This window comes from Mauremys mutica, unplaced genomic scaffold (genome assembly GCF_020497125.1).
Source record: "Mauremys mutica isolate MM-2020 ecotype Southern unplaced genomic scaffold, ASM2049712v1 Super-Scaffold_100355, whole genome shotgun sequence".
Classification (NCBI taxonomy): Eukaryota; Metazoa; Chordata; order Testudines; family Geoemydidae; genus Mauremys; species Mauremys mutica.
In genome coordinates this window covers 174,762-239,493 of record NW_025423322.1, presented here as the reverse complement: position 1 = coordinate 239,493, position 64,732 = coordinate 174,762, and the positions used below count along the sequence as shown (strand labels likewise).

The following is a 64,732-nucleotide window of genomic DNA, read 5'->3' as shown; positions in this document are numbered from 1 at the left end:
GCTTTCTGGTACGCTTATCTCAGCTCCTTAAGTTTCAGCACTGTGTTGAGTCCCTGTTGTGGCCTCTGTCTATCATGGCCTTGGAGATTTTTTCAAATGCTTTGGCATTTTGTCTTTTGGAACGGAGTTCTGATAGAACAGATTCATCTCCCCATACAGAGATCAGCTTCAGTATCTCCCGTACGGTCCATGCTGGAGCTCTTTTTTGATTCTGGGACTGCATGGTCACCTGTGCTGATCGGCGCTCCATGCTGGGCAAACAGGAAATGAAATTCAAAAGTTCGCGGGGCTTTTCCAGTAAACCTGGCCAATGCATCTGAGTTCAGATTGCTGTCCAGAGCGGTCACAATGGTGCACTGTGGGATGGCGCCTGGAGGCCAATACCATTGAATTGTGGCCACACTAACCCTAATCCGACATGGCAATACCGATTTCAGCACTACTCCCCTCGTCGGGGAGGAGTACAGATACCGGTATTAAGAGCCCTTTATATCGATATAAAGAGCTTCGTTGTGTGGATTGGTGCAGGGTTAATGCGATTTAACGCTGCTAAATTTGATATAAACTCGTAGTGTTGACTGGACCAGAGAGAGCAGCAGGTTTCCCCTGTTGTTTACCGCTCTTGTTTTCTTGACTAGTTTCTCCTCTGCACCAACTTGGTCTTGTTCTTTGTGACCCTGGCTAGCTCAGTTGGCAGAGCATCAGACTTTTAATCTGAGGGTCCAGGGTTCAAGTCCCTGGTCAGGTGATAAACTACTCCCCAAGATCTTACACTGTCTTGCTGGAGTCCTCTTTGATGTTACTTTTTCTCTTCAGGATTTTCCCTTTCCTCAGAAGGGCCTTTTTGTGTGTGGGTTTGAAGGGGCCACTTCCTGACAGCCCCTCTGTCCTTGCAGCCTGGAGGAATAAAGGCCTCTGGGCATAGAGCATGTTCCTTCCCTGCACACACACACACACACAGACAAACACACAGAATATCCCTAAGGAATTAGAATCACCTGCTGCCTTCCCCTGTCCTGCTGGATCCCCAAATGAAGATGCTCTTCAGCCCAAACCCATGTCCCCTCTTTTCCCAGTGCCCCTCAGTCCCAACCCTCAGTCCCTCCTATGCTCACTGCTCCTCACTCCCAACCAGAGCCTGCTCCTCTTCACCCTTCTCCTCTGTCCCAACCCACAGCCCCCTCCTATTCCCAGTGCCCCTCAATCCCAACCCACAGGCCCCCCTCGTATTCCCAGTGCTCCTCAATCCCAACCCACAGCTCCCTCCTTCCCTCCAGCAGCAGGTGCTTCAGACCCCCTCAGGAAGATTTTCTTGCAAGGTTTCGTGTACGAGGCTGCATGTGGATTTTACAGTATGTTGGAAATATGTTGGGTTGCTTGCCGAAATGATCACTTGTGGCTGGTGTTGGATTCCCAGTCTCCATGTTATAGGGGCAGGAGAAATAAAGGGTTGTTATCCTTGTTGTGTGAATCGAGGGCAGCACAACTGTGCTTGGCAGACCCCGATGGAGGGACTCTCCCTCAATTCAATAGCACTTGCTAGGCAGGGGACATGGGTTCCAAAGCCAAGTGGGCTGGGGCTTGGGTCCCAATACTAAAATGTAGGTGTCAGACCAACGTTAGGACAGGGTGGCTGTAGAGGGATGAGTGAGTCCCTAGACAACATAGTGAGTACGGGGCCTTCTTAGTTTCCCCCTTTTCCACCCAGGATGGCAGGTGAACTGTACAGAGGCATCTCTGGGCTTGCACTGACTAAGGACAACAGCTGTGAGTGGGGTGCAGGGGTGGGGGGGCTCATGTTAAAGGACTTTTGGTTGCTGGACTTACGAACTGTAGGGAGAAGGACACTGCCCAGCTTATCTGGGGGGTGGGTCTTTCCCTCGTGGTTTATGTTTATGTGTTGGGGCTGCTGACATGACTTCTGCTAACCCTGGGCTTACACTGCAGTGTAGACATACCCTGAGAGGGCATCTATACTGTGATAAAATCCCTGTAGCCCGGCTGGCCTGGATGATCTGATTTGGGCTCTTGGGGCTCAGACTGGAGCCCAGGCTCGGAGACCCTCACCCCTCATGGTGTCTTGTCATCTGGCGACAAAACTGCCCTGTTTTGCTGACAAAATAAAACCACCTCGACAAGAGGCCTAGAGCTTTGTGCAGCAAACTTAAAGCGACAAATTGTCAGTGTAAATGCTGCTGGTCATTATATCACCATAACTGGCCTCCACCAGTATCCCACCATGCCTGCTGTGAACTCACCTGCCCTGCATTCCTGCTACAGAGCCATGGGCCCCTCCCCTTTCATCGCTCAGCGAAGTTCTGACAGCTGAGCCTGCTGCTCTGCTCCGGCAGCCAGGAGCAAATCACTGCCGTGGATACTGCTCTCTCCCGCCCTGCGAACACAGAGCAGGGTGGCGGGAACTTCCTTACAGTGGGGGGGGGCACTGGCATCAGAACTGTGGTGCCACCATGGCACCCCTTCCCTAAGGTCCCACACTCACTCCACCCCTTCTCCCTGAGGCCCCCAACCCCACACCACCCCTTCTACCTGTTGCCTCGTCCTACCCCTGCCCCAAGGCCACCCCCACAGAACCCCTCTTCCCCCCAAGACTCCACTCTGTCCACCCTTCGGTCGTTCATCCTTACGGCTTGTAAAAAGTGGTGGGGGCCATGGTCCTCTAAACCCCCGTGACCCAGCACCCCTGACACCGAGCCAGGCAGGTAGCAGCATGTGTGTGTTTGACAGAGACTGCTGTGCTGTGCTGAGCCAGTGAGGGAAGCGGGGGCTGATATCGGTGCTGTCCCCCTCCCCCTGCCTCAGGACTGGTTGCTTCTAGCAGCTGTCAGAACTTAGAGACAGCGCGCCGACACACTCACTCTTCTCTAACACACACACTCCCTCTCCCCCCACACACACAGTCTCTGCCCCATCACACACACTTCAGGTGAAAAGCGGCTGTCAATGTAGTAGGATGTGATGCTGTACCAGCCTATGAGACATTGCAAACCCTTCCCAAATCACCCTGCAGCCAGTTGCACAGTGGGATAGCTACCCACAGTGCACTGCTCTCTGTGGCGATCCAAGAGTTGCTAGCGTGGATGTGCTCTGGTGACACAAGCCGCATAGTGTGGTTATGCAACAGCAGTTTAATTAAAATGCTTTAAGTAAAGCTGCATAACTCTGTTGTGTAGACACAGCCTGAGAGTGAGACAAGACCTAGCTCCTGTTGACACCAAGGATGCTCAGCCACTGAAACTATATTGTTAAATTTAAAGAACCGCAAGTTCCTCCATAGTTGACAGGACTCAACCCCGAGCAGGGAGCCACCAATGGATTTCTAATCTATCACCTTAATCACTCAGCCACAATTACTTTATGCAGTTTTCTCACTACATTCTAGTTCTGATCTCACTGAGTGATCATTTCCAATTGTTTAACCAGACCAGCTTCCACACCACACTCACTGCTGTGCGTGTGTCCATGGCTGAACAGCAAGAATTCCTGCCCATTTCCCTTCTGGCTGGAGTATGATGAGAATATGTTTGTGGTTAATGACGTTGCTGAGGATTGTTGTCCCTTTCCTGCCTTGATTAATCCTGCCTTAATTCAGACAGTCCCTTTCCCACCATATCCCCAGCACATCAGTGATTGCGATAGCAGGGGGCAGGTTTTCTCTGGGGTACTGAAATTTGCCAGGGGGTTGGTGGCTCCTTTCTTTCCTCACCCTGGAGTAAACTCAGCTTTTTATTCCATCCCTGATGTTTCATGGAATAACAACAGCAGCATGAAGAAAGAGGTGGGCACAGCGGGTCTCAGGGGGGAAGAAGAGAGGTGCAAGCAGTGGGCTGGGCTGGGCAGGGGAGGGGCAGAGAGGTGTGGGTGGTGGGCAGGGCGGTTCTCAAGGGAGGGTGCAGAGAGGTGTGGGTGGTGGGCAGGGCAGGTCTCAGGGGAGGGGCAGAGAGGTGTGGGTGGTGGGCAGAGCAGGTCTCAGGGGAGGGGCAGAGAGGTGTGGGTGGTGAGCAGGGCAGTTCTCAGGGGAGGGTGCAGAGAGGTGTGGGTGGTGGGCAGAGCAGGTCTCAGGGGAGGGGCAGAGGTGTGGGTGGTGAGCAGGGCGCGTCTCAGGGGAGGGGCAGAGAGGTGTGGGTGGTGGGCCGGGCTGGTCTCAGGGGAGGGGCAGAGAGGTGTGGGTGGTGGGCAGAGCAGGTCTCAGGGGAGGGGCAGAGGTGTGGGTGGTGAGCAGGGCAGTTCTCAGGGGAGGGTGCAGAGAGGTGTGGGTGGTGGGCAGGGTGGGTCTCAGGGGAGGGGCAGAGAGGTGTGGGTGGTGGGCAGAGCAGGTCTCAGGGGAGGGGCAGAGAGGTGTGGGTGGTGGGCTGAGCAGGTCTCACGGGAGGGGCAGAGAGGTGGGGTGGTGGGCAGAGCAGGTCTCAGGGGAGGGGCAGAGAGGGGGGGGTGGTGGGCAGGGCAGGTCTCAGGGGAGGGGCAGAGAGGTGTGGGTGGTGGGCAGGGCGGGTCTCAGGGGAGGGGCAGAGAGGTGTGGGTGGTGGGCAGAGCAGGTCTCACGGGAGGGGCAGAGAGGTGCGGGTGGTGGGCAGGGCAGGTCTCAGGGGAGGGGCAGAGAGGTGGGTGGTGGGCAGGGTAGGTCTCAGGGGAGGGGCAGAGAGGTGGGTGGTGGGCAGAGCAGGTCTCAGGGGAGGGGCAGAGAGGTGTGGGTGGTGGGCAGGGCAGGTCTCGGGGAGGGGCAGAGAGGTGTGGGTGGTGGGCAGAGCAGGTCTCAGGGGAGGGGCAGAGAGGTGTGGGTGGTGGGCAGGGCAGGTCTCAGGGGAGGGGCAGAGAGGTGTGGGTGGTGGGCAGGGCGGGTCTCAGGGGAGGGGCAGAGAGGTGTGGGTGGTGGTCAGGGCGGGTCTCAGGGGAGGGTGCAGAGAGGTGTGGGTGGTGGGCAGAGCGGGTCTCAGGGGAGGGGCAGAGAGGTGTGGGTGGTGGGCAGGGCAGGTCTCAGGGGAGGGGCAGAGAGGTGTGGGTGGTGAGCAGGGCAGGTCTCAGGGGAGGGGCAGAGAGGTGTGGGTGGTGGGCAGACCTTGGGGCAGAGGGGTAGAGGCACGAGCATCAGGCAAGGAGGTCGCAGGGGAGGAGAGGAGCGAGCAACAGGTGGACTAGCTCTTAGGGAGCTTCCAGTGCTCATGCCCAGCCTCCCCACATGCAAGAGTGATGGGCCACCTGTTCTCTGGGTCTTCACTAACCAAACCCCTCCCCAAGCTCTGTTGATGGGAGAAGCCCTCCTGTTGACACAGCGCTATCTACACCGGGGCTGGGTTGATAGAACTGCATTGCTTGGGGGAGTGTAAATTTTTTACACCCCTAGTAATGTAGTTACACTGACCTAATTTTGTAGAATAGACCTGTCCAAAGAATCACACACACACCTTGGGAGCAAAACTTCACCTGCTCCTCTGCTTTACAGAATCCAAACATGAGCAACACTTGTCAGGCCCCTGTGGGGGTTGGCAGACAGTCAGGTGTGGGCAGACAGGAGGCTTTAAAGAACAGCAGGCACCATGGTGTAGCTGGTTAAAGCACCTGTTTTGTAAACAGGAGATCCTTGGTTTAACTCCCAGTGGTGCTTTGGGGAGTGGCTTTTGGGGCACCTGGCATTGGCTACTGTCAGAAGACAAGATTCAGAGCTAGGTGGACCAATGGTCTATCCCAGAGTGGCTATTCCTATGGTTTAAATTACAGGCACTGATAACAGAGTTACAGAAAGTTAGGGAGTTAAGAGCAGACAGACTAATGGAGAAATGCCATGAGTCCAAGGTAATACTTCACTGCGGTTTTACCATTTCCACTTGATAAACTCCCTCCCAACCTTCTGGGCTCCTAGAACAGGGTACAGAGTCTGAGCTGAGACACAGACACTGCAACTTTATCCAGACCAAGCTGCAGGATCCTGATTAATATGACACGGGCCAGCTGTGTGTGTTTCATTGCACTGGAGACGTAGCCTAACATTATGTCTACACTGTGATTAACACACCCAGGGCACCTGTCTCAAAGCCCGGGTCAGCTGACTCAGGCTTATGGGGCTTGGGCTGCAAGACTATAAAATTACAATGCAGACAAATGGGCTTGAGCCCAACCTCTGAGACCCCACGAGGGGTGAGGGTTTCTGAACCCAGGCTTCAGTGTGAACACAAATATCTGCACCACAGTTTTGAGCCCCACAGCTTTAACTCCATGAGCCCAAGTCAGATGACCCAGGCCAGCCCTACTGCCATCTTTATCCCAGGAGAGATGGACTCTAAGGGTACGTCTCCATTGCAATGTAAGCCCAGGTGTGGCACGCTGTGCTCAAAGCAGCACCTGGAAGCCCCATATTCACCACTCTCATATAATGATGACATGGTTTGTACAAAGTCTGCCTGGTGAGGTATCATTTCAAAAGTCTTGATCTGTTGAACATTAATATCATGTTGGATTGTGTGTGCTCGCATTGGTTGGGAAGTTATGAAGTTTTGCTCTGTGTGCGTTACTGAGATATGTTATGAGGTTGGGAAATGCCCCCCACCAGCCTTTCAGGTGTGACAATGGAGGAGCCAGACTCGCTGCTGGCCCATTGAAGGGATCCACACTCCCAAGGACTATCCCAGGAACCGTGTACAATGCAGACTTCTCCGAGATAGCACAGCAACAATGGACACTGCTTTACTCACATCGTAGCAAAGGAGCTTCCTAGCAAGTTGGAAGAAACTATGAAAGAGGGGAAGAGACATCATGACTTGGTCTCTCTTCCCCACAACTCAGCAGCTGGAAACACACCTGGAGGACAAAGACTGAACTGAACTGATTCAGAAATCAGAAGAGAATAATAACAATAATACTTTCAAACCGAATTCCCCAACCAGAATAGTATTGGTTTTTCAGCAGAAAATTTTCAGTTTGGGGAATTTTGTTTTCTCAGTCAGACCTTCCCAAGGGAAGCAGGGAGAAAATGTTGGAGTTGCCTCCTTCAGAACAGCTTGGCCTAGACACTAGCTCTGGTTCACTGCTCTGGCCTTGCTCGGGTTGAGGGTATTTTAATAATTTGGGCAGGTCCCAGGGTGTTTGGGGGAGATGATGAGGATGTTCCCTTTTGAGATAAAAACTAAGAAATACAGCACTAGACAATTTCTTTTTTTAAGAAATCTGGGATTTAGACATTTTATTTAAAGCAAGGGAGTTGTGAGTTTCTGAGAAGGTTTTTGTTTGCAAGAAGCAACATTGTTTGATCTGTCATTGTACCAAAAGGGGAGATGGGTGTCTACAAAGGAGATGTGAAGACTGAATGCATCTAACGAGGATGGGATTCAAATCCATGCGTGCAGAGAACAATGGATTAGCAGTCCATCACCTTAACCACTCAGCCACCTCATCACAGCTGTTAAAAAAGAGACAGGAGGAGAAATCTAAGGCCAGCAGAGATAGGGACAATAAGGAGTTTTTAAATACTAAGTGGAAGCAGGGGCTGAATGAGCTCCCCCCTCACATCTAGTGAGGAGATGGGGGAAAGACTTCAGGAACAGACCGTGTTTGCACAGACACACCTACTCTGCCTAGGTATGCAGCATGATGGGGCCGCTTTCCCAAAATGACCAGTTTTGGCTGGTGGTGGGTTACAAATCACTTTAGGAGTGAATAGAATGAAATGTTATTATCCTTCCTCCATGCGTGAAGGGCAGCAGAACATACCTAGACTGTCCTGATGGAGGGCTGGGTGGGTGAGGAATAGCTTTTATTGGACTTTGTAGAAGTGATTGAGGACATCACCCTAAACCAGTGGTCCCCAAACATTTCACACTGTGCCCTCTTAGCCATGGCTGTGGCCCCTCGGAAGCTGCGGTCAAGAACCGAGGCTGGGAGTGGGGCTGTTGCTTGCTGGGGAGAGGGGTGCAGACAGGGGTAAGGGGGTCGAGGCCGAGCTGGGAGCCAGAGGCCCAGGCTGAGGGTGGGGTTGGGGAAGAGCTGGGGCAGAGTGGGGTTGAGTGCTGCTCCCTCCATGGGGGCTGGCTCAGGCCCTGAGGTGCCCCCATGAATGTTCCTCTGTGTCCCCCTAGGAGTCATGCCCCACATTTTGGGAACCACTGAACCCTACTCGCTAAGCAGGGGCTAGTGATGCCAAAGCCCAGGGAAAGGGAGAACAAGTGCGGGGCCCCCAGCACTGGAGCCATGTGAAGGGGCTGCAGGAGAGGGGCAATGGCTGGTGGCCCAGGGAGTTAAGGGCAAAGGGGGCAGGAGTTAGGGGTGAAGGAGGTGCAAGGGTTGGGAGTGCAGGAGCTAGCGGTAAAGGGGGAGTGGGGATCGTCCAGGGGCAATGGGGAAGTGCCAAAGTACAAGCTTTGCCCAGGGCACCATTTTCCCTAATGCTGGTCTGAGCAAACAATTGGAAATGACCCTTCAGTGAGACCAGAACCATCGTGTAGAAAAGCCCCTTTGTTAAGTGGTGGTGGCTGAGTGTTTAGGGAGATGGGTTAGAAAACAACAGGTGTCTTTCTGTGGAGGTTTGATTTTTGCCTGCTGGGCAAGGCTGGTGTGTGGTGTCTCCGTGGATGTACTTCCAGTGTCTGATCACCCACAGTGCCACAGGGAGCCAAGTCTAGACATATCCAGAGGCTCTATGCCAGGGTTTCTCAAACTTCCTTTCACCGCAATCCCCTTCTGCCAAAAAACTTACTACATGGCCCTGGAAAGAGGGACCAAGCCCCTCCACACTGGGCAGAGGCAGGGGAGACAAAGCCTGAGCCCTGCCCCAGGTAGGGGAGGGCAAAACCAGAGCTTGAGGGATTCAGCCCTGGGTGGTGGGGCTCAGACTTTTGGCTTCAGCCCCAGGCACCAACAAGTCTAATGCCAGCCCTGGTGACCCCATTAAAACAGGGTCACATCCCACTTTGGGGTCCTGACCCACAGTTTGAGAACCACTGCTCTATGCTGAGGGGAGAGAGTTTTCCTGTGGGTGCAGTTATGCCACTTTGGAAGTGGTGGCAGCGATGTCAGTGGGAGAAGCTATATCGGTGGGTGTGCAAGCTGTGGTGTTTACCACATTTAAGAAGTTTAATCAAACCCCATTTTCTAAAACCACCTGTGGTCTGGGAATGGCAAAGGAGCTCGATGAATCAGGGTTTGTCCTTCAAAGTCCTGGAAATCACGATTCCCTACTCAGGTCATTGTGGGGGTATAGCTCAGTGGTAGAGTGCTTGACTGCAGCTCAAGTGATCCTCAAGTGGTCAGATTAGGTGCTCTAATCGTCTCTTCTGGCCATAAAGTTGACTAATTTCTGAAAAACTGAGTGTAGCATTGGGAGCAGCATCTGATGTTTTCCTGTCTAGCCGGCTTGCTGCTAGACCGAACGCTCCTTGAGTGGGGTGATCCACAGGGAGTAGCTCAAACCTCCAAAGTGCCTGGCCAGGGGCAGGAGATTAGCACAGCAAGGGAGGGGTGTGGCAGTGACATCACAAAGGCCTTTTGCAGGACCTCAGACTATTGGTCAAAGGTGGTGGGGAGATGGTGACCTCACAGAGAGATGCTGACATCAGGCAGGCAGGACAGGGGCGAGGGGCCAGGGAAACCTCAGAGACCCCTGCGGCTTTGCTTCAGCAAGTCTCCTTCTCCAGGTCTCTCTTTGAGGACTGAGAGAGTATTCGGGTTCACAGACGTGAGCACCAGGAGGAACCTCTTTCGAGTTTTCTCCTTCCCTTTTGGTGATTTTACTAGAAAACAGCCATCCCTGTTTAGAAGGTAAGAGCCTCCTCGAGGTTTGAAACCTGTTCGGTCTGATCCATCAGGTGACAGTTGAATTCTAGGCATGGAAAACACGAGCTTAAGGAGGCAGAATTTTATTTCACACTTGGGATTTTGTCCCATAGAATCAGTGGGGACATTAAGGTTTGTCCTTTTTGTTTCACCTTTTCCTCCATCCATCCCTCCCTCCTTTCTCTTCGTCTCTTGCTTCTTTTGTCCTTTCTCCTGTTCCTCTCCCAACAGCAGGAGCGGTGTGTGTGTGTGTTGCAGGGGAGTGCTCTGCAGCTCCCACTCTGGGAGGTCGACCCAAAAATGTGGGGCTGAAATAGTGCTCGGGCAGTGATCCCCACCGGTGACCTGGGCCATCCTTTGGGCTCTCTGGTGAGAACCCTCAGCCTCCCGTCCTCTGTCTCTACCCTGATTAGCTGAGTAGGGGGTTATTGACAGGGAGGAGACTCAGGTCCTTGTTGTTCTCTTTTAAGACCAAGGAAATAAGTCATAACCAGTTCTATGTTTGATGAATTTTGCTGCTTCGCTGCATTAATGGTCTCTGAGCAGTTCATGATTCTCTCTAACATTGCAGTTCTCCTCAAATACTTGCTGAATAATTACTGTGCACTGTTGTTGGTCTGGAGCTCATCTGAGAGCACTTTATTCAGGTCATTCAATGTCTGAAATTCAAGATCTGATGGTTAGTTTGAAAATCAGGGCTCTTGTGTCCTACTCCCAACTCTTCCACTGACTGGCTGTGTGACCTAAGACAAGTCAATTCTCCTTTCTCAGCCTTAGCTTCTCCCTCTATCAAGTAGGGATATTAATGATCCGCTCCTACCAGGGCCGGCTCCAGGCCCCAACACGCCAAGCACATGCTTGGGGCGGCATGCCGCAGGGGGCGCTCCACTGGTTGGTGGGAGGGCGGCAGGCGGCTCCAGTGGACCTCCCGCAGGCGTGCCTGCGGATGCTCCACCGGAGCCGCGGGACCAGCGGACCCTCCGCAGGCACGTCTGCAGGAGGTCCACCAGAGCCGTGGGACCGGCGACCGCCAGAGCGCCCCCCGCGGAGTGCTGCCATGCTAGGGGTGGCGAAATTCCTAGAGCCACCCCTGGCTCCTACCTACCTCATGGTAGGTGGAGGCAGGGCCGGCTCTAGGTTTTTTGCCTCCCTAAGCTAAAAAAAATTTTGTCTGCCCCCCCATCCCCTTGCTGCCTGAGCCCTGGGCTCTCCCCTCCCCACACCTGCACCCCCTGCCTCCCCAGCTCTGGGCTTCCCACCACTTGCACCCCCCTGCTGCCCCAGCCCTGGGCTCTACCCCCTGATCCTCACCTCCCTGCCACCCCAGACCTGGGCTCTCCCCCCCCACACACGCTGTGCTGCCCCAGCTCTCGACTCTCCCCTTCCCCCCTACCTGGGCTCTCCCCCACCCACACACCCCCTGCTGCCCCAGCCCTGGGCTTCTCCCCCCACTTGCACCCTCCTTCCGCCCCAGCCCTGGGTCACTGGTAACTTGCTCCCAGTTTAATAGAATAGAAAAAAGAGACGATTGAATGTGTAACAGGGAGTTTGGTAAATCTTGGTTATTTTATTTTTGCAACAGGCTCCTGTCCACCTCCAGTAGAGTTTTCAGTCCCAATGGCAACTTACTTACCAAATGTAATGCAGACTAGTCCATGCCTCCCACGTGGATGTGGTTCTTGTTCTTCTGCACATTGTAGCCCATGGAGGCCAAGGACCTGCAAATGTCTCTTCATGTGCCTTTGTTTCATTGATGAAAACATAAACTAGACACTTAGAGGATTGGAACTGATTTCATTGGAGAGACATGTTTGCTAGGTTTTTATGCATTTGCACAGGAAAGTGGGGAGTGTTCTCATTCATTTCAGGCCTTGCTAGTCAGTGCAGCTCCTGAACATAATGGATATGCAATTATTTTTGTTGAAGTGCCAGGCATTTAAGGGAGTACTTAGATTTGAACTGAGGAGTACTTGATCTACAGTCAAACACGCTACCACTGAGCTATACCCACTGACAATTACATTGGCAAGTCAGTGATCTTAAGGATCACTGACTTGCCAATGCCAATGTCCTTCACCAACATTCCTTAGGGCATTGGGTGTTTCATGTCCTGCCTCAATTTCACACAGAGACACAATTTCCTTTGCACACATCCGTGAACAAGGTGATCTGTTGCCAAGAAGGCTAATGGCATTTTGGGTTGTATAAGTAGGGGCATTTCCAGCAGATCAAGGGATGTGATCATTCCCCTCTACTCAGCACTGGTGAGGCCTCATTTGGAGTACTGTGTCCAGTTTTGGGCCCCACACTACAAGAAGGATGTGGATAAATTGGAGAGAGTCCAGTGGAGGGCAACAAAAATGATTAGGGGGCTGGAGCACATGACTTATGAGGAGAGGCTGAGGGAACTGGGATTGTTTAGTCTGCAGAAGAGAAGAATGAGGGGGGATTTGATAGCTGCTTTCAACTACCTGAAAGGGGTTCCAAAGAGGATGGATCTAGACTGTTCTCAGTGGTAGAAGATGACAGAACAAGGAGTAATGGTCTCAAGTTGCAGAGGGGGAGGTTTAGGCTGGATATTAGGAAAAACTTTTTCACTAGTAGGGTGGTGAAGAACTGGAATGGGTTACCTAGGGAGGTAGTGGAATCTCCTTCCTTAGAGGTTTTTAAGGTCAGGCTTGACAAAGCCCTGGCTGGGATGATTTAGTTGGGTTTGGTCCTGCTTTGAGCAGGGGGTTGGACTAGATGACCTCCTGAGGTCCCTTCCAACCCTGAGATTCTATGATTCTAACAGCAAAACCTCCCTGTGTGTCTGGTCTGAGCCAGGGCATTCGATTCCAGTGAACCCTTCTCTCCTGCAATGCGATGGTCAGACAGAGGGGACGTGGCACCTGCATCCCTGCCAGGGAGATATTGGCTCGGCTCTTTCTTTCTGCTGCTGGTGTTAGTCCATGAAACATCAAGGGTGGAATGCAATGCTGAGTTCATCCACCAGCCCCCTGAAAAAATTTCAGTGACCCAGAGAAATCCTGCCGCCTGCTATTGGAACGATGTGCTGGAGATTTGAATGGGAAAGGGACTGTCTGAATTGTCAGAGTGGAGAATGAACAACAATCCACAGCAATGTCATTAACACAAACACACTCTCATCCTACTCCAGCCGGAAGAGAAATGGGCAGGAATTCTCGCTGTTCACCCAAGGACACACACTGATGCGCAGCCGTGAGTGTGCTGGGGAAGCTGGTCTGGGCAAACAATTTGAAGTGACAATTCAGTGAGAACAGAATCATCATGTAATGACACAGGTGTACATCAAGTAGCTGTGACCGAGTGGTTAAAGTGATGGACTAGAAATCTTTTGGGGTCTCACCGCACAGGTTTAAATCCTGCTAACTACACAAGTGCTGCACTGTTGTTACTATTACTGTAGACTTAGTGTCTGAGCATCCAGAGTGCAAACTGGAGCCAGATCTATTTTCACTCTGTCTACACTTAAAGTGCTGCTGTGGCACTGCTCTAGCACTATGGAGTAGACAGTGAGTGGAGAGGTTTTCCCATCCATGTAATAGCTACATGGACATAACAATTCTTCCTTTTCTTTAGCACTATCTAACCAGGGCTTAGGTCACCTTAACTATGTGTGTGTGGGGGGGGGTTCACACCCTGAGAGACGTCGCTCTGCCAGTGAAGTACCCAGCGTACAGCAGCCTTTAGATCCCTCTTGGTATTTCAATGCAGCCACTGACCTGTGATAAGAAAACATCAGCTCACAAACACAGAGACTGAATTCCCCACATTTAATCTCGCTGCACTTTCCAGAAAGTCACAAAATTCAATTCATTCTTGCTAGGACAGAGAAAAAATAAGTGACACTAAGTTTTTGGCTTGGTTAAATAAAATTAAGTGTTTAATTAATATAGTAAAAATATGTCCTGATTCCTCTAACTAACACCACAGCGTGAAATAGGAACAGAGACGAAGCTGGTCAGTGATGACTAATTTTGCAAATGATCTTCCCATTATTAATTTCCACGCTGCCCCCATTTGAGGTCTGGGCATCGCCAGTGTCATTGCTCTGCATTCACCTTCCCCTTAGAATTGTTATCGGACATTCGCCTTCCTCTGCAGCAGGGGCTCGGGTCACTTGCTGGAGGATTCCCTGCACCTTGAGGTCTTAAAGCCACGATTTGAGGACTTCAATAACTCAGACATAGGTCAGGGGTTTGTTACAGGAGTGGGTGGGTGAGATTCTGTGGCCTGCATTGTGCAGGAGGTCAGACTAGATGATCATAATGGTCCCTTCCGACCTTAAGTCTATGAATCTATTCCCAAATTTGGAAAATTGTGCAGTTCAGAATGTGAATAGTGACCCCGTCTCCTTCCTGCACCTGCTCTACATTGCTCCACAGCAGCTTCTCCCCCTGCAGAGTCACTCCAGCACGGCAGTGCAGCCGCCCAGGGTTCAGCAGAGGCCCCTGGCAAGGACCGTGGGTGCAGCTAACAGCCCGGTGTGCCTGGCCGTGAGGCAGCTGTAAAAAAGCAACTCCCGCCCCCCACACAAGTACAGAGACTGAATTCCCCAACTTTAACATCATGACCCCCTGTACAAAGCCACACGTGTCAGTTGTATTTTCACAGGGAGATGCAAATATCAAGTGACACCAATTTTTAAGTTGAGTAAATAAAGTTGAGGAGATAGTTTTTAACCTCCCAAAAATATACTAAAGATCCCTCAGCATAACACCTGAAGGTGAAATATGAACAGAGACAAACCTTGTCAGCAAAGGCTCATTTCCCAAACGATCCTCAAAATGTTACTAATTCCCACCCCTCCTCCACAGGAGCTCTGTGCAGTGTAACTGTTCTGCAGGCAGCTTCCCATTCAATGCTGTTGTGGGACATTCCCAGGCCTGGAAATGTACCAACGACAGAATTTGAAGAGCAAACCTGGCTCCCCGCACCAGGCGGGATTTGAGTGTTTTGTCCCTGTCACTTAGTGTTTGTCAATAGTACAGACGCCAGGGGCAGGACTCCAGGCTCTGCTTGAGGGATCCTGGCACAGGGGCAGGGGGGGGAGAAAGGATTGTAGCTCCTGACCTGTGCTCTGGAGAGGAGGTAATAAGTGAAGGGGGCATTATTGACTCCTCCCCTCCTCAGTGTCCCAGGGCTGGAATTCTACATTCCACAGGGTCAAATGAGGGGGTGATGCCACTTGGTTAATGAAAACCAGTGCTCCAGGTGAGGCTTGAACTCACAACCTCAGCATAGCTCCTCTCAGCACTGCCCTATAAGTACTGTGCGCTAACCAATTGCGCCACTGGAGCAACTGCTAGCTATCACTCTCTGAGACCTGCTAGGCTGATAAAGGCAATGGGTGACCCCAAAACTGAGCTGAGAGCAGATAGTAACAAGTGTTGGTACTTGGGGGGGTGGATTCTTCTTAAGGGTTCCAGGCCCCATATCACCCTTTTGTTCTTCCCTGTGTAATAACAGAGCTGGTTCAGACTCAATGGAGAGTCTTGCTGCAGACCAACAGAGCTGAAATCACTGAGAACCAGCTCTAAGCATTAGTCCTGCTTTGGGACAGTGTCTCTCATGCAACAAACTGCCCAGTCTGCGCTAGCAGTGAGGCTCCCTCACTAACAGCTGAAATCAGGGAGAGCTGTGTGACGTGCAGGGCCCCAGGGGTGCCTGAACAGGGGGGAACAACACCCCAGGGCTTTTAAAAATGGGAGGGCTCTGCCTTGCCACTTTGTAATGACCGTAAGGGCGAGTGAGGGGACGGAGAGCAGTGAGCGGGAAGTTGGGTCTGGGGGGAAGAGGCAGCGTAGGAGCGGGGCCTTGGGGAGAAGGGGTGGGGCAGGGGCGTGGCCTCAAGTGGAAGGGGTGGGGCTACTGTTCAGGCTCTGGTGGCCGCTCCTTTTAGGGAGCCTGTTCCACTCCTGGTGGGACCACAAGACGTCCCAGAGCAGAGAGGGTGGCCAGCAGAGCGGTAACAGGGTGGAACGGCAAGTGGCCGGCAATGTGGCCAGACAGCGGAGGGAGAAAGGGGCTTTCCCCCCAGGAGGTGAGAGGTGAACTCTGGGTTTTCATTGACCCAGGACAGCAGCTGTGGGTGAGGTGCAGTGAAGGGAGGGGCACATCCACAGAGCTTCTGGTGTCTGGATTTAGGAGCCTGAGGCAAAAGGCCACTGCCCAGCGCACTGTGGTTGGGTGTTTTGCTCATAGTGGTGTGATATGAATCCTGATTGTGGTGTTTTCCCAAGTTAAAACAAGGTGATTTTCCTCCTTTTTCTTAAAGTTTCTTTTCTACACTCAGTGCGTGTGAGTGGGGAAAGTATCGCCTCTTAGAGGCACCCAGTGGCCAGGGTTAGTTTCCCCAGGTTACTGGGTGGGGGCTTAAGCAGATTGTGTGTTGTATTGTTGAAGGGGAGCCCCAAGCACCCAAACAGGGAATTGTAACTTCAACCTTCAGAGTAAGAGCCAGAGGTGCTGCCAGCTGAGCTAGCCAGGCCGCCTAAACGTATTAACCCCTTTCACCGCAAGAGCAAACACACCGGGTACTTCTGTGCTTCTCAGCAGCTGGGAAAGAGCCTCTTGGGGGGAAATATCTCCTGCCCCACTGCCAAAAGGAGCCCCCTGAGTGGGAATGGTCAGAGACCCCACCTGCTTTCCAACCACCTTGTGATGCTGGCCGGTCACAGAACGAATGCTGGTCTGTGGGTGGCCTTCAGTGGGGGTTCGGCATGGCAGGGAGCAGCCTGGCCTGGTGTCTCTGTCACTGTCTGCTGGCCACGCATAGGCATGGTCCTCCCCTCCTCTTGCCCTGCCCTCGGCTGCTCTGTGGCTTTTAAGCCTTCCCTTGGAGCTGTCAGCACCAGCCGCCTCTGCTCCAGGTGCCCAGAGGAGGAGAGGTGTGCTGGGCTCCGGCCTGGGAATCTTCCGCCCTCCTGCCTAGCCCTGACTATGAAGCCTGGCCCTGACACTCCTTCCTTTAAATGCCATGTGGACAAGAGGAATTGTGTGGCAGCTGCAGGGAGCAAAGTTGTGGACATCAGGTGTAGCAGCGAGAAACAACCATATGGTCAACCCACAGGACTCTCTAGCCAGACTGTTAAGTTCTAGGACCCCAACCTATAGCCGCCAGCCCATTGAACCAGCCAGACCAAAGACCTATCTGCAGTGGGCATCAGTCACCCAGCAGGAGGGAAAAACCTCACTCTACTTCACCCTGAGAGAGGGTAGCCAAACACATTTGAGCTCCAGGGCTTTGCAGCAAAAGCACATGTCACCAGAACATCCCACTGAGATTTGAACTCAGATTCCAGGACTCAGAGTCCTGAGGGCTGCCCATTACACCATGGGAGCTGCTGCTTTTTCATTTTCTAGACCCCTGTGACTCTCAGCTGGCTGGCTGGCTTCCACTCTACACTTATTGCTTCCCACCAGCGGCTTCCTCTCTCCTCCTCCAGCGACTGTGGTCCTGCACTACCAGATCCGCAGGTCCTGCCCTGAGTCCCTGCATCCCCCTGCTTTGTCTCCATTCCCTGCAGGCTTTCTTTGTCCCAAGGACACTGTATCCAGCATGTGGCATAGAAGAACCCTAAAGTTCTGTCCATAGGCAGGTCCCTGCATACCTTGCTGAGTCACAAGGCATATCTGCCTTCTCTCAATGGGTCAATTGTGTAGCGTTGGGAGCAGCGTCTGATGTTTTCCTGTCTAACCGGCCGGCTTCCTATGGGATCTATCCCTGGCTCTGGGAGCGGAGGGGGGTCTAGAGGTGAGAGCAGGGGGACTGGGAGCCAGGACTCCTGGGTTCCATAGTAGCGGCTGCTTTTTCCTGTGTCTCCCTCCCTACAGATCCAAGCCTAGCCCCCCTAGCAGAATCTGACTGGGGGAGGGGGTTGCCCTGCCACTCCAGACTCGTGATTCGAACCCCTCCCCCCATGGGCTCTGACATCATGGAATCTCCCGCTCCCCAAGTCAGAAAGTAGGAGCCCCTCCCCGCATGCGGAGGAAGCTGGTGAGTCTCTTGGGGGTCTCTGGCGGAGGTGACAGCACCCACCAGACACCCACTCATGGTTGCAAGGAGACCCCCCCTGCACCCTCCTGCACAGCCCCCTGCGACGAGGGGCCGGGGGCGCCCAGCCAGGGTCAGGAGGTGAGATGGGGTCGCAGTTGCAGGAAGGGGGCAGAGCTGGGGGTGGTGCCAGGTCTGGTGCTGGCTACACGGGGAAAAACCACACTGCTCCCCCGCAACACACACACACACACACACCCCTCCTGGTGTTGGGAGGGGAATAGGTGAAAGGACAAAAGAAGCAAGAGACAAAGAGAAAGGAGGGAGGGATGGATGGAGGAAAAGGTGAAACCAAAAGGACAAACCCTAATGTCCCCAGTGATTCTATGGGACAAAATCCCAGGTGCAGAATAAAATTCTGCCTCCTTAAGCTCGTGTTTTCCATGCCTAGAATTCAACTGTCAACAGATGGATCAGACTGAACAGGTTTCAAACCTCGAGGAGGCTCTTACCTTCTAAACAGGGACAGCTGTTTTCTAGTAAAATCAGGCAAAGGGAAGGAGAAAACTCAAAAGAGGTTCCTCCTGGCACTCACGTCCGTAAATCCGAATACTCTATCAGTCCTCAAAGAGAGACCTGGAGAAGGAGACTTGCTGAAGCAAAGCCACAGGGGTCTCTGAGGTTTCCCTGGCCCCTCGCCCCTGTCCTGCCTGCCTGATGTCAGCATCTCTCTTTGAGGTCACCACCTCCCCACCACCTTTGACCAATAGTCTGAGGTCCTGCAAAAGGCCTTTGTGATGTCACTGCCACACCCCTCCCTTGCTGTGCTAATGTCCTGCCCCTGGCCAGGCACTTTGGAGGTTTGAGCTACTCCCTGTGGATCACCCAATTAAGGACCATCAGCTATACAATCGACCCATTGAGAGAAGGCAGATACACCTTGTGACTCAGCAAGGTATGCAGGGACCTGTCTATGGACAGAACTCAGGTTTTTCTATGCCACGTGCTGGATAGAGTGTCCTTGAGACAAAGAAAGCAAAGACCACATGGCAAGAGACTATAAAATGCTGATGCCTCGTCTCCATCTTGTCTTCAATCCTGCTTCATATCTCTGGAGGGACTTTGCTACAATCTGAAGCTCTGTACAAAGGACTGAATGACCCATCCCAGCTGTTGATGTACTCCAGAGACTTGATTTGAACCTGCAGTTTATTCCATCACTGCAACAAGCCTGAACCAAGAACTTTGCCATTACTGGATGTGAAGGGTTAAAATCCATGTGCATTTTGTATAACAACCTGGTCTTTGGATTGTGCCAGCTCTTTTCCAGACCCAAAGTCCAGAGTATGGTCAAGGGACCAGAGGCCTAGGAAATCGTGACCAGCTAAGAGAAAGCTGGGTAACCAGAAAGCCTTGCTTGCTAAGATAGGTGTTGGAGCTAAGAACTAAAGAATTGTGTCTTATTCAGAGTTGCAGATTGAACAAAGAATCCCTGTTCCTATTGTGTTAGTCTCTTCTGTAGGGAGACGTTCTTCCCACAGATCCAACCTTGAGTTTATGAGAAGTTGGCACATGTCAGTATAAGATATGGCATCCTTCCACCTCCCTTCCCAGGGACCAATGCCTGCCTTAAGACACACAGAAAACAACCTTTATTGCCATATACTTTCACTGGTTCTTTGCTTTAACCCCTAGGAATGTGCCTGTTGGACAATCAAAGGAGTTGCTCCATTCCTATGGACCCCAAATCAGAATTCAACATAGATATTTTATACTACTAACAGTTTATCAAAGTATTCATTAAATGTTAACTTGCTAATTTGAGACCATGGGCGGAGATGTTATATAGCCTGTTAACCACTGGCTAATGTGCTTATCTTGTCTTGCTGGCAAACCTATCCCGGGGTGTGGAACTTTCATTCTGGGCTGTGACTATAAGCAGAAGAGTGACACCTAAGGGCTGTTGCTGCTGCCCAATATGGGGCTAAACTTATGATGGCAGGATTAAGAGTTTCACACTCTACCAACTGGGTTAGCCGGATTTGAAGTCAGTCAATTGCCCAGTCGCAGTGTAGAAGGAGCCCTGAGGGCATTTATTTCTGGAGCTGAGGTTCCCTGTCTGACATTTGCCTTCTTTCCTGGTTTGTTATGTCTCCAGCGAGCAAACCGGAGCTGTCACAAGGCTGGTTAGATGCTGGTCTCTAGCCCAGAGAGCTGGGGTTGATTTAGCATGCTGTCGCCATCAGCTGGTCAGAGTAACCAGGATGGGAGGGTGGAATTTAGGATTCTCCCACCAGTGGGAGGTGCTGTTGGACTCACCTAATGGGGGCGAGTCTGAAAAAGTTTCTCGGCTCCCAGAGAGGGGGAAGACAAGCTGGTTCCACACACACATTTTCACAGGGAATCAGGTCCCCTGGGGAAAAACTCAAAAGAAGCCCAGGCCCAGGAGTGTCAGAGAAGGGAATCGCTGTTTGCCTTAAGAGGTGGGTGAGGGAAACCTGCAAGTCCTTAGATCTCTCCAGCACCTGATAGAACCATTTGTGGGGAAGGGCTGGGGAAGCCGAGGAGGACAAGGAGACGGGAAAAGGGCTTGCAGCTGTTGTGCAATCCCCATGCTCCCAGCAGAAGGGTCCGGGGGGCTCAGCACTCAGAACTCACGAGATGGCAAATCTCAGAGCCCCATTACACGGAGTCAGAATGTGATCAGCTCACACCGAGGGGGAGCAACACCCCTCCCTTTGTCTTTATGCCAGAGCTCCTATCAGCTCAGTCCTTCCTGAAAGAGTCGGCTGCTGAGAGGGTTGCGATGGGGTAAATGAAGGCAGAGGAGGATTGTTCCTCATGGGGTTTTTTTGTGTGTGTCTGTTATCCTGCTGTAGGAAGCATCATTTGAGCTTGTTTCAATGACTTGGGCTGGGCTGAGGTTGTGACCCTGAGCACAGGGGTTCCTGCACTCTGCTCCTAGTCCCTCAGGGAGTGGACAATGGAGTGGTTTCAGAAAGTGGCTAGAAAGTAGCCTAAGAAAGTGTAACATAAGTGAGACGAAAAACAACATCATCACCTCCCTGATGGTCCAGTGATTAGGATTTGGCACTTTCACTGCTAAGGTTTGGGTTTAATTCCCAGTCAGGGAAAAGTGACTTTAGACTGAAAAAGCTTCAGTTATTCTTCACTTGCAATTGTGAAAGGAGAATGAATTATATTGTAAAAATAAGAATGGATTAAATAAATGTTGTATGTACCTTTAAGCAGAGATAAGAAACGTTGAAATACAGGTGCCAGGAAAAGAAACATTAGGCATAAACAATGGTGCTAATGGCGAAACATTAACAGAAGATGGGTAATAGTTAGTAAGGAAATAAGATATGCATGCCTAGCCCAGGTAAACTTATCTGATTCTGCTTCCTTTGTTATCTTGTTAAGTTCTCACCCTTTTATCTGTATAAATAAGATAGTTTGTGTCTTGCATGATGCTCCCATTATCTGGGTGTCATTAGCAGAGCGCTGTGCTAATAAAACAGAGTGGTCTGACAAACTGTGAGTCCTGAGTCTAACTTTGACACAATGTAAACAAATCCATTGTCTTTTCCTGATTCTCCCATCTTCCCAGTGTCTCCATGGCAGGGCTGGCTCCAGGCACCAGCGCAGCAAGCAGGTCCCTGGGGTGGTCAGTAGAAAGGGGAGGCACAAAGGCAGGTCTGGCCCTCTGAGTCCCTCTTGGAGGGAAGGACTTGCAGCCAAAAGTGGCAGAGGTAGAGCTACTGTTGATTGCAGCTTTTTAATTTTTTTTTCCACTTGGGGTGGCAAAAACACTGGAACTGGCTCTGCTCCATGGAAGACAATTTGTTAAATCCCAGATGAGTGGAGTTCTATCAGTTCTGAACCTGAGTCCTTAGGTCTTAATCCTGAGGACATTGTCCCATCACGGGGCCATTTCCCTCCTCTCTTTCCTAGGGAAGCACAATTTTCCTTGCAGAGACACAGGAACAGCAAGATCTTTCTCTGTCCCTTGTGCAAAGCAGGGGGGCAAATTCCATGGAAACAATGAACAAGCAGGGGGGCCCTGGGCACATCCAGCCCTGGCTGTGAGATGTTCCCTCCCCTCTTTCTTTATGCCCCTTTTGTTATTTCATGGATTGTCTGGAATGGGGAAAAAGCTGAGTTCACTCCAGGTGGAGGGGAAAAAGGACCCTGAAAATCTCAGGACCCAACCCCTGCTACCAGGATCACTGAGGTGCTGGGGATTTGAGTAGGAAAGGGACTGTGTATATTGTCAAGGTGGGGAATGAATAACAATCTACAACTAGATCCACCTCATTAATCACTGACACAGGCTAATCCTGCTGCAGAGAGAAGGGAAACTGGGAGTGATTCTTTGTTGTTCAGCCATGGAAACAGTGACCCAATTGCACCGCAGTGAATGTGCTGGGGAAAGCTGGACTTCACAGGCAGGTGGCAATAGCAGATCCTAGAAACACCTGGAGCTCCCCACATCACTGCTGCCACCAGGGTCAGGTGCTGAGCGACTCACAGTGCCCCCCCCGACACATTACCTTCCAGCAGAGAGTGGCAGCACCCCCCACCCAATGCAGTGGAGAGGGCTGAGTGTATCTCTGCACCCTGAGTCCAGGGCACCCACTGTCTCTGCCCCACATATAGAATCTGGCCCTGCTGAAAAGTGACCCTAAGAACCAGCAGCCTCCAGGACAGCAGGTTTGGCCCTCAGAGCAGGGAATGTGTCCCCCATGCTGCTGTTAGGCCACTGGATGCTCTGGTAATAGGACACCTGTGAGTGTAACCTGCAGCCCATCTGGGTAGGTAGCTCAGTGGTAGAGCTCATGCTTTGCATGTATGAGGTCCTGGGTTCCATCTCCATGTTCATTTTTTCACCCGGCTGCTTTGCTCATTCCCAGAGGGGATGTGGCCCAGCAGGAGTTTTAATCCTGCTCAGTCAGGGGCAAGTGCCAATTGCATGGAAGGTCTGGGGGGGTTTCTGCTCTGAAGTCACCTCCGTACATGTAAGATTCCCACCTGGTGCCACAGGACTCTCTGTCTTTTTGAGGTGAGTGCAGCTTGCTTGGGATGGTGCTGATGATGGATAGAAAAAAGGCTGGAGTCAATGACAGATGGGACCACAGAAGGGGAAGGGGAATGGCAGCCCCACAGAAGGTCCTGGGTGCTCCGATGCCCCAGTTATTGCACCCTGGCCTGTCACAGAGAGAGAAAAGACACCGAGGACCCAGCCCCCTTACAGTGATCCCATGGACAAGAACCTGGTTGGGAGTGGGGTGAAGGTTCCCTCTGGGCAAAGGGGAGCTGAAATCCCTCAGTGTCCTGGAATTTAAGCAATGGAAGCTTCAAACCCTGCAGGGGTGTGGGCTGAGGTGCATCAGCAGAAGGTTGGGCTGGACAGGGGCGGCAGGTTTGGATAATTTTTGGTTGTTCCCAGAATGGGACCAAGTCCTGCCCCACCCCACCTCCACCTGCCTAAGGCTCTGCGGGGGAGTTTGGGTGTGGGAGGGAGAGGGATTGGGCTGTAGGAGAGAGTTTGGGTGCAGGGTCTGAGCTCAGTCAGGGGGTTGTGCTGCAGGAGGGTGTGTGGGGGGCAGGGTCTTGGAGAGAGTTTGGGTGCAGGTGTGGGGTCTGGGTTGGGGGTGCAGGAGAGGGTGAGGGGTGCAGCATTTACCTCGGGCATCTCCCGAAAGCAACCTGCACCCCCCTCTGGCAGCAGCCCCTAAGCGGGAGGGCAGGGGGCGTCTCTGAGCATGGCTGCCCGCAGACTCCACCCCTGCAGCTCCCATTGCCACAGTTCTCAGAATTGGCTCTCGGGGCAGAGGCAGCACATGGAGACCCCCCCCAACCCCAGGGGCCGCAGGGACGTGCCAGCCGCTTCCGGGAGTGGCATGCCACATGGAGCGAGGGTGGGCAGGAAACCGCCTTAGCCCCCTTGTGCTGGTGGCGGGGGTCCCCGGGCGCTTTTAACTTGACCGGGGCAGCAGGCAGGACCAGGGGAGACACTCCCAAGGGCCTAACGTTGCTTTGCACAACAATAAATCTTGGAACAGGACAGAAATGAAACGGCAGCAGAACCTAAGGAATTAAAAGCCTCCGGATTCTTGTGTGTGCACTGACTCCAAACGGAAACTGTAATTTGACTCGCTTTGTGTCTGCGGCTGGTTTAAAATATCAAGGCAAAATCATTCCAGTGATTGTGACCCTGGGATTGAGAAGGCTTTGGTCTTATTAAAATGTAACTAGCATGTTACACTTGTGTTTTTAAAGGTGGCTTCCCCAAGGAATCCCAAGTTGTTCTTCCCACAGCTGGCTGATGGGGGGCAGCAGGGGATCTCCCCAATCTGGGGGAATCTCTCTGGGCCCCACTGTTAATTCTCCATCCTTTCTCCCCCTAACCATGCCCACCCCTCCCCTCCCATTATCAATGTTTTGGAGCAACCCCTCCCTCCCTTTATGGGATACAGACTCTGTGACAGAGACTGACTGGGGCTCCTCTCTGCACGGCCCCAGTGGGGAAGGAAAGAGACTGGAGGGAGTGGGAGAAGACGGGCAGAAGGAGTCAAATGGGGCTAAACCAAAACAGAGGAGATTTTCTTTCTGTCAAAATGTCCTGGAGTCTCATGGCTGAAAAGCCGCATCTTGAGTTAGGTTTGATGCATCAGCCTTTCAATTACCAGGCAAAGGTGTGAATCACAGAGACTGATAACTTCCTGCTTCCCAGCTTTGCCTAAGGCTTTGGCTACACTTGCACTTCAAAGTGCTGCCGCGGCAGCGCTTTGAAGCGCTAAGTGTAGTCAAAGCGCCAGCGCTGGGAGAAAGCTCTCCCATCGCTGTCCGTACTCCACCTCCCTGTGGGGAATAACGTACAGCACTGGGAGCCATGCTCCCAGTGCTGGGGCTTTGACCACACTGGCGCTTTGCAGCGCCGTAATTTGCAGCGCTGGAGAGGCTGTGTTTTCACACCCTGCTGCAGCGCTGCAAATTTGCAAGTGTAGCCAAAGCCTGAGAAGCACCTGCACTGGTGCAACTGGTTAGCGCAGAGGGGGCTACTGCTGGGATTATGAGTTCAACCCTTATCTGGCACCCTGGTTTTTATTACCTGTGTAGTTTCCCCAACTTGCTTTGCTTAATTTGCATGGAAAGTGCCCTACTAGGAAAAGGAGAGTAAGTTCTAAAATGTGGAAGTAGGTGAATAGCTTGGAAACATCCACCCTGTGCTGCCATTAGTTCCAGTAGATTGTTCACTGGCAGCATGAATTGATTTCTTTGCTGCTGTGAAAGCTGCCATGAAAAGTCTCTGGTCACCAGAGCTCCCTGCTTCTTCCAGCACATCTCTGGCTCCTTCCCTGCCCCAATCACTGCTGTAGGAGGGTCCTATATACACTGAGCCTAAAACTTTTCCAAGCCTTCTTAGCACAGTTGGCAGTGTGTCAGTCTCATAATCTGAAGGTCCTGAGTTCAAGCCTCAGAGAAGGCAATGGTTTTTGCTCCCTGCTTCAGATTTTCTACAGGAAATCAGAGAAAAGAAACTAGAGGAGAGTGGTTTCTAGACACCCTCCCACCCATCTCACACACACACACACAGACTTTTCTAGGGCATTTTCTTTTCCTTCTCTATGGACCTTGTATTTTTCACAGAGCAAAATAAAACAAAAACATGCAAGCCCAAGCCTAATACAGTATGAAACTCAATACAGATCAAATCTCACCCTCAGAGATCTTCCAATAAGCTTCTTTTGCAGACTAGACTTATTTTATGTCTGGGCCCAATCTTTTCACCTCGTATAGTCTGTGTTCCAGCTCAGGTGGTAGCTAGGGGATGTCTCATGACTGCAGCCATGTTTGTTCAGTTCCACACCCTTATACAGCTTTGTACAAGGCAGGAATCTTTTGTCTCTCTCCTGGGGAAGAGCCCCAGGTTTAAGATGGATTCCTGTACCAGGTGACATGGCCACATGTCCTGTGAGACCCCCAAGCCTTCATGCTTCCTGGCCTGACTCACAGATGGTGCAGGACAGAGCCATCTCCAGTCAATTGTCCTGGTTAATAGGAGCCATCAAGAGTCCAAACCACTATTAATGGCCCACACTTTGCATCATTACAACAGGACCTCAGAGTTATAGTTCATATTTCTAGTTTCAGATCCAAGAATGATCGGTTCATACAAATAGGATGAACACACACAGTAGATTATAAGCTTTGTAATGATACCTTACAAGAGACCTTTTGCTTGAAGCATAGTCCAGTCACTTTATATTCACACTCATTAGCATATTTTCATAAAATCCTATGGAGTGCAACGTCACACCTGGGAAAGGGTTTTACTGCAGCACCTGGCAGCAGTTGAGTTGCATGTTCAGGCTGTGGTTTGAGTTCCTCCAGGTTTCTCGTAAGCACACAGGGACCTTAGCGGGTGCTCTCGATACAGGAATGGCCCCGACACGATAAAGTGATGGGAACTGCATTTCCCTTTTTTATTTCTGTATATCCAATGACATTTCTGTTTGTGATTTCGTTTTGCTTTGTAGAACTGTGTTTTCTCAGGGATTTGATATTTAACTGAAAAAAGAATAAGGCCTCAGGGCGCCGGATGGAGGAGCAGGCTGGGGCTAGGACTGCTAAGAGAGCAAGAGTAGCAGGTTTTCTGTATTGTTTCCTGCCCTCATTTTCATGACTAGTTTCTCTTCTGCATGAAATTTGCTTCATTTATGTGTAAGCCTGACTAGCTCAGGTGGTAGAGCGTCAGACTTTTAATCTCAAGGTCCAGGGTTCAAGTTCCTGGTCAGGTAAAAAGGGAACTGTTCCCCACAAAAGGAAAAAAGGCATCTCTCCAAGATGTTATTTGACATAACCTTTTTCCCCAGGACTTGGCTTTTCACTAGGAAGGGCCATGTACTGCCTGGGACTGAAGGGGCAACTTCCTCACATGCCCACTGGCCTCTCAGTCTGGTTTAAGAAAGGCCTCTGGGAGCTGCAGCAAACTGCTGCAGGCCAACTTGGTGAGCAAAGGCAGGGTTGCCCGCACAGGGTCATCCACACTAGAGCTCAGCAGAGGTCTGGGGGTTCCCTATTGGTCCCATGGTGTAAGGGCAGCACTCGGGACTTTGAATCCTGCAATCTGAGCTGAAGTCTCGGTGGGATCTGAGGACAATTCCTGTGCCACAAACCCTGCTGGGTCTTCCAAGGCTCTGTCTTGCTCTCTCAAAGGCCATGAAAGCCTGTCTTTTACCCGCTAGCTGTTGTGACTTGAGCACAAGAGGGGACGTTTGATCCAGAAGCCTGGCCATGCCTGGAGTCCTGTAGGGAGGGATGCGAGCTCCATTTCCTCTGAGTCCTGAAGCTGGGCTGCAGCCTGGCCTAGGAGGCAGCCCTATTGGTTGACCTACTGGCCCAAAGTCACTTGGGCGGTGTTGTCTTTCCCCAGGGATGCTGAAGGGCCTAAGGGAGGGAGGCTCAATGCTCCCCCCTATCAGTCAGGGCGGAAGAGGAGGGCTACAAGAGTTTGCAGGTTGATGGCTGGGCCTTCTAGCCTTCGGTTGGGGACGAGGTGGGGAACGCGAACCGGGAGAAATGGTTGCTGGCATGTGAGGAATGGCTCAGCCGGTGGCATAAGGGGACCTTGTCATTAACCTCAGCCATGTGTTTCCCCCTGCTCCACGAATGCTGCTGAGACCGAACACGATGGCCTTCCACTTCTTGTGGGGCCATAGGATGTCCCTACCTAGTCAGGAGAAGTGCGGCTTTTCTGCTGTATTAGAAATGGTGGTTGGGCCTGGTGGGCTTTGAAGCCTTGTACGGCTCTACTTTTTTGTTTTTCAATTTTCAGTGGGTGGCTGAGCTGGAGGGCAGGTCAGGCCCGAGGGGAATGACGGGACAACCATAAAGAACCCAACTGACTCTTCCGATATGGCCGTATTTTTTTTACCCCACTGGGTGCAGCACCGGGTATGGGATGGCCGATAGTGGCGGAAGGGGGAGGAGATTAGGAAGGCCCCCGCCCCCCCGTGTTCTTCTATTCCCACCTTACATCCTACAGGATTTTCAGTGGGTGGCTAGGTGGAAGGTGCTTCCAGGATGGCTTCATCCGCAACAGTGGCCACCCTCACAGCAGTGGCAGCCACAGCAGCGAGGCCCCCCCTTCGGCTCAGTCTGAACAGAGGTCAATGTACCACTGGGTGAGACAGGCCAATTTTAGGGAGCTTCCTCTGAAGGTGAGCAACTGTCCCCAGAACTTACTGACAGGAGCTTTAAAGTATTTGCAAATGTGCACGGCCGGCATGTGCAGAGCAAAGGCTGCCCGGGGCACTGTGTCAGGCTCTGGCACCGCTCGAGACAATGGACCATCTTCAGCCACCAGGCGACCCAGGATCTAAGGCAGGAATGGGGAGAGGAAGCAAGTCAAGCTGAGCAAGGCAGGCAAAAATTCATCTCGCCTTCATGGGCTCTCGCAATGATGCCCTTTTTGTGTGCCAGGGCTGACAAAAACCTCCCAGACAGAGAAGCAGCAGGCCAAAAAAGCAGCAGGGGTATTCTATCTGCTATCCAAGATCCATAAACGTAGAAATCCTGGATGTCCCATCATTTCAGGCAATGGCACACTGACAGCAGGATTGTCTGGCTGTGTAGACTCCCTCCTCAGGCCCTACACTACCAGCACTCCCAGCTATCTTCGAGACACCACTGACTTCCTGAGGAAACTACAATCCATTGGTGATCTTCCAGAAAACACCATCCTGGCCACTATGGATGTGGAAGGCCTCTACACCAACATTCCACACAAAGCTGGACTACAAGCCGTCAGGAACAGTATCCCCGATAATGTCACGGCAAACCTGGTGGCTGAACTTTGTGACTTTGTCCTCACCCACAACTATTCCAGATTTGGGGACAATGTATACCTTCAAGTCAGCGGCACTGCTATGGGTACCCGCATGGCCCCACAGTGTGCCCACATTTTTATGGCTGACTTAGAACAATGCTTCCTCAGCTTTCATCCTCTAATGCCCCTACTCTACTTGCGCTACACTGATGACATCTTCATCATCTGGACCCATGGAAAAGAAAACCCTTGAGGAATTCCACCATGATTTCAACAATTTCCATCCCACCATCAACATAAACCTGGACCACTCCACACAAGAGATCCACTTCCTGGACACTACTGTGCTAATAAGCGATGGTCACATAAACACCACCCTATACCAGAAACATATTGACTGCTATGCTTACCTACATGCCTCCAGCTTTCATCCAGACCACATCACACAATCCATTGTCTACAGCCAAGCTCTAAAATACAACTACATATGCTCCAACCCCTCAGAAAGAGACAAACACCTACAAGATCTCTATCGAGCATTCTTACAAGTACACTACCCACCTGCTGAAGTGAAGAAACAGATTGACAGAGCCAGAAGAGTACCCAGAAGTCACCTACTACAGGACAGGCCCAACAAAGAAAGTAACAGAACCCCACTAGCCGTCACCTTCAGCCCCCCAACAAAAACCTCTCCAGCGCATCTACAACCTATCCTGAAGGACAATGCCTCACTCTCACAGATCTTGGGACACAGGCCTGTCCTTGCTTACAGACAGCCCCCCAACCTGAAGCAAATACTTACCAGCAACCAAACAACAGAAACACTAACCCAGGAACCTATCCTTGCAACAAAGCCCATTGCCAACTCTGTCCACATATCTATTCAGGGGACACCATCATAGGACCTAATCACATCAGCCACACTATCAGAGGCTCATTCACCTGCACATCTACCAATGTGATATATGTTATTATGTGCCAGCAATGCCCCTCCACCATGTATATTGGCCAAACCAGACAGTCTCTACGTAAAACAATAAATGGACACAAATCACATGTCAAGAATTATAACATTCAAAAACCAGTCGGAGAACACTTCAATCTCCTGGTCACGCATTTACAGACCTAAAAGTCGCAATATTACAACAAATAACCTTCAAAAACAGACTCTCATGAGAGACTGCTGAAGTGGAATTAATTTGCAAAGTGGACACCATTAAATTAGGCTTGAATAAAGACTGGGAGTGGATGGGTCATTACACAAAGTCAAACTATTTCCTCATGTTTATTTGTCCCCCTACTGTTACTCACACCTTCTTGTCAACTGTTGGAAATGTGCCGTCCTGATTATCACTACAAAAGGTTTTTTTCTCCTGCTGATAATAGCTCACCTTAACTGCTCACTCTCGTTATAGTTTGTATGGCAACACCCATTTTTTTTCATGTTCTCTGTATATATATATATATATATATCTTCCTGCTGTATTTCCACTGCATGCATCCGATGAAGTGGGTTTTAGCCCAGCAAAGCTTATGCTCAAATAAATTTGTTAGTCTCTAAGGTGCCACAAGTACTCCTCTTTCTTTTTGCAGATAAATGAATGGAGGTTAAGTCCATGAATGGCTATTAGCCAGGATGGGTAAGGAATGGTGTCCCTAGCCTCTGTTTGTTAGAGGGTGGAGATGGATGGTAGGAGAGAAATCATTTGATCATTACCTGTTCAGTCCCTCTGGGGCACCTGGCATTGGCCACTGTTGGCAGATAGGATGCGGGGTTGGATGGACCTTTGGTCTGACCCAGTATGGCCGTTCTTATGGTCTTATGAAGGGAGGGGCAAAGGCTTCTGACAGAGTTTCTGTAGCATAGCGGTTATCACGTTTGACTAACACGCAAAAGGTCCCTGGTTCGAAACCAGGCAGAAACACAATGGCTTCATTTTCCGAGCTCCTACTGGCCTGTCCCTGCTGTTGTAGGAGCAGCAGTGATTTCTATGCTCAGAAGGTCTGTTATACTTCCCCTGCTCCCACTTTTGTCTCCTCTCCCTCTCTGAATGCCTGTGAAGTGGCTTTTCCCCTCCCGCTCCCCCCTGGAATGCTCATGGGATGAAGGGGCTGGTTGAAAAGCAGAAGAGCTCCCAGGTAGACAAGGTGTCTGGGACTCTATTTAGGCAGCGATCACACACCCAGAGCATGGACACTGCCCAAGGTGGAGTGTGACCAACCAGATGCAGCCAAGTCATCTCTAGTCGCAGGCCATGAGGAGCAGGTCCTTAAAAAGGGAAGGGGCCCTGTGCTCAGGAGAGCACTCACAAGCTTGTACCTCCAGTGAATGCCCTTTGCCCGGACTGCCTGGCCAGTGGTTCTCTGCGTTGTATTTCATTGTGCCTCAGGAAGACTTACCTTCATCACACCGTCCATAGCTGCGCTGTGGGACACTTACCTTGGAGAATCCTGACATCTCCAGTGCTGTGCCTGTCCTGGGAGCGTGAGTATGCAAATATGAGTGTGACACCCGCGCCGCCCCCCGCTTCTTCTTTTGAGCTTAGCTGTCAGTATAATAAACGTGCTGCTTTCTGCCAAACTCTGGTGGGTCATTAGCTTATTAGCTGGCCCAATTTTGGGTAACACCTGCGATAAACTCAACCCCTGCAAGATAACGGGTGGTGAAATGAGCTGGGAAAAAGCCTTGGCATCAGCAGGGGAAAGCTAGAGGACCATGGCCAGTCACCTTTTGAAGCCTTGTGGCTTGGTCTCCTCTGCCCTGGGAGGTTGGCCTATGGCGGCCGGCTCTTCCTGCTGGCCTCCTCTGTGTGACTTGCCAAAGGAGGAAGTGAGGCAGCAATGGGGCAAAAGAGGAAAGTCGAGCTGAGGAAGGCAGGGCAGAAGCTAAGCGCCTCAGTGCGGCTAAGTGGGGTTAGTAGAGCACCACCAGTCGTTCTGCAAAGCCTGGGGAGGTGCGGTTGGCTACTGGGAGGTAGAATCCTGTGCCTGCCTCTTGGCTTCCCAGGGATGGCTACTTGCAGCCCAGGAGAAGAAGGACAGTTCTGGGTGAAAGGAAGACAAGCAAAGCTCTGGGAGGAAATTTGGGTGTGGGGTGTGGGCTCTGCGCTGGGGGAGGGGGTTGGGGTACAGGCGGGGTGGCGCTTACCCTGGGCACTGCAGCTCCCAAAGTGACTGGTACACACAACCCTCCGGCAGCAGCTCCTAGGTGGGCGGGGCCAGGGGTCTCCGTGTGCCGCTGCCTGCAGGCGCCGCCCCCAGAGCTCCCATTGGCTGCAGTTCCTGGCCAATGGGCACTGCGGAGTTGGTACTCGGGGCAGAGGCAGTGAATGGAGACAGTCCCCCTTCCCCAGGGGATGCTGGGACGTGCCAACCACTTCTGGGAGCGGCACGGAGGGACGGAGGCAGAGTGGGCAGGGAGCCACCTTAGTGCTGCTGGCACATCTCTGCATACTGATGTGGGGAGGGGAGCAGAGGGCCTCCATGTGCTGCCTGGGGTAGGGGCAGAGCACAGAGCTGCCTCCCCTCCCGGGTCTATTACAGGAGTGGGTGGGTGGGGTCTTTTGGCCTGCAAGGTGCAGCAGGTCGGACTAGATGATCACATTGGTCCCTTCTGACCTTAAGGGCTCTGAGTCTAAAAGGGAGAGGGAAGTAAAGATTTTTTTTTTAAATAAACCAAACATTGTAATACCAGGATGACTCCAACAGCTCATTGTACAGTCCCACCCCTTTCTTCCTCCATTGTGTGTTGAATGACCTGCAGGACATCGATTCTCTCATTTCATTGATAAACTGATACAACGTGACTGAAATAAAACCAATTCCCAGTAGAGAAAATGTCACATCCCTGCATTGGCTGGGAATCGAACCCAGGTCAACTGCTTGGAAGGCAGCTATGCTCACCACTATACCACCAATGCATCTGGCAAAAGTGCCACTTATGCTTGCCCAATGAGGCTAGAGCAGCATTGAGGCACTTTTCTGCCTGTTAAAATGTACTGGATTCTCATCACTAAAAAAACACCTCCATCTTCACTTGGGTTTGAAACATCAGCCTTTCAATTAGCCACCAAAGTTGTTAATCACAGGGTATGTCTACACTACGGGATTATTCCGATTTTACAGAAACTGTTTTTTGGAAACAGATTGTATAAAGTCAAGTGCACACGGCCACACTAAGCACATTAATAAAGTGGTGTGCGTCCATGTACGAGGCTAGCGTCGATTTCCAGAGCGTTGCATTGTGGGTAGCTATCCCATAGCTATCCCATAGTTCCCGCAGTCTCCCCCGCCCATTGGAATTCCGGGTTGAGATCCCAATGCCTGATGGGGCAAAAACAGTGTCATGGGTGATTCTGGGTAAATGTCGTCACTCAATCCTCCCTCCGTGAAAGAAACGGCAGACAATCATTTCGCGCCCTTTTCCCTGGATTGACCGGGCAGACGCCATAGCACGGCAACCATGGAGCCCGTTCAGCCTTTTTTCACTGTCACCGTATGTCTACTGGATGGTGCTGACAGACGCGGTACTGCAGCGCTACACAGCAGCATCCCCTTGCCTTTTGCAAGTTAGCAAAATAGTTACTAGCCATACCATCCCGTCTGCTGCTTTGCAAGTTGACAATGACAGTGACCAGGTATAATGTACTGTCTGCTGCTGTCATGGGTTCTCCTGGCCGGCCTCGGTGAGGTCGGCCAGGGACGCATGGACAAAAATGGGAATGACTTCCCCGGTCATTCCCTTCTTTACGTTTTGTCTAAAGGGAGAGTCAGTCCTGTCTAGACTATCAGGCAAGCCTAGTAAAGAACCAGAGAGACAAACAGTCGTTCCGGGTCAGAGCCCCAGACATCCCGCAGAAATGATGGGCTGTATGCCATTCTAGGGGGTGCCCCTGCAACAACCACACCCATTGCTTCCCTCCTCCCCCACTCCTCCTGGGCTACCGTGGCAGTTATCCCCCCATTTGTGTGATGAAGTAATAAGGAATGCAGGAATTTGAAACAACACTGACTTTATTGCCTCTGCAAGTAGAGCTCAAAGGCAGGAGGGGAGGGCAGCCTCCAGCTTGTATGATATTCCAGGCAGGACTGAATCTCCATTAGACAAAGCTTAAAGAAGAGAATGACCTGGGAGTCATTCACATTTTTGCCGAGGCGCCCCTGGGCGACCTCACCAAGGCCAGCCAGGAGCACTCACGGGACGACGATGACGCATACCAGTCCTACTGTACCGTCTGCCGTCTGGAAGGGAAGGGGATGCTGCTGTGTAGCGCTGCAGCACAACATGTGCCAGCAGCATCCAGTAGACATACGGTGACATTGAAAAAAGGCGAGAAATGATTTTTTTCCCTTTGCTTTCACGGGGGAGGGGGGGCAATGACATATACCCTGAACCACCCGTGACAATGTTTTTGACCCTTCAGGCTTTGGGAACTCAGCCAAGAATTCAAAAGGTTTTCGGAGAGTGCGGGAACTGTGGGATAGCTACAGTCATCAGCCGCCCCTCCCTCCGTGAGTGTCCATTTTGTTCTTTGGCTTTCTGGTACGCTTGTCTCAGCTCCTTAAGTTTCAGCACTGTGTTGAGTCCCTGTTGTGGCCTCTGTCCATCATAGCCTGGGAGATTTTTTTCAAATGTTTTGGCATTTCGTCTTTTGGAACGGAGTTCTGATAGAACAGATTCATCTCCCCATACAGAGATCAGCTTCAGTATCTCCCCTACAGTCAGTGCTGGAGCTCTTTTTTGATTCTGGGACTGCATGGTCACCTGTGTTGATCGGCGCTCCACGCTGGGCAAACAGGAAATGAAATTCAAAAGTTCATGGGGCTTTTTCTGTTTACCTGGCCAGTGCATCCGAGTTCAGATTGCTGTCCAGAGCGGTCACAATGGTGCACTGTGGGATAGCACCCGGAGGCCAATACCGTCGAATTGTGGCCACATTAACCCTAATCCGACATGGCAATGCCGATTTCAGCGCTACTCCCCTCGTCGAGGAGGAGTACAGATACCGGTATTAAGAGCCCTTTATATCGATATAAAGGGCTTCGTTGTGTGGACGGGTGCAGGGTTAATGCGATTTAACGCTGCTAAATTTGATATAAACTCGTAGAGTTGACCAGGCCAGAGAGAGCAGCAGGTTTCCCATATTGTTTCCCGCTCTTGTTTTCTTGACTAGTTTCTCCTCTGCACCATCTTGTTGTTTTCCTTTGCGAGCCTGGCTAGCTCAGTGGGCAGAGCATCAGACTTTTAATCTGAGGGTCCAGGGTTCAAGTCCCTGGTCAGGTGATAAACTACTCCCCAAGATCTTACACTGTCTTTCCCATGTCCACTTTGATGTTACTTTTTCTCTTCAGGATTTTCCCTTTCCTCAGAAGGGCCTTTTTGTGTGTGGGTTTGAAGGGGCAACTTCCTGACAGCCCCTCTGTCCTTGCAGCCTGGAGGAATAAAGGCCTCTGGGCATAGAGCATGTTCCTCCCCTGCGCGCGCGCACACACACACACACACACACACACACACACACACACACACACACACACACACACACACACACACACACACACACACACACACACACACACACACAGAATATCCCTAAGGAATTAGAATCACCTGCTGCCTTCCCCTGTCCTGCTGGATCCCCAAATGAAGATGCTCTTCAGCCTAAACCCATGTCCCCTCTGTTCCCAGTGCCCCTCAGTCCCAACCCTCAGTCCCTCCTGTGCTCACTGCTCCTCACTCCCAACCAGAGCCTGCTCCTCTTCACCCTTCTCCTCTGTCCCAACCCACAGGCCCCTTCTCCTCATGCTGCTCCTCAATCCCAATCCACGGCTCCCTCCTTCCCTCCAGCAGCAGGTGCTTCAGACCCCCTCAGGAAGATTTTCTTGCAAGGTTTCGTGTATGAGTCTGCATGTGGATTTTACAGTATGTTGGAAATAGGTTGGGTTGCTGGCCGAAATGATCACTTGTGGCTGGTGTTGAATTCCCAGTCTCCATGTTACAGGGGCAGGAGAAATAAAGGGTTGTTATCCTTGTTGTGTGAATTGAGGGCAGCACAACTGTGCTTTGCAGACCCCGATAGAGGGACTCACCCTCAATTCAATAGCACTTGCTAGGCAGGGGACATACGGTGCCTTCTTATTTTCCCCCTTTTCCACCCAGGATGGCAGGTGAACTCTACAGAGGCACCTCTGGGCTTGCACTGACTAAGAACAACAGCCTTGAGTGGGATGCAGACAGGGGATGGCTCATGTTAAAGGACTTTTGGTTGCTGGACTTACGAACCGTAGGGAGAAGGATACTGCCCAGCTTATCTGGGGGGGTGGATCTTTCCCTCGTGGTTTATATTTATGTGTTGAGGCTGCTGACATGACTTCTACTAACCCTGGGCTTACATTGCAGTGTAGACATATCCTGAGAGGGCGTCTATACTGTGACAAAATCCCGCTGGCCTGGATGGTCTGATTTGGGCTCCTGGGGCTCAGGTTGTGGAGCTAAAAACTACAGCGTAGACATCTGGGCTCAGACTGGAGCCCAGGCTCGGAGACCCTCACCCCTCGTGGGGTCTCGGAGGCTGGGCTGAAGCCCAAGTGTCTATGCTGTTATTTTATAACCCTGCAGCACAAGCCTCACAAGCCTGAATCAACTGACCCAGGGTTTGAGAATAGTGACTTGGGTGTGTTAATGGCAGTGTAGCCATAATGCTAGGCTATGTCCGCACTGCAATGAAACACCCAGCGCTGTCCCGTGCCAGTGCAGGCTCCCAGGCTAGGGCCGTGGGGTGGTAAATTTGCAGCGTAGACATCTCAGCTCAGGCTCAATACCGGGCTCTGGGAGCCCTCAAGGTTGGGAGGGAGTTTAGCAAGCAAACAAGGTAAAATGGCAGTGGAGTATTACCCTGGACTCAATGGCATTTCTCCATTGGTCTGTCTGCTTTGGGGCAGGGACAATAACACATCCTGCTGCATTCGTTATTTCAAAGGGCGGTTTAGGATTTTCATTCTCGCACATGGTGCACAAAGCAGGACTCAACCCTTGGTGTAAACTAAATGAGCTGCCCACAGGTTCTGGCAGCCACAATGAGCCATGCAGCATGAGAGCCCAGACCTGACCCTGTCCCAGAGGAAGCAGGATCATCTGTGACAGGCTGGAACACTGACCTATCAGCTCAGCAGGTGGAAACACACCTGGAGGACAAAGACTGAACTGAACTGATTCAGAAATCAGAAGAGAATAATAACAATAATACTTGCAAACCAAAGTCCCCAAACAGACTAGTATTGGTTTTTCAGCAGAAAATTTTCAGTTTGGGGAATTTTGTTTTCTCAGTCAGACCTTGCCAAGGGAAGCAGGGAGAAAATGTTGGAGTTGCCTCCTTCAGAACATCTTGGCCTAGACACTAGCTCTGGTTCACTGCTCTGGTCTTGCTCGGGTTGAGGGTATTTTAATAATTTAGGCAGGTCCCAGGGTGTTTGGGGGAGATGATGAGGATATTCCCTTTTGAGATAAAAACTAAGAAATACAGCACTAGAGAATTTTTTTTAAAAGAAATCTGGGATTTAGACATTTTATTTAATCAAGGGAGTTCTGAGTTTCTGAGAAGGTTTCTGTTTGCAAGAAGCAACATTGTTTCATCTGTCACTATACCAAAGGGGGAGATGGTTGCCTACAAAGGAGGGGCGCAGACTAAATGCATCCGATGAAGATGGGATTCAAACCCATGCATACAGAGCACAATGGATTAGCAGTCCATTACCTTAACCACTCAGCCACCTCATCTGAGTTGTTAGAAAAGGGACAGGAGGAGAAATCTAAGGCCAGCAGAGCTAGGGACACTAAGGAGTTTTTAAATACTAAGAGAAAGCAGGGGCTGAATGAGCTCCCCCCTCACATCTAGTGAGGAGCTGGGTGAAAGACTTCAGGAACAGACCGTGTTTGCATAGACACACCTACTCTGCCTAGCTATGCAGCATGTTGGGGCCACTTTCCCAAAATGACCAGTTTTGGCTGGTGGTGGGTTACAAATCACTTTAGGATTGAGTGGAATGAAATGTTATTATCCTTCCTGCATGAGTGAAGGGCGGCAGAACATACCTAGTCTGTATTGATGGATGGGTGAGGAATAGCTTTTATTGGACTTTGTAGAAGTGATTGAGAACATCACCCTAAACCTGTGTTCCCCAAGCATTTCACACTGTGCCCTCTTAGCCATGGCTGTGGACCCACAGAAGCCGCGGTCAAGAACTGGGGCTGGGAGTGGGGCTGTTGCTTGCTGGGGAGAGGGGTGCAGACAGGGGTAAGGGGGTCGAGGCCGAGCTGGGCACCAGAGCCCCAGGCTGAGGATGGGGTTGGGGAAGAGCTGGGACAGAGTGGGGCTGAGTGGTGCTACCTCCATGGGGGCTGGCTCAGGCCCTGAGGTGCCCCCATGAATGTTCCTCTGTGTCCCCCTAGGAGTCATGCCCCACATATTGGGAACCACTGAACCCTACTTGCTAAGCAGGGGCTAGTGATGCCAAAGCCCAGGGAAAGGGAGAACAAGTGCGGGGCCCCCAGCACTGGAGCCATGTGAAGGGGCTGCAGGAGAGGGGCAATGGCTGGTGGCCCAGGGAGTTAAGGGCAAAGGGGGCACAGGAGGGGGCAGGAGTTAGGGGTGAAGGAGGTGCAAGGGCTGGGAGTGCAGGAGCTAGCGGTAAAGGGGGAGTGGGGATCGTCCAGGGGCAATGGGGAAGTGCCAAAGTACAAGCTTTGCCCAGGGCACCATTTTCCCTAATGCTGGTCTGAGCAAACAATTGGAAATGACCCTTCAGTGTGACCAGAACCATCGTGTAGAAAAGCCCCTTTGTTATGTGGTGGTGGCTGAGGGAGATGGGTTAGAAAGCAACAAGCATTTGTCTGTAGAGGTTTGATTCTTGCCTGCTAGACAAGGTTGGTGTGTGGTGTCTCCATGGCTGTACTTTCAGTGTCTGATCTGCCACAGGGAGCCAAGTCTAGACATATTCAGAGGCTCTATGCCAGGGTTTCTCAAACTTCCTTTCACTGCATCCCCCTTCTGCCAAAAAAAAAAAAACTTACTCCATGGCCCTGGAAAGAGGGACCAGGTCCCTCCACACTGGGCAGAGGCAGGGGAGACAAAGCCTGAGCCCTGCCCCAGTTAGGGGAGGGCAAAACCAGAGCTTGAGGGATTCAGCCCTGGGTGGTGGGGCTCAGACTTTTGGCCTCAGCCCCAGGCCCCAACAAGTCTAATGCCAGCCCCCTGACAACCCCATTAAAACAGGGTCACATCCCACTTTGGGGTCCTGACTCACAGTTTGAGAACCACTGCTCTGTGCTGAGGGGAGAGAGTTTTCCTGTGGATGTAGTTAAGCCACTTTGCAAGAGGTGGCAGCTATGTCAGTTGGAGAAGCTATATCGGTGGGTGTGCAAGCTGTGGTGTTTGCCACATTTAAGAAGTTTAATCAAACCCCATTTTTAAAACCACCTGTGGTCTGGGAATGGCAAAGGAGCTCGATGAAGCAGGATTTGTCCTTCAAAGTCCTGGAAATCACGATTCCCTACTCAGGTCATTGTGGGGGTATAGCTCAGTGGTAGAGTGCTTGACTGCAGCTTAAGTGATCCTTAAGTGGTCAGATTAGATGCTCTAATGGTCTCTTCTGGCCATAAAGTCGACTAATTTCTGAAAAACTGAGTGTAGCATTGGGAGCAGCGTCTGATGTTTTCCTGTCTAGCCGGCTTGCTGCCTAGAACGAACACTCCGTGAGTGGGGTGATCCACAGGGAGTAGCTCTAACCTCCAAAGTGCCTGGCCAGGGGCAGGACATTAGCACAGCAAGGGAGGGGTGTGGCAGTGACATCACAAAGGCCTTTTGCAGGACCTCAGCCTATTGGTCAAAGGTGGTGGGGAGGTGGTGACCTCACAGAGAGATGCTGACATCAGCCAGGCAGGACAGGGACGAGGGGCCAGGGAAACCTCAGAGACCCCTGTGGCTTTGCTTCAGCAACTCTCCTTCTCCAGGTCTCTCTTTGAGGACTGAAAGAGTATTTGGGTTCATGGACGTGAGCGCCAGGAGGAACCTCTTTCGAGTTTTGTCCTTCCCTTTTAGTGATTTTACTAGAAAACAGCCATCCCTGTTTAGAAGGTAAGAGCCTCCTCGAGGTTTGAAACCTGTTCAGTCTGATCCATCTGGTGACAGTTGAATTCTAGGCATGGAAAACATGAGCTTAAGGAGGCAGAATTTTATTGCACACCTGGGATTTTGTCCCATAGAATCACTGGGGACATTAGGGTTTGTCCTTTTCATTTCACCTTTTCCTCCATCAATCCCTTCCTCCTTTCTCTTCATCTCTTGCTTCTTTTGTCCTTTCACCTGTTCCCCTCCCAACACCAGGAGTGAGGTGTGTGTGTGTGTGTGTGTGTGTGTTGCGGGGGAGTGCTCGGCAGCTCCCACTCTGGGAGGTCCACCCAAAATGTGGGGCTGAAATAGTGCTCGGGCAGTGATCCCCACCGGTGACCTGGGCCATCCTTTGGGCTCTCTGGTGAGAACCCTCAGCCTCCCGTCCTCAGTCTCTACCCTGATTGGCTGAGCAGGGGGTTATTGACATGGATGAGACTCAGGTCCTTGTTGTTCTCTTTTAAGACCAAGGAAATAAGTCATAACCTGTTATATGTTTGACAAATTTTGCTGCTTCTCTGCATTAATGGTCTCTGAGCAGTTCATGATTCTCTCTAACATTGCAGTTCTCCTCAAATACTTGCTGAATAATTACTGTGCACTGTTGTTGGTCTGGAGCTCATCTGAGAGCACTTTATTCAGGTCATTCAATGTCTGAAATTCAAGACCTGATGGTTAGTTTGAAAATCAGGGCTCTTGTGTCCTACTCCCAACTCTTCCACTGACTGGCTGTGTGACCTAAGACAAGTCAATTCTCCTTTCTCAGCCTTAGCATCTCCCTCTTTCAAGTAGGGAAACTAATGATCCGCTCCTACCAGGGCCGGCTCCAGGCCCCAACATCCAAGCACATGCTTGGGGCGGCATGCCGCAGGGGGCGCTCCACTGGTTGGTGGGAGGGCGGCAGGTGGCTCCGGTGGACCTCCCGCAGGCGTGCCTGCGGATGCTCCACCGGAGCCGCGGGACCAGCGGACCCTCCGCAGGCACGTCTGCAGGAGGTCCACCAGAGCCATGGGACCGGCGACTGCCAGAGCGCCCCCCGCGGAGTGCTGCCATGCTTGGGGCGGCGAAATTCCTAGAGCCACCCCTGGCTCCTACCTACCTCACGGTAGGTGGAGGCAGGGCTGGCTCTAGGTTTTTTGCCTCCCCAAGCAAAAAAAATTTTGTCTGCCCCCCCCCCCATCCCCTTGCTGCCTGAGCCCTGGGCTCTCCCCTCCCCACACCTGCACCCCCTGCCTCCCCAGCTCTGGGTCTCCCACCACTCGCACCCCCCTGCCAACCCAGCCCTGGGCTCTACCCCCTGACCCTCACGTCCCTGCCAAGCCAGCCCTGGACTCTCCCCCACACACACCCTGTGCTGCCCCAGCTCTCGACTCTCCCCATCCCCCCTACCAGTGCTCCCCCACCCACACACCCCCTGCTGCCCCAGCCCTGGGCTCTACCCCCCACCTGCACCCTCCTTCCGCCCCAGCCCTGGGTCACTGGTAACTTGCTCCCAGTTTAATAGAATAGAAAAAAGAGGGGATTGAATGTGTAACAGGGAGTTTGGTAAATCTTGGTTATTTTAGTTTTGCAACAGGCTCCTGTCCACCCCCAGTAGAGTTTTCAGTCCCAATGGCAACTTACTTACCAAATGTAATACAGACTAGTCCATGCCTCCCAAGTGGATGTGGTTCTTGTTCTTCTGCACATTGTAGCCCATGGAGGCCAAGGACCTGCAAATGTCTCTTCATGTGCCTTTGTTTCATTGATGAAAACATAATCTAGACACTTAGAGGACTGGAACTGATTTCATCGGAGGGACATGTTTGCTAGATTTTTATGCATTTGCAGAGGAAAGTGTTGAGTGTTTCCATCCATTTCAGGCATCGCTAGTCAGTGCAGCTCCTGAATATAATGGAAATGGATATGCAAATATTTTTGTTGAAGTGCCAGGCATTTAAGGGGGTACTTAAATTTGAACCAAGGAGCACTTGAGCTGCAGTCAAACACTCTACCACAGAGCTATACCCACTGACAATCACGTTGGCAAGTCAGTGATCTTAAGGATCTTGAAACCTGAGAGTGGAGTTCGTTTCTTCCACACCAGTGTTGCTGTCTGTGCATTCCGGAGCTATGGGGTGAGTGGGGAAGGCCCACAACTAGCTTGTCAGTATCAACAAAGGAGCAGCCGACATCAGGACCAACAAGACGTGTTTGTGGCCCATTAAGAAGAATCCACTCTCCCAGAGACTTCTCGGCGAGGGCACGGTACACAATGGGGGCTACCTACCCGCCACGTCCCAGCAAGAGTCTTTCTAGTCCCACTTCAGTGTTACCCAATTTCTAATCAGTCTTTGGCCCAGATTCCCTCCCTGAGCGGCACCAGCACATACCTGGGCCACCTGCTAGTGTTAAATCTGCCTTGAGCTGGGACCCAGCTTGGCAAAGAACCTGCAGCCCCCTCTGTGCTGGGGAGTGAGAGCAGCCCTGGCCCTGGGCAGGGCAGCCCTGAGGGAATGAACCCAATGTGCCCGTGAGGCCCTGATCCAGAACCTCTGCCAGGCAGCTTGTGCTGCTCGGGCGTCTCTAGTCTCCGGCGAGGATTCAAAGCTTCTCTGCTCCAGGGGAACCCCTGGGGGAGGGAGGCAGGGCTCCTGCAGGATAAATCTTCCTGCCCGCAGAGCCCCGGTCCCCTCCTCATGGGCACAGGGCATTGCACACGGCACCCACCACATGCACACACCCCTTTGTGGGGAGAATCAGCTCTGGGATATTGGGGTCAAACCCTTCCCACCTCCTCGCTGCAAACCTTCTCCTGGCTTCAGTGCGGGAATGGGGGCGTGAGGGGCTAGTGCGGTAACAGCAGCAGCGTGGCCGTGGGGCTCGGCCGGTGGCTGGGGCCAGTCGCCTGAGCATGAACCCAGCCGACCCCAGGAGATGGACCCGGGTCACCAGCCCAACCCACCATGCGGCTGCTGCCGCTGCCCCGTTAGTGCGCGAGCTCCCACAGACCACGCTGGGGAGAGCCCCCAGCTGCAGGAGAGATGCCCCTGAGTGCCTGGCAGGGCCCAGCTCCTGGCTGACCTGCACTGCTGGGGGTCAGGGAGCTGGGTGACAGGGGGGCGTTGGCTCTGGGGTGGGACTGTCACTTCCCCCCCTGCCAAGCCAACAGGATCACAGCAAAGGAAACCAGCTTGGCCGGCAGGGGAAGAGTTCAGTCCAGGGCCTGGTGCATTCTGGGAGCAGGGCCGGTGCAGCAGGGCCAGCTCCAGACCCCAGCGTGCCAATCACGTGCATGGGGCAGCATTTTGCCGGCAGGGCGGCAGGCGGCTCCGGCGGACCTTCCGCAGTCATGCCTGCGGAATCTCCACCAGAGCTGCTGGACCAGCGGACCCTCTGCAGGCACGTCTGCAAGAGGTCCCCCGGAGCCGTGGGACTGGCGACCGCCAGAGTGCCCCCTGCGGCATGCCGCCCTGCTTGGGGCAGCCAGATTCCTAGAGCCGCCCCTGCAGTGCAGAGAAAGGGCAGATACGGGGCAGCTCTGAACACTCCACGCAGAACTGCCTGTCCTGTCCCGCAGCCCCTGTTACAGGGGGCTTTTAGCCATAGTTTAATCAGGCCAATAAATTGAAACAAACCCCTGTTAAGTCATTGCTCAGCCCGAGTCCTTCACCCACATTCCTTAGGGCATTGGGTGTTTCATTTCCCGCCTCAATTTCACACAGAGACACAATTTCCTTTGCACAGATCCATGAACAGCAAAACCACCCTGTGTCTCTGGTCTGAGCCAGGACGTTCGATTCCAGTGAACCCTTCTCTCCTGCAATGCGATGGTCAGACAGAGGGGACGTCAGTGATGAGCTCCAGCCGGTTCGCAGCGGTTCGCGTGAACTGGTTGTTAAATTTAGAAGCCTTTTTAGAACCAGTTGTTCCAGGACAACCGATTCTAAAAAGCTTTTAAATTTAACAAAGGCTCGGGCAGCTGTCTGCCTGGCCCCAGCTCACCTCCCCCTCTCCCCTGAATGCTCCGCCCTCCTTCTCCTCCCCTTCCCCTGCTTCCCGCCAATCAAATGTTCAAGGGAAGCCTGAAAAAAGGAGCAGGCAGGTAAGCCAGGCGTGTGGGGGAGGGGGCGGGATGGCTCCTCCTTGCCCTGGCTGAGCGCCCCAGCCCAGCACCCCCGGCTCAGGCTGGTCCCGCCTGTGCGGCTTGGACCCAGCCCAGCTCAGGCCCCGCGGCTGCGGCTCCGGTGCCAGCCCGGGCCGGGGAGTCGGGCCCCGCGTCTGCGGATCCGGCTCTGGTGCCGGCCCGGCCCGGGGAGTCGGGCCCCGCGGCTGCGGCTCCGGTCCCAGTGCCGGCCTGGCCCGGGGAGTCAGGCCCCGCGGCTGCGTCTCCGGCGCTGGTCCCGGTGTCAGCCCGGCCCGGGGAGTCGGGCCCCATGGCTGCGGCTGCGGCGCCGGTCCCGGTGTCGGCCCGGCCCGGGGAGTTGGGCCCTGCGGCTGCGGTGCCGGTCCCGGTGTCGGCCCGTCCCAGGGAGTCGGTCCCCACGGCTGCAACTCCGGTCCCGGTGCCAGCCCGGCCCGGGGAGTTGGGCCCTGCGGCTGTGGCTTCGGCTCCGGTGTCGGCCCGGCCCGGGGAGTCGGGCCCCGCGGCTGTGGCTCCGGCTCCGGTTCCGGTGCCGGCCCGGTCCGGGGAGTCGGGCCCCGTGGCTGCGGCTCCGGCTCCGGCTCCGGTCCCGGTGTCGGCCCGGCCCGGGGAGTCGGGCCCCCCGGCTGCAACTCCGGTCCCGGTGCCAGCCCGGCCCGGGGAGTCGGGCCCTGCGGCTGTGGCTCCGGCTCCGGTGTCGGCCTGGCCCGGGAAGTCGGGCCCCGCGGCTGCAACTCCGGTCCCGGTGCCAGCCCGTCCCGGGGAGTCGGGCCCTGCGGCTGTGGCTCCGGCTCCGGTGTCGGCCCGGCCCGGGAAGTCGGGCCCCGTGGCTGCGGCTCCGGCGCCGGTCCCGGTGTCAGCCCGGCCCGGGGAGTCGGGCCCCATGGCTGCGGCTCCCGCCCCGGTGTCGGCCCGGCCTGGGGAGTCGGGCCCCATGGCTGCGGCTCCAGCCCCGGTGTCGGCCCGGCCCGGGGAGTCGGGCCCCATGGCTGCGGCTCTGGCGCTGGTCCCGGTGTTGGCCCGGTCCGGGGAGTCGGGCCCCATGGCTGCGGCTCCGACCCTGGCCCCGACCCCGGCAGGGGTAAGAGGCCAGGGCCAGGGCCGGGACTGGGGCGGGGGAGGAGGGGTTGGATCGGGCAGAGGTTCTGGGGGGGCAGACAGGGGATGGGGAAGGGGGGGTTGGGTAGACGCCGCGTGGGAGTTCCTGGGGTCTGTTGGGATGGTGGTGGATGGAGTCGGGGCAGTCAGGGGACAGGGAGCAGGGCAAGTTTGGCAGGGGGTGGGGTCCTGGGGGGGAGTTAGGGTTGGGGGTCTTGGGAAGGAGTGGTCAGGGGACAAGGAGCAGGGCAGGGGGGGTTATGGGTTGTGGTTTCTGAGGGGGGGCAGGACATGGGTGGGGGGTGTACTCACTGGGCGGTTCCGTACCGGGTCTTTGGTGGTGGGTCCTTCAGCCGCCGCCGAAGACCCAGTAGGGAACCGGTTCCTAAGATTTTGGCAGCTCATCACTGGGGGACGTGGCACCTGCATCCCTGCCAGGGAGATATTGGCTCGGCTCTTTCTTTCTGCTGCTGTTGTTAGTCCATGTAACATCAAGGATGTAATGCAAGGCTGAGTTCACGCACCAGCCCCCTGAAAAAATTTCAGTTCCCCAGAGAAATCCTGCCCCCTGCTATTGGAACAATGTGCTGGAGAGTTGAATGGGAAAGGAACTGTCTGAATTGTCAGAGTGGGGAATGAACAACAATCTACAGCAATGTCATTAACACAAACACACTCTCATCCTGCTCCAGCTGGAAGGGAAATGGGCAGGAATTCTCACTGTTCACCCAACGACACACTTACACTGATGTGCAGCCGTGAGTGTGCTGGGGAAGCTGGTCTAGGTAAACAATTTGAAGTGACAATTCAGTGAGAACGGAGTTATTGTGTAGTGCAGCAGCTGTACACTGAGTGGTTAAGGTGATGGGCTAGAAATCCATCGCGGTCTCCCTGCGCAGGTTCAAATCCTGCCAACTATGCAAGCACTGCACTGTTGTTATTATTACTGTAGTCTTAGTGCCTGAGCATCCAGAGTGCAAACTGGAGCCAGATCTGTGGACACTTAAAATGCTGCTGTGGCACTGCTATAGCACTTTGTAGTAGACAGTGACTGGAGAGGTTTTCCCATCCATGTAATAGCTACATGGACAGAACAATTCTTCCTTTTATTTAGCACTATCTAACCAGGGCTTAGGTCACCTTAACTCTATGGGTTTGGGGTGTGGGTTTTTCACACCCTGAGAGTCATTGCTCTGCCAGTGAAGTGCCCAGCGTACACCTGCCCTTATATCCCTCTTGGTATTTCAATGCAGGCACTGACCTGTGAGAGGAAAACATCAGCTCACAAACACAGAGACTGAATTCCCCACATTTAATCTCGCTGCACTTTCCAGAAAGTCACAAAATTCAATTCATTCTTGCTAGGCCAGAGAAAAAATAAGTGACACTAAGTTTTTGGCTTGGGTAAATAAAATTAAGTGTTTAATTAATATAGTAAAAATCTGTCCTGATTCCTCTAACTAACACCACAGCGTGAAATAGGAACAGAGACAAATCTTGTCAGTGACAACTAATTTCGCAACTGATTTTCCCATTATTAATTTCCACGCTGCCCCCATTGGAGGTCTGGGCATCTCCAGTGTCATTGCTCTGCATTCACCTTCCCCTTAGAATTGTTCTCGGACATTCGCCTTCCTCTGCAGCATGGGGCTCGGGTCACTTGCTGGAGGATTCCCTGCACCTTGAGGTCTTTAAGCCACGATTTGAGGACTTCAGTAACTCAGACATAGGTAAGGGGTTTGTTACAGGAGTGGGTGGGTGAGATTCTGTGGCCTGCATTGTGCAGGAGGTCAGAATAGATGATTATAATGGTCCCTTCTGACCTTAAGTCTGTGAATCTATTAATCTTTTCCCAAATTTGGAAAATTGTGCAGTTCAGAATGTGAATAGTGACCTCGTCTCCTTCCTGCACCTGCTCTACATTGCTCCACAGCAGTTTCTCCACCTGCAGAGTCACCCCAGCACTGCAGTGCAGCCGCCCAGGGGTCAGCAGGGGCCCCTGGCAAGGACAGTGGGTGCAGCTAACAGCCCGGTGTGCCTGGCAGTGAGGCAGCTGTAAAAAAGCAACCCCCCCGCCCAGAAGTACAGAGACTGAATTCCCCAACTTTAACATCATGACCCCCTGTAGAAAGCCACACGTGTCAGTTGTAGTTTCACAGGGAGATGCAAAAATCAAGTGACACCAATTTTCAAGTTGAGTAAATAAAGTTGAGCAGATAGTTATTAACCTCACAAAAATACACTAAAGATCCCTCAACATAACACCTGAAGGTGAAATATGAACAGAGACAAACCTTGTCAGCAAAGGCTCATTTCCCAAACGATCCTCAAAATGTTACTAATTCCCACCCCTCCTCCACTGGAGCTCTGTGCAGTGTAACTGTTCTGCAGGCAGCTTCCCATTAAATGCTGTTATGGGACATTCCCAGACCTGGAAATGTACCAACGACAGAATTTGAAGAGCAAACCTGGCTCCCCGCACCAGGCGGGATTTGAGTGTTTTGTCCCTGTCACTTAGTGTTTGTCAATAGTACAGACGCCCTGGGCAGGACTCCAGGCTCTGCTTGAGGGATCCTGGCACAGGGGCTGGCGGGGGAGAAAGGATTGTAGATTTTGACCTGAATTCTGGAAAGGAGGTAATAATTGAAGGGGCATTTTTAACTCCTCCCCTCCTCAGGGTCCCCTGGGCTGGAATTCTACCTTCCACAAGGCCAAACAAGGGGGTGATGCCATTCGACTAATGAAAACCAGTGCTCCAGGTGAGGTTTGAACTCACAACCTCAGCATAGCTCCTGTCAGCACTGCCTTATAAGTACTGTGCGCTAACCAATTGCACCACTGGAGCACCTGTTAGCTATAATTCTCCAAGACCCCTAGGTTGATACAGGCGAGAGGTGACCCCAAAACATTCTCAGTGGAGCTGAGAGCAGGTAGCGACAAGTGTTGGTACTTGGTGGGGTGGATTCTTCTTAAGGGTTCCAGGCCCCATTTGACTCTTTTGTTCTTCCCTGTGTAATAACAGAGCTGGTTAAGACTCAATGGAGAGTCTTGCTGCAGACCAACAGAACTGAAATCACTGAGAACCAGCTCTAAGCATTAGTCCTGCTTTGGGACAGCGTCTCTCATGCAAGAAACTGCCCAGTCTGCGCTAGCAGTGAGGCTCCCTCACTAACAGCTGAAATCAGGGAGAGCTGTGTGACGTGCAGGGCCCCAGGGGTGCCTGAACAGGGGGAACAACACCCCAGGGCTTTTAAACATGGGAGGGCTCTGCCTTGCCACTTCGTAATGACCGTAAGGGCGAGTGAGGGCGGGGAGGGGGCGGAGAGCAGTGAGCGGGAGGAGGGGTTTTTGCGGGAGGAGGCAGCGTAGGAGCGGGGCCTTGGGGAGAAGGGGGGCAGGGGCGTGGCCTCGAGTGGAATGGGTGGGGCTACTGTTTGGGCTCTGGTGGCTGCTACTTTTAGGGAGCCTGTTCTGCTTTTGGTGGGACCACAAGACGTCCCAGAGCAGAGAGGGTGGCCAGCAGAGCGGTGACAGGGTGGAACGGCAAGTGGCCGGCAATGTGGCCAGACAGCGGAGGGAGAAAGGGGCTTTCCCCCCGGGAGGTGAGAGGTGAACTCTGGGTTTTCACTGACCCAGGACAGCAGCTGGGGGTGAGGTGCAGTGAAGGGAGGGGCACATCCAAAGAGCTTCTGGTGTCTGGATTTAGGAGCCCGAGGCAAAAGGCCACTGCCCAGCGCACTGTGGGGTGGGTGGTTTGCTCATAGTGTTGTGTTATGAATCCTGATTGTGGTGTTTTCCCAAGTTAATACAAGGTGATTTTCCTCCTTTTTCTTAAAGTTTCTTTTCTACACTCAGTGCGTGTGAGTGGGGAAAGTATCGCCTCTTAGAGGCACCCAGTGGCCAGGGTTAGTTTCCCCAGGTTACTGGGTGGGGGCTTAGGCAGATTGTGTGTTGTATTGTTGAAGAGGAGCCTCAAGCACCCAGACAGGGAATTGTAACTTCAACCTTCAGAGTAAGAGCCAGAGGTGCTGCCAGCTGAGCTAGCCAGGCCGCCTAAACGTATTAACCCCTTTCACCGCAAAAGCAAACGCTGGGTACTTCTGTGCTTCTCAGCAGCAGGGAAAAAGCCTCTTGTGGGAAATATCTCCTGCCCCACAGCCAAAAGGATCCTCTTGAGTGGGAACGGTCAGAGGACCCACTCGGGGGCTGGCCCTGCTTTCCAACCACCTTGTGATGCCGGCCGCAGAACGAATGCTGGTCTGTGGGTGGCCTTCAGTGGGGGTTCGGCATGCCAGGGAGCAGAGAGCAGGCTGGCCGGGTGTCTCTGTGGCTGTCTGCTGGCCACGCATAGGCATGGTTCTCCCCTCCTCTTGCCCTGCCCTCGATTGCTCTGTAGCTTTGAAGCCTTCCCTTGGAGCTGTCAGCACCAGCCACCTCTGTTCTAGGTGCCCAGAGGAGGAGAGGTGCTGGGCTCCAGCCTGGGACGCTTCCTCCCTCCTGCCTTTCCCTGACTGTGAAGCCTGGCCCTGGCCCTCCTTCCTTTAAATGCCATGTGGGCAAGAGGAAGAGTGTGGTAGCTGCAGGGACCAAAGTTGTGGACATCAGGTGAAGCAGCGAGAAACAACCATATAGTCAACCTGCAGGAATCTCTAGCCTGACTGTTAAGTTCTAGGACCCCAACCTATAGCGGCCAGTCCATTGAACCAGCCAGACCAAAGACCTATCTGCAGTGGGCATCAGTCACCCAGCAGGAGGGAAAAACTCACTCTAGTTCACCCTGAGAGAAGGTAGCCAAGCACATTGAGCTCTAGGGCTTTTCAGCAAAATCACGTATCACCAGGAGGTCCCATTGAGATTTGAACTCAGATTCCTGGATTTAAAGGCCTGGGAGCTGCCCATTACACCATGGGACCTGCTCCTGTTTCATTTGCTAGACCCCTGTAACTCTCAGCTGGCTGGTTTGCACTCTGCACTTATTGCTTCCCACCAGCGGCTTCCTCTCGCAGGACTCTCTCTCCTCCTCCAGCGACTGTGGTCCTGAACTACCGGATCCGCGGGTCCTGCCCTGAGTCCCTGCATCCCCCTGCTTTGTCTCTGCTCCCTGCAGGCTGCAAAAATGTCAGGGGAGGCCGCCCCTCCCTTCACTCGGTGCTCCCGCTCATATCGGCCAGCTGCAGCCTCATCTCCTGGAACTCGGGCAGCTGTCGCTTGATCCGGTCGTACAGTCACACGCTGACTGGCTCCCCTGCCTGGATGCTCTTGTGGAAATCCCACAGGCGACGCTGCAGGACTTGGAACCACTGGTTTCTTTAATGTTGTGGTGTTTCCCCAGCCGCCGGAACAAAGCAGCCAACTCCTCCCTGACTGACTCCCATCAATCCCCCTGGTTGCCATAGGACCCTCTGATGCTTTCCCATTCTGCCAACACCGCCAGGCCTCGCCCCCCTGCTCCTTTATCTTGCAAGCTCTGGATGTTCAGCTTCCAATGTCCTCTGCCCTGGGTCAGGGAATTGCCCACATTGAGCACACGGTGAGAGCTGCGTGATCCGAACAGTCCATTGGCACCACCCAGCACTGGGCTGTCGACGTGCTCTCCTTCACATAAATCCGGTCAGTGCGACCCCTGGCCTGTCCCCGCAGAAAGGTGTATCCCCTCTGCGGCTGCTGTGAGCTCGGGTCAGAGGAATAGGAGGCTACTGCCCGCCCTCCACTGGTTCCATTACAGAGAAACACGTCCTCTAAGCCGACCTCGCTACAGACCTGCGCCAGGTAGTGCTCATCATAGAAGAGTTTCCTCTGACGGTCAGGAAAACAGGACCAGCAGTCCTCAGGCCGGCTGCAACAATTGAAATCCCCCCCACCGAGACAGCTCCCATCCCTTATTGTTAAAGGTCAGACCAGCCAACTATGGGCAGAAGCCCACAGTATCTTTTCCTACTGCAGAGCCCAAGATCAGGGACTTACCTTGTTCCCAGGTACCACTGTGCTCCCAGAAAACAAGCCACCACTGCACAAAAAGGTATGAAAGAGCCTGTCAAAGCTTGGGCTTGAAGCAGGGACCTTTAGACTTTCAGTCTAATGCTCTCCCAACTGAGCTACTTTAGCAATTGCATGGAAGTATTTTGGCCTCCTGCTTTTCTGCCTGGGAGGTTTTTGCAGCGGTTGCACACAAAAAGGACGTCATTGGGAGCGGCCCATGAAGACAAGACTCGCTTTTGCCTGCCTTGCTCAGCTTGACTTGCTGCCTCACCCCGTTCCTGCCCTAGTGCCCGGGTTGACCTGGCGGTGGAAGGGGACGGGGGGCCAGTGGCGCGGGGAGGAGGTTGAGCTGGACCCTGAGCTAGACTAGACCCTGGCAGTGAGAGTCTGGCCACCACTTGCCGCCCCACCCTGTTGTCCTGGCTTCCCCCACTGGGCGTCATTTCGGGAGGGAAGTGGGGCTTCTGCCTCCCCTCCCCGATTTTCACACCGCAGAGGAGTGTGAACAGGAAAACGAACGGCTGGTCCACACCCCCACCGGAGGAACCCGACGTAGCCTCAGGATTAAGAGCAAAGGACTCAGGCTGAGAACTGATATAACTCCACTCATCTGGGATTTAATAATTGGTTTTCCATGGGACAGGGCCAGATCCAGCGTTTTTCCTGCCCCAAGCAGCAAAAAAAAACCAGAATCCACAATCGATGGCAGCTCTACTTTTTTTGGCAGCAAGTCTTTCCCTCCGAGAGGGACTGAGTGGGCCAAATTGCCGCTGAAGAGCCGGACGTGGCTACCCTCTCCGTTGGCTGCCCCAGGCACCTCCTTGCTGTGCTGGCAGCACCACATGATGTAGCAGGTGATACGTAACCCAGGTGGGGACATGACCCTATACACCTCATTCAAAGGGCCTCTGCCATGTGCGGATTCTCTGATGTTCAGAAAGGGATGAGTGAGTGTGGAAAATGCTTCACTAACACCTCAGCTCTTTCTAAACCTCAGAGAATCCACACAGGGAGTGGCCCTATGAACGCCCTGTGGGAAAAGCTTCTCTTGGCACTCAGCCCATGTGAGCCATCAGAGAATCTGCCAGGGAGACCAACACCATAAACACCCCTAGGGCTCGCCAGATTTTTTTTCTTTAATATTTTTTCCTGATTCCCAGACAGTAGCTTTTAAAGCTGTTTGAACTGCTTGCAGCACCGTTATCCCTCAGTCTGACCAGATGAGTGGCCCATTTTTGCCTTTTGCAGTTTGCCCTGTTTTGAGGTGGGCCCATTTGTCCCTCTTCTGGCCTTTGTTCTGTTTCCCAGGCAAATTGGTCACCTGGCCTCCACCTCTCTCTTTGTTCTCTGAAAGACATAAATCCACACCGTGTAGAGGTCAAGCAGAGGAGTTTATTACACACAGCGCTGGCGGAGTGTCACCTGGCTTATTAGGCTCAGAGGCACTGTCAATCAATTGATTACAATAGAACATATAGGTGATGGGGAAGGCAGTGCCACACCCCGGGATAGGTTTTGCAGCAAGATAAGATAGCACAGTAGCCAATGGTTAACAGGTTATATAATATCTGTGCCCATGGTCTCAAGTTAGCAAGTTAACATTTAATGAATACTTTGATAAAATGTTAGTAGTATAAAATATCTATGTTGAATTCTGATTTGGGGTCCATAGGAATGGAGCAACTCCTTTGATTGTCCACCAGGTACATTCCTAGGGGTTAAAGCAAAGAAACAGTGAAAGTATATGGCAATAAAGATTGTTTTCTGTGTGTCTTAAGGCAGGCATTGGTTCCTGGGAAGGGAGGGGCAAGGATGCCATATCTTATACTGACGTGCCAACTTTTCATAAACTCAAGGTTCTCTCTGTGGGAAGAACGTCTCCCTACAGAAGAGACTAACACAATAGGAACAGGGATTCTTTGTTCAATCTGCAACTCTGAATAAGACACAATTATTTAGTTCTTAGCTCCAACACCTGGCAATTTGCTGACCAGGCCTATCTTAGCAAGCAAGGCTTTCTGTTTACCCCAGCTTTCTCTTAGCTGATCACGATTTGCTAGGCCTCTGGTCCCTTGACCATACTCTGGACTTTGGGTCTGGAAAAGAACTGGCAAAATCCATACACCAGGTTATTTAAAATGCACATGGATTTTAACCCTTCACATACAGTAATGGCAAAGTTCTTGGTTCAGGCTTGTAGCAGTGATGGAATAAACTGCAGGTTGAAATGAAGTCTCTGGAGTACATCCACAGCTGGGATGGGTCATTCAGTCCTTTGTACAGAGCTTCAGTTTGTAGCAAAGTCCCTCCAGAGGTATGAAGCAGGATTGAAGACAAGATGGAGACGAGGCATCAGCCTTTTATAGTCTCTTGTCATGTGGTTTTTGCCTTCTTTGTCCCAAGGACACTCTATCAAGCATGTGGCATAGAAAAACCCTAAAGTTCTGTCCATAGGCAGGTCCCTGCTTACCTTGCTGAGGCACAAGGCGTATCTGCCTTCTCTCAATGGGTCAATTGTACAGCTGATGGTCCTTAATGAGCCATCAAACAGGCTAGACAGAACTGACACCAACTTGTCTGGGGTGTTTCCTGGAAGCAGAGCACAAGTTTGAAATACGGGCAGCATAGAGCCAATATTCATAACGTCAACTACAAAAATGATACACATCTAGAGATAGCATCATTATAAACAGCCAATCAGAACCTCTCCATAGACCCCTTACACGACAACCTTTCTACCATATTGGCTGCAAATATAGAACAGTGGTCACAACAATGATCTATACAGTTATAGGTTATGTCAATAACATCACAGGAGGTGACACGGCATCAGTGAGACTGATACTGGAATACTGCCTCCAGTTTTGGTGTCCTCATTTGAAAAAGATGTTGTGAAATTGGAGCTGGGGCAGCAAAGAGCCACCTGTTTAGCTTATCAAAAGAAGATTGAAAGGTGACTTCAATGAAGTGTTGAAGTGCCCTAATGGAGAGAAAAGATTGGGTATTAAAGGGCTCTTTAATCGAGCAGAGAAAGGCATAACAAGACCCAATGGCTGGAAGGTGAAAAGAGACAAATTCATATTACAATTAAGGCACAAATATTCACCAGCGAGGATGATTCACCACAGGAACAAGCTCCCAAGGAAAGTGGTGGATTCTCCATCTCCTGAAGTCATTTAATGAAGACTAGATGCCTTTCTGGAATGTGTTTGCCCCAGAAGTAGCTATTGTGTCAGACAGGAGGCCTGTGATATGCAGGGGGTCAGATTAGATGCTCTAATGGTCTCTTCTGGCCATAAAGTCGACTAATTTCTGAAAAATTGAGTGTAGCATTGGGAGCAGCGTCTGATGTTTTCCTGTCTAGCCGGCTTGCTTCCTAGAACAAACGCTCCTTGAGTGGGGTGATCCACAGGGAGTAGCTCAAACCTCCAAAGTGCCTGGCCAGGGGCAGGACATTAGCACAGCAAGGGAGGGGTGTGGCAGTGACATCACAAAGGCCTTTTGCAGGACCTCAGACTATTGGTCGAAGGTGGTGTGGAGGTGGTGACCTCACAGAGAGATGCTGACATCAGCCAGGCAGGACCGGGGCGAGGGGCCAGGGAAACCTCAGAGACCCCTGTGGCTTTGCTTCAGCAAGTCTCCTTCTCCAGGTCTCTCTTTGAGGACTGAGAGAGTATTCGGGTTCACGTACGTGAGCGCCAGGAGGAACCTCTTTCTAGTTTTCTCCTTCCCTTTTCCTTATTTTACTAGAAAACAGCCTCCCTGTTTAGAAGGTAAGAGCCTCCTTGAGGTTTGAAACCTGTTCAGTCTGATCCATCAGGTGACAGCTGAATTCTAGGCATGGAAAACACGAGCTTAAGGAGGCAGAATTTTATTCCGCACCTGGGATTTTGTCCCTTAGAATCACTGGGGACATTAGGGTTTGTCTTTTTTGTTTCACCTTTTCCTCCATCCATCCCTCCCTCCTTTCTCTTTGTCTCTTGCTTCTTTTGTCCTTTCACCTGTTCCCCTCCCAACACCAGGAGGGGTGTGTTTGTGTGTGTTGCGGGGGAGCAGTGTGGTTTTTCCCCGTGTAGCCAGCACCAGACCTAGCACCACCCCCAGCTCTGCCCCCTTCCTGCCACTGCGACCCCATCTCACCTCCTGACCCTGGCTGGGCGCCCCCGGCCCCTCGTAGTAGGGGGCTGTGCAGGGGGGTCTCCTTGCAACCATGAGTGGGTGTCTGGTGGGTGCTGTCACCTCCGCCAGAGACCCCCAAGAGACTCACTAGCTTCCTCCTCATGCAGGGAGGGGCTCCTACTTTCTGACTTGGGGGGGGGGGGAGATTCTGTGATATCAGAGCCTGTGGGGGGAGGGGATCGAATCATAGTCTGGAGTGGCAGGGCAACCCCCTTCCCCAGTCAGATTCCACTAGGGGGCTGGGCTGGGATCTGTAGGGAGGGAGACACAGGAAAAAACAGCCACCACTATGGAACCCAGGAGTCCTGGCTCCCAGTCCCCCTGCTCTCATCTCTAGTGCCCCCTCCACTCCCAGAACCAGGGATAGAACCCAGAGGTCCTGGTGCCCAGCCCCCTCCCTGCTCTGACTACTCAACCCCACTCCCCTTTTAGGCTCACTGCCTCTTCTATCCACCCAGCCCCGGGTTGGGTAACAAAGGGGCAGCACAGGACTCTGGGCCGTGTCACAACCCGGCCCCAGCCCCTCGCTCCCACAAGCTGGTGAGTTGGGTAACTGCCGAGGGATTGCACAAGAGAGTCAGAGCCAGGGAGAGAACCCAGGAGTCCTGGCTCTCCCCCTGACACACACGCTAACCACTGGACCCCACTCCCCTCCCAGGGCTGGAGATAGAACCCAGGAATTCTGATCACCAACCCCCCTCCCCTGCTCTGACCACTAGACCTCACACTCCCCTTTTAGATTTTAGTCCCGCTGCCTCTTCTATCCACCCACCCCACCTGTCCATCCCTTTGCTGCAGGTTTCTGGGGTGTTACCCCTGCTCTGCACTCCCCCAGTGCAGCCCAAGGCCTTTCTTCCCCCCAATCACACATCCTCTCCCCCCTCATGCTGGATCATCTGCTTGGCTCCCCACTGCCTCTTGAGGCACGCTGTGCGGTGTGGCTGGGGATTGTGAAATGGCCTAGCACCAGGCAACGCAGAACGTAAACCACAGGCCCTGCCCTGCCCAGCCCTACCCCACCGCACTGGAGCTGCCTTCCAGGTGCATTGGAGCCCAGCGCCCTGCACCTGTTCCCTCCTGTCCCACAAGGGGTGAGCTGCAGTCCCCACCATGCTCTGCAGAGGGGAGAAGGGTCAAGCCAACCAGCCCATTTAGGATGGGGGAATCAACACCCTTTTTTCTGCACAGCCACTGACCATCAGCAGGATTCCTCCTCTTCCTCCCTTCTGTGCCTCATGTGACTAAATCTCCACACCTAGACAGCCGGTCCATCCGCTGCACCTCAATCCCCCATGCCTGAGCCTCCCTGTCAAAACCCTGCACCTGGCTCCATAGAATCAAGTCTCACATCTCGCTGGGAACTTGATTTCTTGTTCCCAGACAGTCTCAGCCCCCCTCAGTAGATGATCTGAGAAACACAGTGTCCGTCTTCTCTAAAGAAGTACTTGGAGAAATTTTTCTTGTGTGACCACGTGGCCTAATGGATAAGGCGTCTGACTTTGGATCAGGCGATTGAGGGTTAGAGTCCCTTGGTGGTTGTGTTTGTGCAGTTTTACCTTTGTGTTGAAAGTCCTGCTCCCTTCAGGGCTGGAACCTCTTCTTGGCCGCTCAGGCCAATGCTCTGGCTTCAGCTAGAGCCCCAGGAAGGAGTTGGGGGTTGGGTGTCACAAAGGCTGGGACATGAGCCCCAGGTGCTTCCAGTCTCGCCTTTGCCCTTCCTGACTTGCCAAAGAAAATGGGCGGCTGCCCGGGCTAGTGTATGGAGCAGTTTCCCTCTTCCAAGTGTGCGCCTGTCCCTGTGCTGGAGGGTACTTGCTACATAGCACCTTGGGAGCCTGGGTGTTTCTCTGCTTCTCGCCAGCTGGGGAAAAGCCTCTTGGGCTCCTGCCCCACTGCAAAAGTGAGCACCTGTAGTACGAACAGTCAGAGGCCCCACCATGGGGGCTGGCCCTGCTTTCCTATTGTTTTTTGATGCTGGCCACAGAGCATCAGCAGCTGCCCCGCATGCTGGGTGGCTGTTGGCCTGCAGTGGGGTTTGGCATGCCAGGGAGCAGGCTGGCCAGGTATCTTTGTGGCTTTCTGCTGGCCACACATAGGCATGGTCCTCCCCTCCTCTTGCCCTGCCCTTAGTTGCTCTGTGGCTTATAACCCTTCCCTTGGAGCTGTCAGCACCAGCCGCCTCTGCTCCAAGTGCCCAGAGGAGGAGAGGTGCTGGGATCCCGCCTGGGACTCTTCCTCCTCCTGACTATGAAGCCTGGCCCTGGCCCTGCTTTTTCTTCAAGCGCCAGGTGGGCAAGAGGAACAGCACAATGGCAAGTGCCAAACTTGTGGGCATCAGGTGAAGCAGTGAGAATCCCAACCCTCAGGTGTCAGTAGCCAGTTCTAGAGCCCTGACCCACTGCAGCCGTCCCACCCAGAGGCCTGACTCCAGTGGGTGTGAGTCACCCAGCAGGAGGGGAAAGATTTGCTCTTGCACAGCTGGAGACAGGGAAGTTGACTGGGTCTGTTGTACAAGAGGGGAAACTGAGGCACACCACCTCATGAATTTCATAAATGACCCGTGAGTGGGGTAATTCACTATCTGACTGTAGAACAAAATAAGGACAGCCTGGAGGGAATTCTTCTGTTTTTCCTGCAATTAGCAAGGAAATTTGTAAAAGGAAGTGGTATTATTATTATTAAGCACTAATCTGTCCCCACCGGGGGTGTGTGTGGAAATTGTTTCTTTTGTTTTTAAGACACTCTACAAGCAAGCTGGTGCCAGCAAAAGACTAACCCATAATACCATGGATCTATGTTTTGTGTTGTTTGTCTGTGGTGTTTGTCTTGTTGTTAGCATTGTTATGTTTCAATGAACAGAAAACCTCATGACGTGGGTGGGGATGGCTTCAAAAGGCTGACCTGGGGGAAGATGTGTATGGAAATTCAAAATGCTCGACTAGGAGGCCAGCACCTGTGTAATAGCTACCATGGTGCCTGGAAGTGAATCGGCAGCTAAGGTGGGCCCCACATGACCTATGGGAATAATGTGAAGGGGATTTGCTCGCTGGGAATCAATGGAGGGGTGTGTAAAATGATGTAAATCCAGAGAAGATGTCTGACTGTGCCCCTCCCTGATGGCCGTGGAGGAGCACACCCAATGGCCCGTGGCAAGGGGTGGACAATTGGGTGTACTGTGCATGAGGTGTTAAGCTGGAAATGTACATATCACTGGGGACACAATTACACCAGCCCCTAACCAAATTCCACACTACACACTGCTCTCTGGGCTTTGGCGCACAGATAGATCTGTGAATCTTCCTGCTGTGAATAATCGAACCAGCGCATACAGCCTGATTCCACACCACGTGGTTAAGTTGGTTTGGACAATAACCCATTTCTCTGTGGACATTCAATGGACTTATGATATGGACAAAAGCATGTAAAACCTGCAGCGGCAGCGTATTGCAGCTGCCAGCAACTGGACATGTTAAGAGCTTGACCCCGTCGAAGGAGGAGAGGAGGTGTTTCGGTGGTGGCCAGGATGTTGGACCATGCAGCAGTGCTCAGGTCTCTCGGTGTTGCTGTGGATTATTACAGCGGCTGGTGTATTGCTAAGTATACTTGTGTTACGTTGCCTATGGAAATAACCGAGAAGTAATGGAGTAAGCCCCTCCCCCCTGTACTAGACAACTTGGACCCAACCTTCCCAGGCCCACTATAGTGGGAAGTCTGGAACACTAATTGGAATGGGTGTGACACACCCGTACGAGAGAAGGTGCAGGGCACTGCACTACGCACAGGGCAGTGGGACAAATGGAATATCAGCACCTTCCACCTTGATGCCTGGCCCGACCAGGAAATGTGTCACCACATGTCCTATGTTTTGCTAAGGGGGTGAATGGGAACAGGGACAGCTCTGTGGCGTCAGGGCTGGGATGAGGACACTGAGGAAAGAAACTGGAATAATTGCTTGCTGGAAGTTCAATCCAGTAAACATCTCATTGTTTGCACCTTGGGACTTTGGGTATTGCTGCTCTGTGTGTATGCAAGAAGGACCCAGTAATGGGAGGGTGAAGGTATAAACCCTCTAACACTAACTAACATCTAACACCCATTTGAACCTCTTCTTTTCACACCATTGCTCATTCTCAGGGGCTGCTTTGTCTCCAGACAGATCCCTTCTCTTTCAGAACAGCCTTGCTCTTTCCCTCTGTTTCACTCACTGAGGTGTGGGAATAAACACGCCCCTTCCCTCTAGTCTCAGACAAACACTAGTATTAACTGTTTGCTACTGATGGGTTTAGAAAGCATTTGTCAAGATGCCATTTCTGGGGGGATTTTTCCCAAGATCCAGTATTTTGTGTTCAAACATCTCCCAGCTTCCTTGGTGAAAGTAAGGCCAAGGTTTCCCTGCAGTATACAGGAAGAAGGCAGTTTTTCACCCCAGATGGGACTTGAACCCACAATCTCTGACTTAGAAAGCCATTGCCTTATCCATTAGGCCACTGGGGCCCTGATAGAAGAATGGAAATTCCATCTCCTAAATGCATATTTCTCATATTAACTTGCATGCCAAATACCCTCTTTCTGCACCTTACAGAAATGTCTGCATCCCCTGGCAGCGAGGCTACTGGGCAGGTCGCTTACAGAGCTGAGCACCACCTTTCTGCCAGCCATCTTTAGAGAAGAAGGTTCTTTCTCCTGACAGCCACACAGCACTGCCTAGCGCCCTGAGAGCCTCCCTCGTGTTCTCCCGCAGCAGCCGCCTGCCGGTGTGGGTGGGAAAAGGGGACCAGGAAGCACTGTGGCCTCATTCCAGGACAGGAGGCCCTCGCCATGCCCAGGCCTGCCTCTTGCCTTCAGCCCAGGCAGCCAGAGGTGCCAGGGAGCTCCCTGGCAGGCAGCCGCCCGCCTCAGCCACCTCTTGCCTCATGGCCTAGGCTCTTGGTGCTCTGCTGGTCACCGGCTCGCTTGAAGGCCCAGAGGGAAAGGAAACAAGCACATCTTTAGCAGAGGATGGTTTTGATCCATCAGTTGCAGGGTTATGGGCCCAGCACGCTTCTGCTGCACCACTCTGCTGGATTTTTGCAAGTAACAGCCAGCACCCAGCCTCCAGCCTCCACACTGCACCTGGTGAGCACTAGTACTCGCAGGCAGGTGCGCAGTCTGCTAGGCAGCAGCCTTGGTAACCGCAGTTTTGTATTCATGTGTCTCTGTGGTGCAATGGGTGAGTGTGTTTGGCTGTTAACCCCCAGTGGGCGCTACCCTTAGCTGCAGGCTGCGGTCTCAGGGGTCAGGGGAATTGATAGTTTGCTGCTAAGAAGGGAGCCAGTGCAGCCCTCTGGTGCTCTGCTCCGAGCATCTGCCTAGCCCAGGCTGTCCGCTGGCCTTAGGTGCTTCCCCATCCATGCTCTGGAGCAGGGGGTCTCATCACAATATTTTTGGTGGCCTCAGAGTGTGGCCATGCCTGCAGATGTGTTTCCTGGAGCCCCCGGCAGGCTGGGTGGTACATGACGCCGATCCCCTGCTGGTAGCACCAGCAAAAACCAGTGCATCTGCCTGCCAGCGTTAGAGTTCGCAAGGTGCTAGTGTGGATGCTGGAGACTGGGTGCTGGGGACTGTGAGTGAGAAGCCAGCAGAGTGGTGCAGCAGAAGTGTGCTAGGCCTGTAACCCAGAGCTTGATAGATCAAAACCATCCTCTGCTTTGCCTGTGCTCAGGGCCAGCTTTAGGAAGTGCGGTGCCCAATTCGAACAGTTTCGACAGGGCCCTGGACAGCCGGTCCTTAGTTTCTGCTTGGTAAAGGCAAGTCGGTGGGGTCCATCCGTCAGAAAAAGAGTCCCAGGCCTTCTTGCTGGGCGCCAGGGTCCAAAAGCAGCGCATTCCCTCCTGGAAAGGGCTGTGTTTCGAATGTCCGTCCAGTGCGCGTTGAAGGGAAGGATCTGCGTGCCTGGGAAGCTGCGTCCCTCCAGAGGCGCTTGAGAAGCCAAAGGGGCCGTGGGTGAGTTTGTGATGAGGTGAGTGTGAAGTGTGGAAGGGGGAGGGTGTCAAGAGGAGGTTTTGAGAGGAAAAAAGGTGCTGCTGAGCTGGTAGGGGAGGGCAAGGTCCCAGGCGGGTGTTGTGTGAGGAGCTGTGTAGGCCCGAAAAGGCATCGTGCTGGGCAAGGGCAAGTGAGGAGGGCCAGGGCTTTTCCCAGGGCTGTTGCTGCGGCCAAAGCCTTTGGGAAGCAGAAGAAGGCCAGGGGTGCTGTTGCCTGCTGGGGCCCATGCGACAATGTAGGTGTACGCTGACCATAGCTGGTCTGTGGGAGCTGGGGCCCCTCACCATGCCCCTTTCCTCATTAGTATAGTGGTGAATATCCCTGCCTGTCACGCGGGAGACCGGGGTTTGAATCCCTGATGGGGAGGGTGACCCCTTTTCAAGGGGGGAACAAAGAAATCCCTGGCCTGCCCACCACATGCCTTCCATTCTCCTTTTACGGCCACTTCCCTTCACACCCCGAACTGATGACTTTCTCCTCCAGAGAGACAATTACCTCGCAAGGACACGCTGGCCCTAGCCAAAGCCTCTCCCTGGCCTTCCACCCCTGGGCCCAGCTTCGGGGCCTGCACGTGGGGGCACGTTTCAGAGCGGCAAAGGGAAATAGGCTGGCCAGGGGCATGAGGACAATGGCCCAGACAAACGGGGAGGGACTTGGTCCAGGGGTGGAGGAAGACAGAAAAAGGGACAGGCATGGGATTGGCTTCCTCTATTTTTTCCTTTGCTCAGCATTTTACCTGTGACTGTAATGGGCAGACTTGAGAAATACCTGTGGCCGCCGGCGACGTAGGAGGCCGCCCCGAGAGCGCAGAGCTGAGCATTTTCGCTGGGCTGCTGCCTGCGCCCCCAGCGCCTGGCCGTGATCATATAGTGGTTAGTACTCTGCGCCGTCGCCGCATCAACCTCGGTTCAAATCCGGGTGTGACGGAGCGATTCTGGCGGGACCCAACTGAGAGTGCCAAATCAGGACCAATTGCTTAAACTGGGCAGTCACAGCCCTAGGCTGGGGTTTTTCCACCTCTAAGGCAAACCAAACCAGCCAGACAAAAAGGACTTTGGTCTCACCCCACTGGCTAACCACAAGTCACACAAGCAATTTCCTTAGACACTCCAGTCTCCCAGCATCACCACCAGTGCACTCGTCCTGGGGATGAATGGTTATGAAAACCAACACCCCAATAAAAGAAAAAGGTTCCCTCGATCCCAAAGGACGAAGCCCCAGACCCAGGTCAATATACACATAAGATCTTACCCACAAATCACGCTGTTGCCAATCCTTTAGAATCTAAAATCTAAAGGTTTATTGACAAAGGGAAAAAGGTAGAGATGAGAGGTAGAATTGGTTAAATGGAATCAATTACATACAGTAATGGCAAAGTTCTTAGTTCAGGCTTGCAGCAGTGATGGAGTAAACTACAGGTTCAAATTAAGCCTCTGGAATACATCCCCCGCTGGGATGGGTCATTCAGTCCCTTGTGTAGAGCTTCAGTTTGTAGCAAAGTCCCTCCAGAGGTCAGAAGCAGGATTGAAGACAAGATGGAGATGATGCATCAGCCTTATATGGACTTTTCCAGGTGTAAGAATCTCTTTGTCCTCACTGTGGAAAATTACAGCAAAATGGAGTCTGCAGTCACATGGACAAGTCTCTGCATACTTTGCTGAGTCACAAGGCGTGTCTGCCTTCTCTCCATGGGTCAATTGTGTAGCTGATGGTCCTTAATGGGCCATCAAGCCAGCTATGCAGGGCTAACACCAGCTTGTCTGGGATATTTCCCAGAAGCAGAGCATAATACAAAATACAGACAGTACAGAGCCAATACTTATAACTTCAACTACAAAATGATACACAGACATACAGACAGCATAATCATAACCAGCAACCCAGAACCTGGTCTTAGACACCTTATATGACCCCCTTTACTTAAGATTTGGTGCCACTACAGGACCTTGGTTGCAACCCATGTTCTATATGGTCCCAATTTATATCAATAACGTCACACCCCCAACGCAAAATTGATGCAGGAAGGGATGACAAAACATCGCTGACTGCATCCCAAGAGCCCCCTTTCCTTGGGTCTGTCTCACTACAGCTAGTGTTGGGCTAGAGGCCGTACCAGTGTATAACCGAAATGGTTTATCAAAGTCATGTTCAATAACATGAATGAATCTCTTTACAAACTCAAGGTATAACTTGGTTAGCTTTTGCAGCATGGTTCCTGTATGTTTCATGTGATCTTGCCAAGAGCTAAAGAAAACAGCTACTTTATCCATACCAGCTTTGGCCAATGTTTTGAACCCAATTAACATTAAACCAATGTAGATATTGATGTTGTTCATAGTACAGGAATCTTGGCATTTAGCCATGAAAGCAATATGGTAGTGTGCCTCAGTTTCCCCTTTAATACAGCACATCAGGTCTGGAATGTATTTTCCCCTGTGAAAAGTTCCAACACTGTTTACAGGCATTAACTGTGAAACATCAGTATAGCAAGGCCCTTTAATATAAAGTGTGTTTTCATGTATTCCTTTCAACATGTTCAAGGGATTTTCCAAAAGATTAGGCACATTGTACATTGTTACAGTTCTTGGCAATAGCAACACATTAGTTACAAAAATTAGCATTAGCAATAACAACAAATTCATTTCAAGTGTCCATTTACAATTATGTTTGTCATGCCACACCCTTGGCTCAATACCATTGGAGTTTGGGCATTTTAGGGTTAACCTGTGGCTTCCCTTTGCAAAATTCAGTCATCTCTTTCCTTCTTGTCCTTCAGGATTAAACCCTGATTTCTCTTGCTTAACAGAATTCACTGGCTGATGGGATGGGCTCTCTTTGCTAACAGCTATTAGCAAGTCTTTCTTCTCCCTGCCAGCCAAGTAATTCGCATCAACACAGACACTAGCTTTTAACTTCTTAGCTGCTATGGATTCCAAGGCTGGACTTTGTCTTAAGCCTGGTCTACACTATGCGTTTAAACCGGTTTTAGGAGCATAAAACCGATTTAACGCCACAACCGTCCACACTAAGAGGCCCTTTATATCGGTATAAAGGGCTCTTTAAACCGGTTTCTGTATTCCTCCCTAACGAGAGGAGTAGCGCTAATATCGGTATTACCATATCGGATTGGGGTTAGTGTGGCCGCAGATCGACAGGATTGGCCTCCGGGTGGTATCCCACAGTGCACCACTGACCGCTCTGGACAGCAATCTGAACTCGGATGCAGTGGCCAGGTAGACAGGAAAAGCCCCGCGAACTTTTGAATATTTCCTGTTTGCCCAGCATGGAGCTCTGATCAGCACGGGTGGTGATGCAGTTAAAAATCAAAATAAAGAAAGAGCTACCGCATGGACGATGCGGACGTGATCGCTGTAAGGGCAGGCAAATCTGTTCTATCAGCGCTCCGTTACAGAAGACGAAATTCAAAATCATTTTTTAAATATCTCCAGACAGATGCCATAGCAGGGACTCAGCGCACTGCTGCGTGACAAGTGTAACGGAAAGCCAAAGAATCAAATGGACGCTCATGGACTGGAGGA

At 52.4% G+C, this 64,732-nt stretch overlaps 7 non-coding genes across 7 annotated transcripts; 3 read left to right on the top strand and 4 right to left on the bottom strand.

Moving 5' to 3' along the window:
* The first annotated feature begins 675 nt into the window (after window positions 1–675).
* TRNAK-UUU lies at window positions 676–749 on the top strand. The gene has a single exon. It is a non-coding gene; the product is annotated as a tRNA-Lys (tRNA).
* A 14,258-nt stretch (window positions 750–15,007) lies between these two features.
* On the bottom strand, window positions 15,008–15,101 carry TRNAI-UAU. The gene is made up of 2 exons: window positions 15,064–15,101; window positions 15,008–15,043 (listed from the first exon to the last, which is right to left on the bottom strand). It is a non-coding gene; the product is annotated as a tRNA-Ile (tRNA).
* Window positions 15,102–25,216: 10,115 nt separating this feature from the next.
* Window positions 25,217–25,289, top strand: TRNAM-CAU. The gene has a single exon. It is a non-coding gene; the product is annotated as a tRNA-Met (tRNA).
* A 7,190-nt stretch (window positions 25,290–32,479) lies between these two features.
* TRNAG-UCC lies at window positions 32,480–32,551 on the bottom strand. Its single transcript has one exon. It is a non-coding gene; the product is annotated as a tRNA-Gly (tRNA).
* Window positions 32,552–34,841: 2,290 nt separating this feature from the next.
* On the top strand, window positions 34,842–34,914 carry TRNAK-UUU. Its single transcript has one exon. It is a non-coding gene; the product is annotated as a tRNA-Lys (tRNA).
* Window positions 34,915–47,765: 12,851 nt separating this feature from the next.
* TRNAI-UAU lies at window positions 47,766–47,859 on the bottom strand. The gene is made up of 2 exons: window positions 47,822–47,859; window positions 47,766–47,801 (listed from the first exon to the last, which is right to left on the bottom strand). It is a non-coding gene; the product is annotated as a tRNA-Ile (tRNA).
* An 11,734-nt stretch (window positions 47,860–59,593) lies between these two features.
* On the bottom strand, window positions 59,594–59,666 carry TRNAR-UCU. Its single transcript has one exon. It is a non-coding gene; the product is annotated as a tRNA-Arg (tRNA).
* Between the last annotated feature and the right edge of the window lie 5,066 nt (window positions 59,667–64,732).